Raw genomic sequence first — 72,089 nt, forward strand, 5'->3', positions numbered from 1 at the left:
AGCACAAGGCGCAGTGGGTAGGAGAGCAATGCAGTCAGCGACTAATCGAAGGTACTACCGTTTAATTGTCCGCATGTCACTGCCCCTTTTGCAGTAACCTGACTCTTGGCCTCTGGGGCGGAGGAAATCCGGTCGTATGCGACAATGTGAGTCCAGAAGGGGGCAGTCACGATGACGCCAAGTTTAGTACCGACCAATCGTAAAGACTTGGGATCCGTAAAGTCTTGGGACAGCAGTATTGTTTCACCTTACGCTGTATTGGTTTAAAGTTTAGTCCTTAGCTGACTGCTCCGCTCTCGTCGCCATTCAGAGTTTTAAAATAAAATTCTTCCACAAAATAAAAACGCCCCTTTTTTGCCAAACTATATCTGGTGTCCGTGTCGTTATTTTAGATAAAAAGGTATTGAGTGTTTAATCATTAAGGTGTAAGTGCAAGGATAAAAGGTATTAGCACTGAACATTTTAATAGATTTGTGCATCACATGTGATTCACATCCAGTAAAATATAACAGCTACTATTTACAAGAAGTCAGAAGTCCCAGCTACTTGGGTAGAACTACCAGTTTCTCAGACTCCCCCTCTGAGGCGGGTTTACAGCAACATTATCTGAACTACTTTCAGTTTTGAGCTTCGTCAGTAAACTTTTTCTCTGACAACGACAAACATGAAAATCCTGCCGGTTTCGTGGTTTCTGGTGAGTTTACTGTTGAATACATTGTATATAATGTATGGTTATTGTTGGACTACAGAACCAGTACGTTACTTTCTAAGAAGATTTAAGGGAACAAACTGTATTTTGAATAAAAAACTTATAATACAGAAGAGAGCAGACAGGAAAGTGTCACTGTAGCTGTCACTGGAAGCATTTCCAGTTTCTATACCTCTGTAACGTTTTATCTGAAATAATAATAATCAGTCTTTTTTTGTCTGGGCGAAGTCTAGAACATAAACTTATATACTTGTGTTCCTATAAGTAAAATGCACTGTCATGTCTCTCTTTATGGTTAGTTTGCCTGTATAAAGTTAGTTGTGCTCTGTAATCAGTTCATAAAATGAGAAACTACTTAAGATTGTTAATTGAAATACCAAACTGCGGCAGCTAAAATGGATGGTGACTGTCAGCTGCGTAATCCAAGAGGTTCTGCAGCAACCCAAGTGTTTACTATTCATGTACTGGCTTCAGTTGTCATTACATATTGTTGTTTCAGCAAAGCTCTAACATGCCCCTGCATTGCTATAGTATAATGACTATATTTTATTAGTACATTAATTGTCTTTGCTGTATTTTTATAATATTAATGTGATTGTGATCTCTATATAATGTATTGGCAGAGGTAAAATAGTGTAGGGTAAAATGTAGTCTGAAAATTACAAAGCAAATTGGTTTGTAAATTGTTCTGACTATGATCTGAGTTTTCTCTACCCAGATAATTGGGTATATTTACTAAACTGCGGGTTTGAAAAAGTGGAGATGTTGCCTATAGCAACCAATCAGATACTGGCTGTCATTTTGTAGAATGCACTAAATAAATGACAGCTAGAATCTGATTGGTTGCTATAGGCAACATCTCCACTTTTTCAAACCCGCAGTTTAGTAAATGTAGCCCAATGTCTTTATTCAGGCTTTACAAAACATACAAAGCAAGTTAGCTGTAGCTGTATTCATTTATTTGATGTTAAGATTAAGAGATACTGAAGTTCTGTGTTGAAGTCTCATTAACCCTTGTTACTATAGTGAGTGGCCCTTTTTCTTTTTTAAAGTACTATATTAAACTACTGTATTTCTTTATGATTTGTCTCATAGAAATTGTCAAATTCCAGGTTCAATAAGGATGATATTATGGTTGTGAAATTAATTTGGTGAAGGTGACAATTCACTTGTTGCATAGTGCAGGCAGCCATTTTTGGGTTATGCCAATAATCATGAGAATATGGCCCAACAGTTTACTAGGGAATGACATCACTGAGGCAGCAGTCACAGGCTTTAATATTCCTTACTAACATTATGGGGAAAAATCATTCACTGGCTGGCTGTGGTTTGCCCAGGAATGGTCCGCGGCTAAGCAACAGCACAGATTATTCCTTGCAACCCATAATGGTGCGCAGGAAAATCTGCGATGTTGGGGTACGTGGGAATATGTGCAGCCGAACATCGTGGTGATGCCGGGGGGTGGGGCGGGACATCACTTTTAATTGAATCGGCCCTTACAAGTTGCAGTATCTAATAGGGTTATAGCTGCAGAAAGTATTAATATACTGTTTGAAATGCTGTCTGAATAGTGAAATTTGACACGTTGGGTCATATCAGGCTATGGATATCTACTTTTTGCTTTTAAAAATAGTGATTTTCAGTTTAACAAGATTTTTTTATTTAAAATAAGGAATTAATTTATAAAAGGAATTAAATACAATTAATATTATCATTTTGACTATTGATTTGCATTATTTAATGATCATTTTGTTACTTTAGTTTGATTTTATTTATTTCTTTAACATAGATTATCCCAAAATAAAAACGCATTGGTAATTAAAGTTGATATCAAAGCATGCGTTTAGATTAATGAGCACTAAAAACTGAAAGCTGTCTTTGCAATGGGGGAGGTGGGTAGATGTTTCACTGCTCTATGGGGCCTGGGTATTTTAGGGTGTCCTGAAGTGATACAAACGTCCCTTATGCTGACTGTCACGTTGCTAATAATTTGTTGCTGTCTGACAGAGATCCATACAGTGGCCAGGCGGGGTGTTATATCATCCAGTTATTAATTACTTTTATTTTCTTCATTCATTACTGTACACCTATGGTGTAGAACAGTGATGGGAAAGAGGCGGCCCTGGGGCCACATGCGGCCCTCTGACCTTTCACCTTCGGCCCGCAGTTTCTTCCTGTATTATTGTCAGATATGTTTGTTGCAGCTTATAACAATTGTTTAAATTGTTTGCTGCTATGTTATTACAGACAAGTTAACCCGTGCATGATACTCATGCATTCTAGTCAAATCAAGCTACTTAAGGTCTTAAAAAGGTTGTCATGCATTTGGGCCTAGCCCAGGCCTCCTTAGGGGAAGAGCGTTACTTCCTGACGCAAGTACCCTTTTTAATGTGTGTTCATGAGGTAAAATTACCTCACGAAAATGAGTTTGACCCCTCAACTCGTAAATTTAGCCTTTACTACCCCTCCCACGGGGGGAAGGGGGGATGATGGAAGTTAACTGACATCACTATTCTAATTTTTTTGTCAAATATCGTCAGTATACCAAATTTCAGGTCAATTGGATGAGACCTTTCTGAGAAAATAGTTTTTATCCACACACACACATACACACACACACACACACACACACACACACACACTAACACATGCCGCTCGGCGTTTACTTTTATATATTAGATAATGCTAAGAATTTAGTAGGTCAGTGTAGTATATAACTCCGCCCAGCAGGTGGCGCTGCAGCTTGTTTTGTTTTTTTTACACGCGCCGCTAGGCTTATAAATATTAGATAATTGTGTATTTAATTAAATTTGTTGTCTTAACTTATTACTGAGATTAAGGGTAATGTGCAGACCTTTTGAGAGCTTCTTATGCTTTCCATGAAGTGCATCAAGTTGCCTTTCGCTGGTGTAGAGTAAGGTTGGCTTTCACCAGATTATCGGGCCAATTACACGATAAATGACCGTTTGGCCCGATATCGCATTAATGCGCATGCTCCAACGATGAACGATTATCGTTTCAAGGCACATTGTATTGTTTGATTTGATTTTATAAACGGACTAAGCATCTCATTCAGTGATGGAACGATATTGTTCCAATTCAGCAGTGTGTATACACTCACGACAGGCAGTGTAGGCAGATCTCCATAGAGTTTACAGAGTCAGGATCTTTTCAGCCAATGGTTATGACAGATGAGCACAGACTGAGGGTAAAACATGTATAGTGTGTACACATGAATCTGCATGCTGATCAGGACTTTCAGTGGTTGGTAAACTCGTTAACGATATCGCATTGAGAAAATTTCTATTTCTGTAGTGTGTACCCAGCAAGGCCAGAAGTAAACAAAAGTAATCACCTGGGGATATATTCACTGGAGGTCTACCTAACCCAGTTGTTCCCAAACTGTGCGCCTAGGCTCCCTGGGGTGCCTTGGAGATCTCACAGGGGTGCCTCGGCCAGGGCCAGTGGTAAGCAAGGCGGGGGACTACTTGGTAATTATTTTGGCTTAGGGGTGCCTTGAAAAAATGATGGAGACACTAAGGGCTAGATTTACTAAGCTGCGGGTTTGAAAAAGTGGGGATGTTGCCTATAGCAACCAATCAGATTCTAGCTTTCATTTATTTAGTACTTTCTACAAAATGACAGCTAGAATCTGATTGGTTGCTATAGGCAACATCCACACTTTTTCAAACCCGCAGCTTAGTAAATCTAGCCCTAAGGGTGTCTTAAACTGAAAAAGTTTGGAATACACTGGCCTAACCCCTTCCTCTCAGTGTTCTTTTAAGCAGTAATTTGCTTAGCTGTATTGTTGTGAAGGGGCAGCTGGCAGCAGGGAATTGCAGCATTGCTTAAGTGCGTAGCCTGCTCTCCTCCACCACAGAATCCAGACTGTCCGGGATAGAAGTGAGAACTGTCAAGGAATTGATAAGCGCTCGTACATATTTACTATATGTATTAGCCCTAACTTGGATTGGCCTTTAGCTTAGCCTCTGTCAGATACTGGAAATGAAAAACCTGATGTTACTAATGAAATGGACCAAATCTATATTGTCCACCTAGAGATGAGCGAAGTTGCTTCAGAATTTAGTGCAAATCCTGTCACTGCAGATCAGGCGGGATGTATGGATTTGATTCTTTAAATATAAAACTGACTTGTACTGCAACTGAAGCTTGATATAAATGCTGTGATATTTGTTATGAACTGTCTTGGGTGGTAATAAATAATACATTATCACCCCCAACTGTAATATATCAGGATATTAAAAGTCATCAAGGAGTGTGACCACTTAAAGGTACAAGGCCACAGGTCTTGTTTAGATCATGGAAATTCACACTGTCTTCTAATTTCTGCAATAGTTGGTGTGTTATTCTTTATAGTATATAAGTTTCCAGATGAATGCTGAAGTGGTTACATCAGAGCCATTGTTTATACAGATATTATTTACAGAAGTTTTTATGTATATTAGTTTCACTTGTGTGTTAGCTTAATTTAGACTAGAGATTGTTATTGTAGGAAACTTAATGTTATCTTTGCCTCATGGTGTGTGTGGGGGAGGGGCATGGTTTGTAATGGCGGCCATGCACATGAAAAGCCCTCCTCGGTGTCACAATGCTGCATGCGCTCTTCACAGACAGCTGTGCAACCCCAGTGTTCTGACTAGGACTAGTAATCGAATGACAGGATTACAGTATAGCAAGTTTAAATGATAAGTGTATTTTTACTTAACATCAACTCTCCTCATAACTGGCAAAAATGTGGAGATCGAAACCAAGAATCCCCCATTTTGGGAGAACTCATTGGGGCCATCAGATCTATGTTTTATGCAACTGTGGTCGATGGGGGGGGGTCAATGGAGGATAATCCATTGACACCAATGGTTTGACTTGCGAGGAGCAGAACTTATGGACGGGGAAAGTGACTGCAGGGACCAACAGCTTCCTAGGCTCCACGCGCAGCACCCGCTTTTGCCGGTACTTTGGGGGGTATTCAATTGTGCACAATGTGCCGCTGAATACCGCTTCGGGGTATTACTGCGCACATTTCCAGGTACAATGGTACCTCACCAGTGACATATTTTAGACTACATAGTAAAGTGCTACGGGATTTGCTGTTGCTATATATATAAATATTGATGATGATGACTCAATGCCTTAAATAGTATATGCTTTAAAATGCTATTATTTTGGAGAAAAGCAAAATTACTCCCATGTGTGACAGAGGTTTCTTTCACTAGTATGAAATATTAAAATATTAAATCATGTTTCATACTAGTTTTTCCCCTGTTCTGTTGGGGCTAATGGATAATAGTTAATTCTGCCTTGGCTAAAGTAAAATAAATGGTATTTTTACTTTAAGAATTATCTAAAAGGATCTTTCACTGCAATAGCTATTATTCACCTACTGAACACTGACATGAGACATAGAGGCATGTCCAGACACTACACCTCCCAGTCTTGTCCCTAGGCACTAGGTTCTGCACCTCGAGCACACTGTGTAACAGGTAGTAAGTACTATGATATGTATGGACAGCAGGAAATAAAAAATTTCCCAACATAGTTCATAGCAAACAAAAAAGGAGTTTGGACATTAGGATTTTTAGCTGCTAGTGTCAAGCATTAGTCATCCACACAGTCTATACCTTAACACATAAAGGGTGGATAAGATCTACACAGTTCAATAGCATTGTAGCACTCTTTTTGGTTCTACTGAGGGGATACTCAGCACCATAGACACATATTATGCTCCCTGCCAGACCATATGCTGACTGGGGAAGAGCTTCTAAAACCCTGTGTCTGGATCCAGATTTAGGGGCCTATTTACTAATACATGGCTATAAGGTTGGTTTTCTATTGGCGCTCATCTCTGCAATAAAAAAACACTCATTACCATGATTTATTAATAAAATCTCACAGAGGCAGCTAAACGATACTCAGCTGTCTCAGCAATACTGGCCCGAAGCGGTAAGAGTTAACCTACCACTTTTCCGGGTCAGTCTGAGGGGGAAGTGCTCATGCGTAACACAGCTGGTTCATGCATGCGCATTGGAACTGAAAGCCCTACCTTGGGCTTTCAGTTCCCCTTCTTTGCAAAAAAATTAAATTAATAAAAATATTTAAAAATAGTAGAATATAAAAAAAATAATAAAAATATTTTAAGAATATTCCCAATGGAAAAATGCTTTATTTAAAAAATAAATGACTTTCTTTTGCATCCTTAATCCTTATTCAATAGGCTTCCCCATGCTTTGCATGAGACCTTAGGGTTCCCTCTGGTGAAAGTAGAATTCTCACCGCTGGTGACCTATGTGTATAGGACGAAGCGAAAACACACATGATAGGGCTTTTTACTCCAAAATAAATAGAGCCCATAGAGAGCACAAATTAATAGAGATGTTGGCATTCAAATTATGTATTATGTATTGATTTTCTTCAGATTGTTACTGGGCATAGCGGTTGTTTTGTGACCACACACGCAACCATATTAAGCCAATTGCCCATTATATGCTGCAATATCGTAGTGTGTATGAGCTTCATAAACCCACAATGGTTTTGTTTACATTTATGTGCTGAGTACATAATACACTACATTGTGTGTGATCATGGTGCTAAAAAGTAAATAATGTATTTTTGAAATTCATGTTAGTGGCTGTGTAACTAGTAGATGCAAGGGAATTCCCCATTACATATTTGTAAATTGCAATGTACAATACATTCTAAAATATCTGACAACAGGGAAATAGTAACAGTTGATTTGTGACACTTGGCTCTGCATATTAAGCTTTCTACTGTGCATTGCTAGACTATTAACAATGAAATTTAAAGTATTATTCTATAATGTCAATTAGTTACTCTCCATTAGGAGCATTTGATTTAGGGCTATAATTACAATATAGATCAATATACAAAGCTACCAGTATAGTATATGTGCTTCTAAGTAACACAGCTCTGATGTCCACACTGTCTGCTGTTACAATTAAAACTAGAGGAAGAAGTTACTTAGCCAGAAACGTTTGTGGTCCAAATGCTGCAGAATTTCCATAGTACTGTTACTGGGATATCTTCAGATAAGAATTGGAGTTTCCCTTCTAGTTATAATGTTGTTACAGGAAACAAAAAAGCGAAAAAAACACCACCAGTTGTTAGTCTCAGATCTTTCTTCCTCCACTCTACATCTGAGAAACGCTTGTCTTTTAAACATGAAGAGATGGAAGGGCGTCATTTCAGATGTGTTTCTTGCTATGTGAAGGGGAAAACGGCCTTTATCACTCTGTAGTATAACTTTATATTTGCAAATGCTCTTGGCTGATGGAGATCCGGTCTCAGCCTATACCTTCATGGCATCTGCTTGTACCTTCCAGCTGTACTTTGGTGGAGCAGCACATTTATAGGAGCAATTTGCCTTTTGTAAAACAAAGCATGTGATAAAGATAGTCTCAATGTCCCATCATTTAAATGAGACTAAACCATAAAAGAGGCTAACTCAGCAGTCAGTATTTTGGCAGACAATTGGAAATGTTTAATGAAGGGTGGTTCTAAAGTGGTAGGAGGAATTTTCATTCCATGTCTACACATTTGCACAGTGCACCCCTTTAGATTTGTGCAACTTATTTACATTTCTAGGCTACAGAGCTGTCTCTTCTGAATACCATACAAGGTGCAAAGTAAAAGGCTTTTAGAGGCTTAGCGCTTGATGCAATTTATGCCTCTAACATATGCATAAAATTTTGGCTACAAAAAAATGCGGTCTCAAGATACGTCCAACTCAAAACACAGCTGTATTTTGATGTGACTTATGGTCTACTACAGGGTGTCACGATTCACCCCTGGCTGCATTTGAGCACCTCCACTTTAGAGGCTGAGTTCTCATCATTGGATCAGGATCATGATCAGCTGTGTCTGACCTTTGAAAGACTGCCTTTCTCTGCAAATTGGGTCAGTTCACCAATTGTCGCTGTTGCTGGTCTCCCAGTGAAAATGCCTGTGATCTAATCCTGACTTGCTCCCTGGTATTTTACTCCTGCTTATGCTTACATTTTGCACCACCTTCTGTGACCCAGACTCCATCTTTGTTTGACCTCATACCTGCTTACTACCTGGTATTATTGTTGATCGTCTGACTCTTGACCCCTGGCTTGCCTGACCCTCCTGCTGCCTAATTCTCCAGTGCCTCCTGACTAAACCTGGAAATCCAGTCTCCTTAAGCCTGCACTTCATCTGTTATACCTGGACACCATATATGTTAATCTCATGTTAATTAGACCTTTTCATCTCAGCCAACAGATCTTTTTAGCCTGAAAGCACAGGAAGGGGGTAGTTACCTGTATCCTGTCTTGTTAAAAAGATAGGCAAACTTCATGAATAATGCTAACAGCACGTTTTAGGAATTCACAGATTTATGTGAATTTTATACGTTAAATTATATTAACTCCAGGCCTAGAAAAATATAACATCCAGATAAATTATCTGATCGGATCAGGAGGCTGGGATACCCCCTAACAACATGTGTGTCAGAATCTGTATAAAAATAAGCTCTGATATACCATGTACCTCAAAGTCCTTCACAGGGCTCTTGAGCAATAAACCATCACTGCTTGAAGATTCTGCCTGCGACTATCACCTGTTGTATCCTGTAACCAACAGATAAGAGCTTACACTCTAATGCGTTCCCTGGATATCCTGTGTTGAACCCAACGTCTCTGTCAACGCTATGTCCGCTATCCAGCAGTCCTGATCCATAATAAGCTGTAAGGAGGTACCAGCCAGCCCACAGCAAAGAGGCATTATAGCAGCTATACCAGCTACCCCAGAAGTAAGCGATGCTTGGTGCCACAAAGGAGCCCAGTGGTGGGAGCTGAATTCTCCTACAATTATTGTGCATTCGGCAAGTGTCTGGTAGCAAGGTGACACCAGTAGGAGAGGGCAGTAACAGTCGGTTAATGACGGTGAGAAGGAAACCAAGAAACTGTGCAGGAAAAACATCCTTACATTCCTCCTTTCCCCCTACAGACCGGGTGACGAAGTAAGCCCCTCCGGTCACAATGTCTTTCTGCAAATATCCTGCATTACAAAGCTATTATCTCTCTGCATGTACCCTGCATATCATGTAAATCTGTACCTGCAGTCATCCTGTTGTGCCTGGTCTCCAGCTTCCCAGCTAAACCTGGCTATCTGACAATCTGTACCTGCAGTCATCCTGTTGTGCCTGGTCTCCAACTTCTCAGCTAAACCTGTCTATCCTAACAATCAGTACCTGCAGTCATCTTTTTGTGCCTGGTCTCCAGCTTCCCAGCTTAAACTGGTTATTCTGACAGCCTGTACTTGCAGTCATCCCGTTGTGTCTGGTCCACAGCTCCTCTACTAAACCTGGTTATCCTGACAGCCTGTGCCTTCAGTCATCCTGTTGTGCCAGGTATCCAGTTCTCCTGTTCTTCAGCTAACCTGGTAATCCTTGGACCCTGTTCAACTGTTTCTATGGACTTGTGTGACCATGGCCTTATCTGTGAGGAGTTTGTATGTTCTCCCCGTGTTTGCGTGGGTTTCCTCCGGGTGCTCCGGTTTCCTCCCACACTCAAAAAAACATACTGGTAGGTTAATTGGCTGCTAACAAATTGACCCTAGTCTGTGTCTGAGTCTGTGTGTGTGTGTGTGTGTGTGTGTGTGTGTTAGGGAATTTAGACTGTAAGCCCCAATGGGGCAGGGACTGATGTGAATGAGTTCTCTGTACAGCGCTGCGGAATTAGTGGCGCTATATAAATAAATGATGATGATGATGATGATGTGTTAGCTGCCTTACTGTTTACTGCATCTCATTTGAACCTGTATGACCTGTGTTTAAAATAAACCCACTTTGTTGCATTCACATTACTCTCCTTGGTCTTCCTATTGAATTCTGACACAGGGTAGAGATGCGACTTGACATTGTTAGTTATAAATTGTGAAAGTTGCATTACCCGATTCATATTGAATATAATGTAATGAAGTGTCATATAGTCAAGAGAGATTTTCATATCAAGTATTACGAAATACAAACATCATTTAATGATTTTTAAGTCCAATAGGAATCTTCTTTCCTACAGTAGTCTCAATGGAAATGGCAAATAAGAAATCTAAATAGCCGCAACCCATATTATCAGGTGGAGGCTCAGTACTCAAATAGCCAATCAGAATGGCTAGATAATGCGGCGGAATGTCCTGGAGGGCACAGGAAAGTTGACAAGTAAGATTTAAGTGTCTAACTAGAAATCTAGCGTTGCTAATATATTTATGTAGCAGCAAAGAGAGGGGATTTTTCTGTCCTAATTTTGACAATGTTTCCTTCCCTGAATATGATTCAATTTGTAGAAAAACAAACAGGTTTATGTCTTAATATCTTTAACGGCACATACAATGACTTGGGTAGAGTCCCTTTCTTTTGAGGTACTTTTCATTACAGCTAGTTTATTATGTCATCGAGTTAGTGTTTTATATTTTCCAATATAAATATTATGCTTGGAACACTTTGAAAAAAATACTAACAAGAAGATTGTAACACATTGATGGGTGAATCTGATACACTTTAAGGGCCACAAGTGTGTTCATCTAACCTTGAGTAGGGCTGCATGTTACCCTTAGGGACAGTTGAGAAGGAGGGGGAGTAGGTATAAAGGCAGGGCTCAGCAGTAGTGATCATAGTATGGATGGATGGGGCTCCTGTCCATTAGAGTCACTTGTTACTAACGTTCAGGAGATTTTTTTTGATTTTCTTTTTAAAGCGAGTGTTGTATTTTGCGGTAGCAGGTGCGGTTTTCTGTCAGGATTTTCTCTGTGTTTATTTTGTTTCCTTTATTTAAAGTTGCATTCCTGAGTTAGCTGGGAGTGCTGTGCTGCTTGCTCACCACTTTGGAAATCAAATAGCCCCTGAAAGTGGGTGTGGCTGCAGAGAGCAATAGAAAGCCACAAATCAGTGCTACTCTGTCCTTCGCTAGTACTCACCTCTGTCTGTGCAGACACCTCCTCTTCTGCACATGTGGCCAACTTGTTCAGCACCTAGGTGCCTCTGTTCAAATGTCAGGTGCACCGAGGGTCTCATGGTGTAATTACGCTTCATAACAGCCATTCTGCGTGTTGTAAATGACCTCTAGTGATGGATTACAATGTGCCGGAGATTGCTATGTTTTAAAACCACAATTACAGGAAATCCCTTACATCCATTGTGACACTTCAAGTGCTGTAAACAAGGCATGTGAAACTCGCATGACAATGAAGGCTATAATGTGGTTAAAACTCAGCAAATTAATTTTTTCCATACTCCATTGGAAGAAATGTGCAGAGAATTTAATAAAAACTCTGTCGTAATGTGTCTCTGTGCCCGGTAGCGGATGCTACATCTACTACTCCTGTTGCTGTGCCACTGACTTCAGTGGCTTTCGTGACAAAAAAAAGGATGTGTCCCCCTCATTATGAAACCCTTATTTCCAATATATTACATTTCATACCAAACCTTTTTTTGAGATTTGGGAAAGCTACATAGATACATTATCTCAAGAATTTAAAATGCAGATCTATAAATGTTTTAAGCATAGCTCATGGTATGATACTGGTAGTACAATTCAAACGATTAGAGATATATCTAAGTATGTGAAGCATTATAACTACATCAGCTTTCTCTTACATATTTTTCAGTTGATATAGACCATACGTCTTACAAAGAGTTTAAATTTTGGTTTATTTGCCAAATGATACTGTAACCCGAATAATATCCAGCTTAGTGGTTAGCACTTCTGCCTCTGGTCATGAGTTTGATTCCCGACCATGGTTTTCTTTGTGTGGAGTTTGTATGTTCTCCAAAAACATACTAGTAGGTTAATTGGCTGCTATCAAATTGACCTTAGTGTCTCTCTCTCTCTCTCTCTCTCTCTGTCTGTCTGTGTATGTTGGGAAATTTAGACTGTAAGCTCCAATGGGGCAGGGACTGATGTGAGTGAGTTCTCTGTACAGTGCTGCGGAATTAGTGGTGCTATATAAATAACTGATGATGATGATTGATCATTGGTAGCATATACAATCACATGTTTGTCACTTCCTCGGTCTGTAAAATACTTAAATGGCACCATGTATGACACCTGTAGGTAAGAAGTTGTAATTGTATTAAACAAAATCACTCCTTTTGGAGATGTAGAACTATATAACCTGTGTATTCACATGTTGCTGTACTAAATATTATTTTAAAAAATAAATAATTTATATATTCAGTTCTGTGGATGGGGCAGAACTTAAGGTGCCAAAGACTGTGCACCTATTGGACCTCATTTAGTGTTGGACGCAAAGTCCGTTTAAGAAGTGTAGGAGTGGGATTGTGCCGCAGCTTGGTAGGGTATTATGAGTGGCAAGCAACCCTAGTCGCGTCCCACTTGTAATACCTTACCGAGCTGCGAGCAGTTCCTGCAGCTAGCTAACCGCTTGCGCCATCTAATTTCTGCCACACAGCTTTAGCCCTTTTTTGAAGTGTGTTGCGTCTGCACCTCACTGCGACTAGGATTTATTTACATGGTCACGCCTTCACAATTCCGTGTTCCTCCCATTCTCTCGTAGTGAGCCGCAAGCTGTCGCAAGTGTTAATCCAAGATGCAGGCGGATATGGTGCTTGCTGCACATGCGTGATAGTGTTTTTTTGTTCAATGCGCCTAAAACAGACTTTGCGTCTGACTCTAAATGAGGTCCATTGTCTCCAATGATGTAATTCCGGTCCTGATTTTGATGGCTGTATTTCTTACACCTGTCCTCAGGCCTCACTAACCGTGCATGTTCTGAGGATCCCCTCCCAGGAGCACAGCCATTCTCTGGTGACCGTGGCATCTTTTAAAGTGAAATAAGAGATAGATTTAACATGAATTCTAGTAATAATAGATATAAATAATTTTGTTGGTCAGGAAAATATTGATTGTGTTTCTCCTTATAGGTACTATGTGTATGCAGTTGTGTGCTGCCTCTTAAAATCCACAACGATTCCTCAGACAAACATGTGAAGAAAAAAGCTGAATTGTTCCTTAGATTATTGAAAAGACAAACTAATTGTCCAAATGATGAATATCTAAGACAGCCATACTGCTGTAAAAACTGTGGGGAAGGTAAGTTGGGCAGGTCAGCCATCCTGCAATATATGACATTTTGCTGTGCTAGTCTGATACGGCCTCCTTTCGATTTGACATAAATCCATTAGCGCAACAGAAAAATGTGTTCATTTGCGTTGCCCGTGAATCCCAACCTTGCATTCATAATTATACTTAAACGTATTTTACACTTGCTGCCCTTTGCACCTGAAGTGGTGGATCAAGGGTATTCACGTGCAAGTAGAGTATAGTACGGGCGTTCACACGCAAGTAAACCTATTTTGAATTGCAAGTATCTTAGGATACGCCTTTTAGGAGGCGTGTCTTTTGGATGTCCATAAGCTTGGTGCACGTTTACATATTTATGATGATTTGATAGTTTTTCATTGTTATAGTGAATAAATAAATCTAAAAAGTAATAAGCGTGACTCCCAAACCCCAAAATCCATAACCATCCTCAGTGCTAGACAGCTTGGGCTGGGTCCTATTAATGCATGGGGACAAAAGCGTGTGCGTCCCTGCTAAAGTGCAAACCAGCATCAGACTAGATATCGGGCCTGTCACAATATGACAGGAAATCTACATTATGGTGTCCCGTTGTTATAGGGGCAATCAGCACTATCCTGGTCAATGCAAGGCTGGACCTCTATGTCTGAGGGGGCTTCCAAAAAACAGTGGGCTCCCAAAGACTATCAGTCATAAGCTGAAAAGTGCTGGGGCACTTCCTGCATCCCAGGGCACCCCTGGACCCAAGGGCCTGGAGTGGCAACTTACCCATCTCAATGGTCCCAATATAATGGGAACAGGGTCCCTAATACAGTATATATAGATATATAAGACACTTAATACACTGGTTACATTTTTTATTTGAAATACACTATTCCATGAAACCCCTCTTTCTCCACTTTATTATAAAATAGAGTATTTCTTCATCCTTTTGTAGTCCAATAGAAAAGTTATATTCTAATGGGAAATAAAATAAAAAACATAATAAACAAATGCTCTGGAGCTGCAGGACTGTGTACTGACCATGGCAGCTTTCACCGCTCAGACAATCACAAGTGGTTTCCCACCCTGCTTGGAGCAAACATACAACATTATCAAGTTCTGCCCAGACCACTGAAACAGATAGGTCAGTTAAAGAAGTTGGTGATGATGACGGCTATGTGTTTGTTCCAGACACATCTATATAACAGATATAAGTTGAAAATGATGACTGATGTATTATTGTGCCAGATGCATTTGCATGCTAGAATTAAGTTGGATGTACCTTAAGGCAGGGTTTCCCAAACCCAGTCCTCAGGGCTCCCTAACAGTGCAGGTTTTCTGGATCACATCTGACATAATTAGGACCACCTGTGGATCTGTTACAATGTATCAGTCAGTAATGATTACACCTGTGCTCCAGCAAGGAGATATGGAAAACCTGCACTGCTAGGGAGCCTTGAGGACTGGGTTTGGGAATACCTGCCTTAAGGTATAAAGAAATGTGTGCAAACGCATTATTGCGCATATCTTCTCTGCGCATCTTTAAATCCATCTCTAAATGTGGTGCTTACAGCCTGGGGGCAAATAAAGGGAATGTTTCATCTGCATATTTGTTACATCACCCTGCAAGAACTGTCAGTGATGTTTCTACAGTTTAGTAAGCCATTTCATAGTGTGAAATAGCAAAATGAGTTGAATAATGAGACTTATTAATATCATGGTGCCATGTGCTGTAACACAGGGAGAACATACAAACTCCACACGTTAGCTGTTTAGTTTCTAGGCTGTGCTGGTAAAATGACAGCTACAACTTAATGGTTGATATGGGGTACTACTCCTTTGTGCACATGGCACTATGTTATTAAATAAACTCCACTTTCTGTTAGGTGTAACAGATATAGCATACTTACAGTGACATCTAATGGACTAACTGACTGACTGTTTTCTCTTGTGCTTCTTTGGCAGGAACACATGTACAATCTCACTGTACTACTGAACATGGAAATTCCCAGTGCAAGCCTTGCGATGATGGAGTGGATTACATGGACAAAAGGAATGGCTACGGTGAATGCCTAAAATGCCAACACTGTGACTTTGGGTTAGGTAGGGTAAACACCGACCTGCTTCTTTATTGAGATGTGCTAAATTAAGGCAAAACAATCTAGCAACATAACATGCCATTTTACAGTGGCGCATAATCAAGGAAATGCAATAGAATATATTCATTTACAAGCTATGTCCCGTCGGAACCTCCTTTGAAGGGTTAATGTGTACAGTACAAGCAATAAAGGTACTGAAATCTTACAATCAAAATTAAGCAAATATTTTAACCTCAAACATTCAGCAGAGGAACCTCGCGCAAAGATCGGACAGGACATCACTTGTAATTGATTCTGCCCCCTAGAGTACTCTTTTTGCTTCTCCATTGTACGATTTGGCATTCTGCACTGTATTTGTAAATTAAACATTTTATGGAATGTATAGTCTATAAATAGATCTGGGGTGATAATTCATTCTTTCTTCAATTCATTCTTCTTTGTGCTGTCCATGGGGGATAATGTAAGAAAAGTCCGGGTGGAAAAGTTACAGTTGGCACAAAATGATAGGGGTGATGAAAACGTATGGCCAAATTCTGCTGGAGAAACGTTTGATCGGCTTAGTCATGGGAAATTTCCCATGACTAAGCCGATCACGGCGAAACGTACGTCGGGTCACGTGTGACGCGTGACATCACACACCCGGAAGTGTGAAGCCGGTCAGCGAAGTTAGCCGCGATCGTGTCACACTCTATCTAATGTTGTAATTAATTTTGAATTTTGCAATGCGCTTTGTTTAGGGTTTTAACACCAGGGCAAAACTGCCTGACAAAGAGGAGGTGACTGGAGGTCCCTTAATATCGCTTGTCAGATCTTTACTATCAGTATGATTATAAGCAGAACTGACTCAATCCCTAATACAGCAGATATGTGTTAGAAATCCTCTGTGGTTATGATAAAGTTAACCCCTCTCTTTCACACATTGCATGAGAGGGTGCTGTGTTAGAGTACCAATCCTGATTTTTTGGAACTATACATACACTTATTTAAGTTCCTTTGTATGTCTATGTCAGACTATCACACCTGAGTGGTTTTGATAATTATAACCCCTCCAAGTGCATTCTTACACTACGGTTATTCAATTTAGAGTGGACACACTTGCTGGCTATATGTGACACACTATGTATCGATGAATATAGGGAATGTAATTAAATCTCAATAAACTATGTTATTTTGAATCTCATTGATACAATCTCCATAATTATGGGTATTATTCCCAGTTAATTATAAGTGTCACAATTTTGTGACCACCGGCTTCCCGGAAGGGTATTTTTAACCATTTCTATCACTTATCTTTATTTTTCATCACTTCTTTATTTTAATATTCGCCGACTTTGATGTTATCTGGTATATTCAATTTTATAGATGATTTTCAATAAAATTTGTTTTTAAATAATTTTCAAGGGACTGGAGTGCCTCAGTTAACAATCTCTCTTAGGCGATTCTTTTTACCATTTTTCTCCAGCAAATAAGAATTGTCTGTTTTATATTTACAACTGGACTGGTTCTAATAAAGTTATGACTTCAGAATAAAGATCTTTCCCTGAAGCATTATATGGACAAGAGTAAACTATATTGCATATATGGAACAGGTGTAACAAAGAGTAAGGTTCTACTGGAAATCAGTTATACAACATTGCCCCCCACTTGTGGTAGCCGTGCAGCAAGTGTTTTAAGGCATTATGTCGTACTAGGAAACAAATGGCAAGATATTTTTCTCACTTACAGATTTAATAGGGTGGTCTACAATAAACATATTCCTCATGCCCTCTACTCCATGACATTTATAGTGTGTCATCCTGATGTATGCAAAGTTGGTTTTATGAGATCTGTGCTCTTCAGAACGTCTTGCAGATTTACAAGGCCAATGATGTCCACTTGCTGCATGGAGCAAGGTTTCTTTTAAATAAGCCTTGCAAATGAATTTGTGTAGACTACTGCATTCAGGCCTGATGATGAAGGCAAGCTATAGGACACACACAATTCTCTTTTTGCCCCTTTTGGTATTCGGTGAATGGTTGTACACTTAAAAAAAGTAATATAGGGCCTGAGTCATTAAGGAAAGTAAGAATGGGACAAACCATGTTACATTGCAAGGGGTGCAAATTAGTTTATTATTATGCACATAAGTTAAATACTGACTATTTTTTCATGTACCACACAAATACTTGATAGTTTTATTTTTACACTGAAATTAAAAGTTGATCTAGGACATGCCCTACCCCAACTATAAATCTGTCCCCATATTTTAAATTGACCTCCCCTTCCATAGCAACATGGTTTTGCCAAGGTACAAAGTTGCTCCTTTATATTCTTTGCTCTCCTTAATAACTCAGTCCCATAATGTCTATTAGTACCTTATGTCACTTATCCCCATCAGCATGTGTAATGTACTTCTTTTGCATTACAAGAAGGAAAACAGTTGCTAAATATGTGTACAACACAGTGATGCAATCTGCGTTATTTGTGTGTTTTGCATGACAACAGTAGTTTCATTCCCATAACAGCTGGACATTGCATTTTAAATGTATTATCATTATCTATAGTTCACTGGAAATGATAAGGTGATAAATACCAGATAGGACAAGCAATTGGCAACTTATCACAGTCTGATGATCCGTAAAGTCAGATTCCTGAATATAATGCTGAGTTGACCCAAAACTATCATTCTGTAAGCCAAAGTCTGTGGTTGCCATCTTTTTCTACTGGGTTGATTTCTGTGTAGACATTTTGGGGCTGATGCTGATTTGAAATTATGCCAGTTTGCACATGCTCCCAGAGAGAACTCCCTCTCCACAGTCTGTGATAGATTTTCTAGTTGTCTGGTATTTCTTTATGAAAAGTCTCTTCTGTTGAAACCTCAGTGAGTTCCTTAGTTGCTTTAGCAGCACGGGGATAGAAATGCTTTGGTTCTGTATTCAGCTATACTCTTTCATTGGACAGTCATCTTTTATACAGGAAAATAAGATGTCCATTGGTCCTGCTAATCATCTGACTTATTACTTGGTTCTTCATCTAAACTTTTCACATAGTTTTGCATATAGACAGCATTTTGAGTTGCTACATGGCCTGAATCAACCTGTAAATAGGAATTTGTGATTATGTAAAATTTTTACTATAAACTTTCATTTTCTGCCTTCATTTCATATACTGTCATAGAGTTTTAGTGACTATATCTCAGTAAGATCGGAATTTCCCAGTAACTCCCTTCTCAGTCAGATCCCTAACTATCACGTTACTACCTGGCGCAAATCCAGCTCTATGGATCTTCCTGTCATAATAGTGTACTTTACTGCATTGCTTTATTTTAAGCTATTTGATAAGCCTCACCTAACATCTTTGTCCAGAGCTTCACATACTCTGGGTATGTGTCATATTTATCTGTTGCAGGAGTGTCAGTGGGAAGTCTGGGGAAACTCCCAAAGAGCAGAAAGACAGGAGACTATATTGTGGCTTGGCTCAAAGTACAGATATGCCTGGATAATTTTTGCAAGGGTTTATTTCCAGCCTTTCTGCTGATTCTGCTAATAGAATTTGAAGCATGGACACAAGGGTGCAATTTAATCTTTTATCATTCCCATTCCCTTCTTTGTAGTATGGAGCAGTATGAGAACTTTGAGTAAGGAAGTGTTTTCCTAATGCTAAAAACAATTGTCCTCAATTTATACATTTTAGTAGGAATGCCAAATTTCAAAACAAAGCAATTGAATATTTTGTCTGCAGCAGTTCTCTCTTACTTCTTAGTAATGGCAAAAGTCTGAGAAAAAACATTTGAAATAAGGTACATTGATTACCTCTATTACATGTTTCCAGGTGAAGAAATTCAGATGAAATCTTGTTAAAGGGTAACTTGCATCTATATTAGTTATAGGTGCTTTGCGCTTATCTTTCAGTCAACTACACTGGAGAGTTATGGGGATTGCTATGTCTCAGACCAAAATTCACCACTTTTTTAAGCTCTGGTGTGTCTGTTCCTCATATAATTCTTTGTATACCAAGTTGTTTTACGTTTCCATAGAACTTTTACATGGTCACCGGTATTCAGGTTCCCCCAGGTCTTAATAAGTAGCAGTACAGCACAACCCTATGGAACAGAAGTGTAATCATACTTGCCAACTCTCCCGGAATGTACGGGAGACTTGCGCATTTTGCGAGAGTCTCACGGACTCCCGGGAGAGTTTGGCAATCTCCCGGATCTGCCCACTTCCTAGTGAAGTGGGCAGAATTAGGTCCCAAACGCTGCGATTCCCAGTGAATTGCGGCATTTGGCCCCGCCCCCCTGCTGTCAAATGACGCGCATGCATCATTACGTCACAGGGGCGGGTCTAAAATGATGCACATTTTGGAGCCCTGCCCCCCATCACACCCACCTCCCAGGCAGGCTCCTGGAAACCAACTTTCTAAAGTTGGTAAGTAGGAGTGTAATAATGGGGACACTATAAACTAGATAAGGAAAGTCACTCATCAGTGATTGAACAAATGTCCAGGAACCAGGGAAATGCTGACAGATGGCTATGGTCAGATGTAGTGTATTAGCCAGTGGAACCAGTTTCAAACACAATGTAAGAGGTAAGTGATGGGCTGGTAGTTTAGTCAGGTCCAAGCACAGCCTCGGTGGCAGGCAAATAGCATAATCAGGACTGTGCACAGGGTTAGTGGCAGGCAGTAGACAAACACCATAGTGAGGTCCAACAACAGGTTTAATATTAACTGTTTGAATGGCAAAACTCCAGCACACAGCAAGACATCCTGCAACAATAGTGCAGACTCACAGAGGCCAGTACTGTAAGTCCTGACAACATATGTTTGCTTAAAAGGTGTGTTGCCTTTGAGATGGATTTATAGTTGCAAAGAATGTATACATCCTACATTCAAGTAATCTTTTGCAAATGTGTGATATTCTTCCCTTGATATCTGTTTTACAATTTCTTGTTGTTTTTGAGTAATATGTTTTAGATACATTATTAGGTCCTATAACTAAAACTCTTCATGCTGTCTTTGATACTACTGTGTTGTTATTGATTTCCTGGCATATTAACTGTATGTTTTTTCCTTTAAATTTCATAGGCTCCACCTCCCTCTGTCTTTATAGGTTTAATACCTTCAGTTCTGGTTCTGCATTTTTGTATAATGTAGTATTGTGTTTGATTCAAATAAAACATAGTCTGGGTTATTGGACATAAATGTAACTATTTGATCTTTAGTTCTGTGTAGAACACCACATTTATTCTTGGGATAGTATTGGCTGTGAATATTTTGTTCTTTCTGTTAGAGAAGAAAATAAAAAGAATGTGTTCATTAGGGGCACTCTGGGATATGTTTATAAAAAAAAAAATATAATCTTTTATTCGGCAAATGACTAAAATATATCATCCCTCATTCATAGACACCAGGGAAATATTAAAAAGAAAATAAAAAGAGTATAATAGTGCTCATGTTATATAATTGTGAGAAAGAATAAGTGAAGATAAAAATGCAAAATAGTTATAACTCAAAACTGATTCCGATGGATAGGAAGATATTCCCACCTGGTGGGGATGGTACTATTTCTTTAAGAGTTGTATATGGTTCTTTCTCCCATTCTTGACCATAATAATGTGTAGTTAGTTTGCACTAATTTCAGCACAATATCTGCTTTAGTTTGTGACACTGAGCATGACGTACCTATGGCTTTCACAAAGCTAGGAATTAATTCAGTTCCTTCCCCAGATACTTCCTTGATAAATACTTCAATCACATTATAACAGAAGATTGGTTCTATGGTCTTGAGACACTACAACTGGCACTACCAACTTTTTGGTGTGGGTGCCTGTTAAATTTTATTGAAATGTTAGTTTGACTATTCTTTTCAAACAAAGTTCCAGGATCTTGCAGTTCCTCTGTCGATCTCAGAACAGAGATGTGTGGTAGGAATTCCTGTCTGCGGTCCTCATTTTTTAAACTAGCCTGAGAGCCAATAACAAGAATACTGTCCATCTTGCTATTATCAAGGCTTCCTTTTCCATTTTCAAAGTCTTGAATTATGTTTGAAAACTGTACAACTCACATGACCCATTTCACTTGCAATCAAATGTCTTTTAGGTTGCAGTTTATCTATGTTTCTGGAATATAAATGGTGAAGACATTTTTGTCTTATCTGTGACCCGTCACTCTCTTTTTCTTTGTGTACAGAACATTTTGTTGTCTCCAATCTCATCTTTGTGGCTGCTCGATTTGGTTCATGATCTCCTGTCTGGGTGTTGGTGCCATCGAAGCAGAGTTGGATAGGAACTGTAGCCAACTCTGCTTTGATGGCACCAACACCCAGGCAGGTAAACAATGACTGGCAGGCAGATATTCCATTCAATTTTGAGAACTTTGTGAATAGAGGTTTATTTTGTTTTTTGTTCTTCCTATAACGCATTCATTTTTTGATTAGTAGCTCATCCAAAACAATTGGGTCATCAAAGTATTGTTTTAGCTGAAATTTCATGTGGCCACTCAACAGTCTAGTTCATCCTGACAGTATAAATGGCAGAGTAGCGTTGAACGGATGCTGTGGGAACTGCTGCAATGAAGGAGTTTGGAGTGGAGCAGAGTGGGGCTGCCTAGCTCTAGTCACACCCCTTGGTGTGGTCATGCCCCCATCGTGATGTGGCTACATCCCAAATGTGACATGGCCATGCCCCTTGTCCCGATGCTGCCTACCCAAATGTTGGTAGGTATACAATTAAACAGCAGCGCATTACATTGTGAATTGGATCTAACAACAAATATCTCCCAACTGTCTCAGTTTAGGACAGTCAGCACTTTTATCCTAAATGCTGAGACACTGGGAGGAGTGCCCTACTCACTGCCACTCTACACAGCATGTTCAATTCTGTTTTTCCACAGTCTCTACGTGACTGAATCTGTGTTTAATTTGGCTACACAGTTGCATTGGGAAAATTTGCAGCTCAATTCAAACAATGAGATTGTGAACAATAAACGCAGTGCGGTTGGCCAATTATTACATACACATGGAAATTGAAGTCAGCAGTCAAGCATATATTCATATATTCATTCCTGCTCTAAAAATATGAACCCAACCATAATTTGAACGGGTTAAACAAATGTGTGTGTTGGACCAGTTTGGCTGGCTTGATACATCCGTGTGTAGGCAGCTCAAATCTGAACTCTCTGTTAGCCGTGGGAGTTACTATCATTTTAATATGGCCACTCAGATGGGTGTGAGCGGGAACAGCAATAAGCTACAAGCTAACGTCTTGCAGCTTCATATTGGTCCGAACGGTGACCTCCCCACCTTTACAGTGTTACACATCATCAACATTTATTTATATATCGCCAGCAGATTCTGTAGCGCTTTACAATTGTGAACAAACAGTAATAAAACTATACTGGGTAATACAGAGAGGTAAGAGGGTCCTGCTCGCAAGCTTACAATCTACGGGTTTCACAAACTGTCCTCTCACTCTGGAATGCAGCTTTAGGGCAGCTGTAAGTAAAGAGATTTGTCAGGCCTAGTGGTGAGAGTGATATAGGAAATAACTGAGGTGGTTGAGAGGAAAAGGTAAATTAGAGGAAGGGGGTAGAATGAGGATTGCAAAGTGGTAAATACAGAGGTATGTAATGTAAAGAAAAAAAACTGTTGTGTAATGGTTGCTTAGTAATCTTTTATGACTTTTAGGTCTGGATGTGCTAGATGAGTGCACAGTTACCCAAAATACAAAATGCAAATGCAGAGAAGCCTTCTTTTGTAAAGAAATCAAAACTTCAGATTCAGAGGAGTGCACAGATTGTCAACATTGTACACAGTGAGTATATATTCTTCCTGACTTTATATTTGTATTTACTGACAGTCTTCTAGTAATAAATAAAACATTTAAAGGTACTCACAAGTGCTATAGTAGTAGCTGTAATATAGGAAAGCTTCAGTCATGTCATGATGTATAATTTCTGCGGAATATGGAAATCTATCAAATCTAATTTCTAATCTAGAAAATTTTGCAAATTGTTTTGTTTAGATGACCCTGCTCTACTTGTGCTTTTTTATATTTTCCAACTTAGACATCTCTAGCAAACAAATTCTTAATTCAAGACATGGACTGACCCGTTTCTAAAAACTGTATTTTTTTGTTGAATGGACCAAATAACAGACAGCTAGGGCAAACAAACAGCAGAATGTACATTCTAGACGCATATATGCATTTTATTTCAAAAGCTCATGTTAAATCTAAAATTCTGACCCAAGTCAGCCTGTGGTGTCAAGTATATCTGGAAGCGCTTCAATCAGCTGGAGAGAATTGACACAGACCAAGTTCTGTATGCAAGGAATATTCTCTAGTTTATTGATACAAAGATACAGGTTTTTATAGGCTACTGAATAAATGAATCCTACGTCATATGCATACAATAGTTTATACCACTAGTTTATGAGAAGCGCTACTGATTAACTTTCTCACGTATTCTTGAGGTGTTTACTTTTCTCCCCCTTCTAAGGACAGATGAGCCTATTATTTCTTATCTCAAGGGGAGTTGGAGATATGCTATGTGCAACACCATGGATACAGCTCCCATACTACCAGCTGGATATGAAGCTCATTATTGTTTTCATAACTGGTTACATTCTTCAGGTGTTCTCTATTAGTTCAACTTCAAGGCCATAGGCTCACATATTGCAAAACTGCAAGTTAACAGAAAAATGAATAATCTCTTCTAGCAAATAATATTTCTATACAAGTTACAATAAAATGGCTGAACAAAGGCCTTATGAGGCCTTAACAAAAAATCATATTTAACATTTCCCATCTTTTATTCAATTTTCGACCCTTTCTCCTCCTACCTACCTAATCCTATCTATAGAACCACATTCTTAATAAGCAGGTACTTATACACATGTAGGAGGCCACATGCATAGAGTTGGTCCCCTTAGGAATCTGTCAACTCATCCCCCACTAATAAGCCTGTGATCCTCCCTGTCCTAACTTGATTTATGAGGAGATGCATTTTGGCAAATGTCCATGTCTAGAAAAGATGGTTTCTTAGAAGATAGTTAATGAGTCTATAGTAGTTCTGCAGGCCTTGCATGTCCTTTGTTCAATCTTTAGTAGTTTCTTGTTGCAAACTCTGCAGTTCTTTGGCTTTGCTAGTCCAAATAATTCATGACACTCATAGTCTGGTCAGGTTTCAGAAGTAATTTCTGTGATCATCAGAGGTTCGGGATTTTCAGTGGTTCCCTTTTTGGAGAGACAACAATCAAGTGTCAGTAACTTCTTAATCAGCCATATATTTAGTTTCATTATCACCTATACGATCAACAGGATTGCTAAACCATTTGCTACTAATGCCAATATTTCCAATATCCAACATGAATCATTACTGACAACTTTACCAATGAGGTTATGCATCTGCACAAAGACATTTTCAGAGTTTACTCTACTATGAGTGCAAATTGTTGAGCACTCCTTCCCATATGTTTCTCACAGTGGCATAGGCAATATGTCACTTAACTGTCTGTTTCATACTGGGTTAGGGAGGCCTTAATCCCTACTTCAGTCACAATTATTCTGGCAAGACATATCAATACAATGAGACAGTCATTTCTATTTATCAGAACAAGACTCCCCTGATTTGAAGACTTTGCAGTGTTATGCGTGAATCCAGGTGTCTCTTTCCTGTACTTTCACTGCCATGGGACTCGTCAACAGGACTTGATAAGGACCCTTGTATCTGGGTTCAAGACTTCTCCTGATGTGCTTTCTCACGACCACCCAGCCCCCCAGGGTGCAGTTTATGGGTACCTGTATCAAAATTAGGGTTTGCAATGGAGGAGAATATTTGACCATGTATTTCAGTTAGTTGTTTCTATAATAAGGCAACATAATTCAACAAATCACTATATACATGGTGTAGTTGCTATGGAAAATAACAGCCTGTTCTGTTTGCTGTGCCAAACAATATCTCATATGGTGTTAAACCTGTGTCTTTCCTAGCAGTATTTTTTACTGAGTGCAGGTAAACATGAGATCCATGGCAGACCTGTTTCAGCCATTATTTTCTGCATTTTCAATTTCAGTGTACCATTAAGGCGCTCCATACATCCTGAACTTTGGGATCTGTAGGGGGGGTGATAGTTTCTGGAATCCTTGCCCCGTAAAGTGTATCCCTCTGTCATTTACAATGACCTCTGGTACACCATATCATCAGATTACCTCATTCGCAATTTTCTTGGCTAATGCTTTAGCATTTGCTTTTCTATACAGCCATGTCTCCAGCCAGTGACTAAAGAAGTTGACACAGACAAGCACATTCTCAAAGCCCGAGCATTTAGGAAGTTATAAAGTCTATCTGTATCCTCTTATAGGGATATTATGTCTGGGGTGTGCTTTTCCATAGGACAGACTTACTCGGGTTACTTTGTGCACAGACTAGGCATTCTGCCACTAAAGACTGTGCTGCTTGGGCGAACCCTGGTACTATCCATAAGCTGCTAGTGAGTACAACCATAGCATCTTTTCCCAGATGCACTTTCTCGTGTGCTATATTGGCCATAATGGGATAAACTACTTTTGGCAGACACAAACGCTGACCTTTACACCACTCCTTGCACTTCTAGTGCTCCATGTATTGCCCAAGTCTTTTTCTTATTTTCTGTTGCTTGTCTTTCCATAAGTTGGAGTGTGCTCTGGTCAAACAGGGGTCAGGGGGTCACCATGTAAATAGACTCCCCTTGGGGTACTGGGGCTATGGCGGCTTCTCGTGCGGCCTGGTCTATTTCACTTAGCTTCGGGGGTAGTATCTCTGTGTGTGTCTTCATCTTCATCACTGTTTGGAGGACAGCTGGAATGCAGTGAACAATGCCCTGGTATGTTCATCATATTGACTGGTTTGCTTGCTGAACCCATAAGGTCCCTACTTTTCCATACAGGGCCATAATCATGCGCAATTACAAATGCATAACTTGAATCAGTGTAAATATTTACTCTTTGTCCTTTTGCATATATGCATGCAAGTGTCAGGGCCTTTAGTTCAGCTTCTTGTGCTGACATGTGACTCGGTAGAGTCTGTTGAATCACTATTTCTGTGTGTGTGGTTACAGCACACCCTGTATACGGGACAGGATCTATGTGATAGTGTGAACCATCTACAAAAAGAGTGATGTCTGCATCTGGTAATGGTTTATCTTTAATGTGAGATAAAACCAGAGATTCTTGTTTCATTAGTTCTATGCAATCATGTTCAGAAAAATTTTGTTTGCATTTTTTTTTTTTCCTTTCTTTCTGTTCAAGCTGGAATGGAATTCCCCCAAATCCCTAGGGTAACCCCAATATATACAGGTACTTCTCCCATCTTTTGAAACTTGCTGCAATAAGGCAGCAGGATTCAACATTGTGCACTGCTTAAGTGTAACGTTACTGGGAGTAAGCAGTGCTACTTCATTAGGATAGGCTTCAGTAAGGAGCATGTGGAATCCAAGGAAAAGGTTCTTGGTTTCTGAGTTCCACAAAGTTTACACTCATTAGATGGAGTGTACAGTACAACGGTTAAGACAGATGTGGTAACTTTAATTCTTCTGGAAGAGAAACACTTAGCTTAAATAACCTGTTAATAAGCCACATCATCAGTTCTATTAGTGTATATAATAATGTGTTGGGCCACAATACTCACAAACACATTCCTGCATTGGGTGTAAACCCCTGTAGTCATGGGTTGCTCTTTTCTTTATTTGGTTGGGTTAAACTTTCATATTAGAATTTTCTAATTATGTATAATGATCTATACATTACTATGGGCCTGAGTCTGGTTCTTCCAAACTTGGCTTTCCTTTCTAGTCTAGTACACATCTACAGCGCACAGCAAAGGAAAATAACGTGCAATCTATATTCCTCCTGCTAATATCAATGAACTCCCCTCTCTGGTCTCACTTGGACCTTTAAAAAACTTAAAATACAGTTTACTCAGATTCCCCTTGTCTGAAGGTCTTAACATATATCTGTGAACATGAGAGGCTCTGGGGCCTCTTGTGCTTCCTTTTTTTTTTTTTTTCTTCTAATAAAAAAGGAAAGGGAGGAAGAAAATACACAGTGCGCTCGGCAAGTGTTATATGTCACTCATTTCACAATAGGAGGGAATGTCCTTTGTGCTGTATATCTTCATACTTAGTAAATCTGGCCAGTAACAAATGTTTTGCTTGTGCTTGGTTTCTGTCACAACGTACGATACCGTTAAGGTAACTGGGTGTCCTAGCACAATATCTATACTCTTTTCAAGCACTAAAGCAGAGTAGTATGCAAGTGACCTTAGCTTGCGACCATGTATTTGTGTCAGTACTCCTTGTACATGTGCACTGACTTCATAACAAAATAATGTGAAAGGCTTGTCATAATCTGGCAAAGCCAGTGCTGGCGCTGAAGTTATTTCAGCTTAAAATTGGTTAAACATTTGGTTCTGCTCAGAGGAGAGTATAAATGGCTTGCTATGATCCAGAAGTGCTAATGCAGGAGCACATACAATTGCTCTTAAAGTCTTAAATCTTTTTCATTTCTGTAAAAATATAGAATTCCCATCAATGCATTACCATACCCACAATAAAAAGAATTATTTACAGTATATGACAATTATAGCACAGTAAATAAGGGCAGTAAATGTCTTTACAAACACTGATTTACTCAAAACTGTAATGAAGATACAAATAAAAACCTTTTGCTTTCTGCACATACAGAAAAACCACCTAGTTCATGCATTTGCTATGTGAATAGCACATAAACTCTAATATCTCTTCCAAAACAAGGTAATCATTACTCAGAAGAGTTTACGTTATTTAAATCCTTCATTAGTTTATACTTATGTTTGTTGTGGTGCAAAGATGGTGCATTGGAAGTTAAATCAATGCAATCTGGATTGCCTAATGGGTCTTTGCAGCTGGAGACCTGTGAATAAAAAAACTTTTGCATAGAGATTAACATTTATTTACTAGGAATTACTGTAACTGTAACATGCGTGTATACTGTTATCAGGTAACCAGTGAACAGCTGCTAAAAGCTTAACTGTGACGCTATGCGTTCCATGCCTTGATTTCCTCAAAGGGGCAGTCCCTAATTTCACAAATAGAGAATGTCAAAGTGACGAGACCTGGGCGAGTGTTCAAAGCCACTCCTTTCTTATCATCTCTTAGTACAGCCCTTTTAAATGACACTAATTAAATTTCCGGGTTTAGAAACATTCAATCTGGAATCTTGGTTCCAAGTTTTCAACCATTTTAAAAGCAGCACTGTCTCATAAATCAGAGTACTCTCGTTAGACACAATACATTGTGTCTGTAAATCATTCAACATTTTCTCAACAAAATCTCTCTCCCGTGACCAAATATTCACACATATTTCTAGATTCTGTGATTTTCGTGTTCAAAGTAAAAATATATTCACTTAAGTCTCGCTCACAGACGACATTTTATCTCGTAACATTTCTTTAAAGGCATAACAAACCCTCCTGATTTCTGAGAACATTCATCAGCGCCATTTTAACACAGATAAAAACAGCATGTAAGCTCACTCCCACAATTCTCAACTTCATTAAAGAGAAAGCTATATTTCTGAACTTCAGAAACAAAATTATTTTGTTCAAATACAGAAACGGCTTGTTGGATCCCAGCCAGCTTTGTTCTGACACTAGTACTTATAGTGATAATGTACATTATTTACAATCTTGTCCGTGCAATCGGACCAAACATTTTAAAACTTCTTTTGTATCTTTTTAAAAGCTTATCATTAAGCAATGAATGTACAACTTTTTCAACCTTGAAACATGTCTCTTGTAAAAAACGGACAAGACAGACAAACATTGTGATTTAAAGTAAATCAAACATCTCCCTTATAGAGCACTAAGACAGAGAACAAACAATGTGAATTATCACGGATCTTTCTCACACGCAGTAAGACGGAGACAAAACTCACATACAGAGAAAGAAAACTTAACTGACATCTTCCAGCCTACTGCTGTGGAACTACAAGTCCCAGCATTACACTAAATACAAGTTAGCTTCAACATGTTATCATCAATCAGCACTCCGGACACATTTTTTTAATTTTACATACATTGTCAAAAAACAAAAAACAGTGTGCTTCTTATCTCAACACACTGAAATCATTTACACAGAATAAGGGAGGGGCACATTTCACTTATTCAGCTGCACAGGATCAAACATACATTTATAATATACAACCTACTTGATTCATTATTCAGCTTCCGATGCATTTAGCATATCCACATATATTTCGACTTTTCAGATCTCTTAACTTTCCTGTGCCACCTCAAACAATCTCTTGGGGTTTGATCTCAATACCCCTTTGTTCTTGTCACATTACCACTTGCAACACCTTTGTTTCTCCATCCACACATATCTTTGGCTATCCCCGCTTTCTTGAAAAATTCCCTGCAGACCTTCTACTCCCCCATTTCCTTTAGTCTTTGTGCATCATATCTATGAGGGAGCTGCTGTCATTTGTTTACTATCTATATTACTCGTATTGACAGTATTCTGTTGAGTCCAAATCGGGACTCTTATCTAGTTTCTGTGGGTTGTCCTTGCACTGGACGTCCCGTTCTGTGGACTCCTTGTACTGGATGTCCGTGCTAAATAGCTTCTTTGACAGTATCTGGGACGAAGGTCTTTTGGAAATCTCTCTTACACAATTTGGGCAGATTACAGAATCTCCCTTCTTTGATATACCTCTGGGGATGGTGTCTAAAATGTTCACTCAATGTTCAAAACAATAACTCTCTAAATCCCTCTATTCCATTACATGCTTCTTTGATCAATGTCTTATGTGACTTTTATGCTTTATACATCATACATAGGTACAAACACATGCACTCAAAATTCAATCATCTTTCAAAAATCTAATCAACAATACAATTACAGTAAACAAATTGGGTTAATACTGTATTATATTAATCAGATGATACTTGAGACTCACAAATTCGCGTGTCAGGTGCCTCAGACAGACATGAGGTGACCCAGACTAGGAAGACCAACGAGTAGAAATCTACTGACCGCGGATGTTGGGGTTCAATGTGCTGGGAAACCTCCGTTGTCTGTCTTGTAGCCTGCTGGACAGCGAATCTCGGTGGGACCTCCAAGTTGTTAAATCTAAAATTCTGACCCAAGTCAGCCTGTGGTGTCAAGTATATCTGGAAGCGCTTCAATCAGCTGGAGAGAATTGACACAGACCAAGTTCTGTATGCAAGGAATATTCTCTAGTTTATTGATACAAAGATACAGGTTTTTATAGGCTACTGAATAAATGAATCCTACGTCATATGCATACAATAGTTTATACCACTAGTTTATGAGAAGCGCTACTGATTAACTTTCTCACGTATTCTTGAGGTGTTTACTTTTCTCCCCCTTCTAAGGACAGATGAGCCTATTATTTCTTATCTCAAGGGGAGTTGGAGATATGCTATGTGCAACACCATGGATACAGCTCCCATACTACCAGCTGGATATGAAGCTCATTATTGTTTTCATAACTGGTTACATTCTTCAGGTGTTCTCTATTAGTTCAACTTCAAGGCCATAGGCTCACATATTGCAAAACTGCAAGTTAACAGAAAAATGAATAATCTCTTCTAGCAAATAATATTTCTATACAAGTTACAATAAAATGGCTGAACAAAGGCCTTAACAAAAAATCATATTTAACACTCATTACATTACTGGTTTAACTATGATACATATACAGATATACCAATGTAACCCATTTCATGAGAGAGGCATTTATTCATTACTTATTCATTAACTCTGCCACTGAGTTTGAGAGAAGGTAACAAATAACAAGGGTGCATGTGGGATGAATTGGAGAAGTAAGATCGGCAATAGTAGTGTCATGAAAAATACATTTTAAAATGGTCAGTTAGGCTGCTGGTAAACAATAGGGGGAATGGGCAAGTGCTTGAGGAGAACACTTTGGCATAGTTTGAGTACTGTGCAGTGTAGATTACTGGCTGTTACTACTACTAGGCCTATTAACTTTACTGATGGGCATCTTGTTGGGCATTACTGTAACTAATGGCTATCTTGTTTTATATATGTAAAATTTATGGGCATTTGTTGACCTTTATTGCTACTAAATGAAATCAGACAGGGCATTACTTTTCCTGATAGGCATCTTAGTGGCTATTACTCTTATGGTAATGTTATTGGGTTTACTAGAAAACTTACAGGACGTTCCCTTTACTTTTTTGGATGCTGCTATTACTGCTGCTAATGAGCATCTTAGTGAGTAATGCTGCAGCTCATGGGCCTTACTACTACTAGGAATCTTATGTTTAGTCATTTTGTTTAATGCTGGGCATTACTGGGATGTATGAAGTGCATGAGAATTATAGTTGGCATATTATGACTTGATCACTGGCATATTACAATTTGATGGGAATTATAGCTTACATATTAGATCTTGTTGGTTATTAGCACTGGCATATTAGATTTTGTTTGAGGCATGTGTTTTTGAAAATTATTTTGACCACAGAGTCTCAGTGACACTGAGCACTGGTATCAGTACAGAGGATAGTTGCCACTTATGCTTTGGCCTAGTTAAGATGCAGAATAATGGGTTTATACCTCGGCACAGTTGTCTAGTCAGCCAAATGTTTTTTTTTTGTATTCCCTTTTGTTTTAGAGGTGTAGTCGCACCCACCAATTTGCATAATCACACCACTGTAATTTACTATGTTCGTTACATACTCTAATACTTCACATGTCCAACCTTTGCTTTGACTTCATACCAGGGAGGTGTCACTGGAACCTGTATTCAAAGTTGTGCAAACATATATATATATATATATATATATATATATATATATATATATATAGCTAGCAGTGTGTATATAGGGAAGGGCGGCAGACACTACTCTGGACTATTTTGTGTTTCTAGTGTTTTATATACACTGCTTATACACCTGAAGGCGCCGCCCTTCCCTATATACACACTGCTATGTTTTTCGGACTAACCATCCGTTTCTGAAGGTTGGCTGCCACACGTACATCTGTGGAGGTGTTACTCCTACTGTATTTATTATATTTATTTTATATATTTATTGTTCAAGTAACATATATATATATATATATATATATATATTGTATACACATGTAATGTTACATTTGTGTTAATATCCATACATTGGGTTAAGCGCCACTTGTAGATATCTGGTCCATTTTTATATATACAAGTTAACCCGTGCATGATACTCATGCATTCTAGTCAAATCAAGCTACTTAAGGTGTTAAAAAGGTTCTTGTCATGCATTTGGACCATAGCCCAGGCCTCCTCAGGGGAAGAGCGTTACTTCCAGACGCAAGCGCCCTTTTTTAACGTGGTTTTGTCCACATGTCACCACCTCATCATTCTTCTCCATCACCTCATCCTTCATTTTCATCGCCACATATATCCAGATGTCTATCCAGACACAGGGATCTCTCTCAGCGGTCCTGAGTATCACACTCCTCTCACTCTGTCACCCCTGGCAACCACCAACCACTCCCCACTGTCACCCCCAGCAACCACCAACCACTCCCAACTGTCACTTCTCCTTCAAGGAATATATATATATTTTTTTAAAGTCTTTATAAACACTTTTAACAATTGACAAATTAAATTAACAAATTAAAAACATCTTAGTATACCAAATTTCAGCCCTTTCTGAGGTTTTTTTTCCACACACACACTAAGAATTTAGTAGGTCAGTGTATAACTCCGCCCAGCAGGTGGCGCTGCAGCTTGGTTTTATTTTTTCCACACACAGACTAACACACGCCACTAAGCATTTATATTATAGATATATTTATTTGTATGTGTATATATTGCATGTACTATTACACAATGTTACACACAGGGGATCATTCACTAAGTGCACCTGAGGCCCACCATAAAACACCATGGTTTTACACCAGTGCATCATGTTGATTCGGCAGGTGCACAACAAGATGCACACCTACTGTTTCTGCTTTTTATATATGTAAGAAGCAATGTGTGGAGATTTGAAAAGAACAGCTTTTTTTTTCCGTCAGCGGCCAACCAGTCACAGGTGTCTTTCCCATGCTGCTCTTAGATTATTGGTTGCCCAGAAATCCCTTTCATACAGAAGCTATCAGCCCTTTGCTAAATTTTTCTGGGACCACTGATGGGGCCCCTATCACATTAATTAACCTTGGCTCCACTGCTTACAGGATGTGGACACTATTTTTTGGCCCCCTTTCCCCAACAGAGGCGCCACTCTTCTGCTGACCAGCATGGGGATGGTTTTCACTATGGCAGGATGGATGCAGCCCTTGTGCTCTACCTGTTATAGTTGAACACAACCCATGACAGGAAAATATGCCTCATGGCATTTTGGAACCACTTCAACTCTTGACATTTTGAAATAAGCACTCAGAGCTGGAGCATTCTTTAGGTTAATGCCACACGGTCCGCCGGCTCTTTATCAATAACTTGGTGAAAATATCACATTCCTCCACTGCACAGTTACATTGCCAGGTGTAATTATCGGTTTATGGACTGCAACGTGACTATGATAACCCACTCTGTGGAATTCTCAGTGGACTCTTTGTTGAGAATGTCTGTTCGGCCAACAGGTTGAAATTTTCTTGAACTTTAAATTTATAAATCACAATCCTGAAGTATGGTCTTTCATTCACTGTTGCTGCTGATCCCTCGGAGTTCCATGCAGACAAAATGTACATATTTAGAATCTTTTAAGATTCTTTTTTGGGGGTAAGGTAAAGGCAATACTGAGACATATAGTAAATATATGATTCCTTATATGATGTGTTATGCTCACATTCCTATTTTCCTATTTGCATTTTAGATGTAATTCTGGAATTGCTGAGCCATGCACAGCCGTGAAAGACACCGTATGCAGTAAGTTCCATTTATACTTGCTAGCTCAGGGAAATCATAGTACCAACAACCTTTCTACATCTTAGTAATAATAATAATAATTATAAAAATAACATTCGATTGTTTGTTAATACACTTATATACTTGAATACAACCATTTGTTAAACATACACTACAATGTACATATACATTCTAAACACATTTGTATTAGACAATGATTAAAAATAGTAACATTGTAGTAACTGAAATAGATCCTGTGGTTACGCCTTAATTGGGAATGATCTTTTTGTATTCTGTTCCTAGATACGCTTGTTATATACTCGCACTTTTATACACTTTCCTTCTTATGACACACCTAGTTCTTTAAACTAAATTTACTTCCAATTCTTAGAGTTCTATATATACGAGGGTGAGTCAAAAATGATCTGCACTACAGTTATATTAAATCCTCTGTTGACCGCACTGTCTTATCAACACTTTCCGTAGCAGGTCGCTGTCTACCCAATCACTGCTGTGCAGGTTTAAACGTGTTATCTAAGTTCATTTGTGACTGCAGTGTCAGAAAAAATGGCTGCCCCACTTGTGATTTCCATGAAAGAAGAGCAGCGTTCAGTGATTTTTTTTTTGTGGTCTGAAGGTGTTTCTGGTGCCGATATTTATTGAAGAGTTTGTGCACAGTATGGAGAAAGTGTTTTGTTTCGAAGAAGTGTGTAGGAATAGATAGAGTTTAAAGAAGGTCGCACAAGTCTCAACCATGAAGAAGGACCAGGAGGCCCATCCACGTCCACCACTGATGAGAACATTGATCGTGCATGTGAACTGATTCTTTTGGATAGACGAGTCACAGGGGATTATGTTGCAAATCATTTGCAAATCAGCCATGGCTCTGCCTATGCAATAATCCACGACCGACTTGGGTTTCAAATAGTTTGTGCAAGAGGGGTGCCGAAATAACTCACGGAAGAGGACAAAAACAAGCATTTGGACATCTGCAAGCTAAATATGGACCGATACTCTAAGGAAAATGAAAGTGTATTAAAAAGAATCTGGCGATGAGACATGGATTCATCACTACAAGCCTGAGAGTAAACGGCAGAGTTTGGAATGGAAACATCCTCAATCACAGATGGACAAAGTGTATTGAAAAGCAACGAGATTATGTTAAAAAATAATGTATTTGTTTTTTCTGAAAGTTGATTAAAATTAATTCTACAGCCAGAGTGTGGATAATTTTTCACTCACCCTTGTAATATCTCATGTATCGAGACAATATAAAATTCATAATCACAGCGCAGATATATATGTATGAAACTGAATCTTTACTTATACAATGAGGCAATAATATAATTTCAATACAGAGGTTGAAGTTGCTCAATCAATTTATAGGCTCATAGCAGGTGCTTGAAAGGGTGAGAAAAATCCCCCAGTAGCAGTAACCTAATCTTACAAACGGTACATTTAATAGTTCAACATAGATGACAATCTGTGCTTACTGCTTTACACCAGCTATGGTCACACTTATATAAAATAACTCCAATCATGAAGAGGCTAGCATAAAACATTGTTCTTCAAATGGAACAGCAATAATCTTCTACTCAGAAACTGTTTTGGATTTAATTTTTTTTTTTTACAACGTTAAATCTTGCACTCTTAGGGGGGAATTCAATTGGCTGCGTTACGGGTAAAAGTAACAATGCACGGTAATAAAGCGCATTATTACCGTTATTATGGTAATAATGCACTTTATTACCATTATTACGGTAGTTTCAATATTTTTACGGATATATATATGGTTAGAAACAAATTGCTTAACCAGATCATTCCTTGTGTAAGCAGCTCAATAAGAGGATCCAGAAAATGTTTTACTGATATTTCAGATTTTTCAAAATATTATTATTATTATTATTATTATTATTATTATTATTATTAGTAATAATAATAACCTTTAGTTAAATAGTGCAACATATTATACATGGCTATGCAGAGAATGTTTTATCATCCACACCAGTTCCTATCCCAGTGGAGCTTACAGTCTAAGCATTGCTTTAGATAATAGAAATATGGCAAGAACATGCAAAAATAGTGACATATTAGAAACATCATTCCCCGACATAGTACAGTTATTGCAAACAGCACTTATAAAGCAATTTAATTGAAATGTTTTTATTGCAATTACCATACATTATATTTTTCAGAATCCACTAGATATCACTGGCTTTGGGCGATACCATTGGCAGGATTTGCAATAGCATTGATAATCACTTTGTGTAAGTACAAATATATTTACTCCAATGTGTAAATTACAGTGCATGTTATATGCAGGTCTGAAAAATGTAACTTTTATAGTAAGTAAATCATAAGTTAACAAAAGCTGCAAAACGTTATCTCTAGGGCTAATAGAGGCACAGTTTTTGGGGTATGGGAGGGTGGCACCACCTATGGGGAGCCCACAATGCTTCTACTGACTCATCCTCCATCTCTGTTTGTATTTCCACCTATTTAACCTAAGGTTAAATGTAAATCAACTGTTGATGGGGGCGGCAATCATGTTATGTAGTCATGTAATGTGATCATTTATAGCTAACCAGGAACCAAAGTTATAAACTGGAAGTTTGCTACAGCTTGATGTCAGAGTTCTTCTCTCAGGAGCACAGTGAGTATGCTCCAGCCAGTACATGGAATGTTCACCCATTCATTAATCTTGGTGAATATTTCATATCTGCCCATAAGATGGCTTACTTCATATACAAAGGTGAAAAGTTTGTGCCTCTCTTCATTAATCTAAACTTGTCACTTTTTGTCTCATTGGAAAGATGGGGAATAGTTAAGTGAAGATCATATGTTGGACCATAAATCCTGTACACTCCATAGTCTTCCTATGCAAGTGCAGCATAGCTATAGGTTGGGGGTGTGAGCCTAGTGACATGTGGTCAACTATGCCATAGGTTTAAGTTAGTCCTGCACTATATTTTGTGCTTAATTGACCCAAACGAGTGTTTCGTAAAGATCCTGAAACTAAGGGGACATCTTTATTGTAATTTACAATTTTTAAGAACATGAGTTCAGGTTCGCATCTTTAAACACATTGGTTGGAAACCAATTCCCCCCCCCCCCCCCCCAATTAGAGCAGCGTTAAACCTATTACCGTTATTACGGTAAATTTAACCTGGCTTTTTGCTCGCAGCTCCCCCTGAGCTACCGTAATAACGGTATTTAAGTGCACTATTACCGGTAATAGTGTGCAGGCCGCATTACTTTTTACAGTAACGTGGCCAATTGAATTCCCCCCTTTTGAGGGTCATTTCTGAATAGCAAAAGTACAGAACTGCAGTGCAAATGCTCTTCTGATATCACAAGTCTACTTTTGTGCACGCGCAGCTAGTTTTTGGGGGAAATGCATGAACTGACCGATTGGGCGAATTGAGGGTATTTAGTTCAAGTGCAGATTAGGAGCATGAGTACATCTACTTTTGCACAGAAGTTCAGAAACCAGATTTCATTTTTGGGAATTCCCTAACATCTTTTTCCACTCCGCAAGGGGCCTTGAAAGCTCAATCTCTGAAAGCCTAGAAATTGTTTGCTGTCCCTCTACTTATAATGGGACGCACTTTGCAGAAAAACACATTTGTAGGTGCACTTCAACCAATGTAGTAAAATATCCAAACACATCAATGGCCCTTATTGTACATTGCTTTCACCTATATGGACTTTAAAAGATAGTATACTTGGTATAATAGTTAAAATTATTTGAAAAGTACCAATATCTGTTACCTCCATATCATTTAAATAAATATTTTCAATCTCTTCCCAGAAACAAATTCTCACTTTGGTTTATTTATGTGTATTATTGCACATATCATGCAGAGGTGGAGCATAAGTCTTGCTATTTTTTAATTACCATGTTGGGGAGCTTCTCGTGTCTATGTGGTTATAATACAAACATCCTTATTTAAAATATATATATATGTTTAAAGACAATTGTCAATGAGCTCCCCTACTCCCATTTCTCTGTTCTATAGTTTTCTATTCTTATTCATGAGCTTTTTCAAACTGTTTCTTTACATCTTTGTGTCATCTACCAGACCTTTGGCTCAACATACTTTATTAATTCCAGTAGAATCTCTCCTGCAATATTTTGATACTAGATGACTTGGATACCCTTATTGCTGACCCACTTTCCTTTGCTGTTTCCTAATTTCTCTCTTTAACTACCTTCTTCTTTATCTCTGTCTGAGCACCATCTTTTATATTTTGCTATTTATATTTTTTTCTTTTATATTTTGGCTAGGTAGTTCGCAAATGTGTAGTGGACCTGAAAGCCCAGACTCTTTGTTCCACTAAGTGAAAAAATACATAAAAAAAAATATTTAAAAAGAATTGCCAATATGAAAAAATGCTTTGTTTGAATAATTTTTTGCATTGAATTTCTTTTGCTGTCGCCATCCTCGGATGGCTATAACAGACGGATTGCGAAGTACCTCGATTCTTGTTAAATAGGCTTCATCATGCTTTGAATGGGGTAGCAATGGCTGAGAAACTCGGTGAATGTTATAATCAGCAGGAGTTACAGGCAATTGCAGTGCTATAACCAGTGTTATTATTAACCGATAAGGGGGAACTAAAAGAAACCCCTATCTCCGCCGAAAAATACCGTTTTATAAAGAATCCTGTGGCCGGTGTTTACTCTTACCAAAACTTGTGACCTGTGGGTCATAATTCAAAAGGTGTAGAAGGGCAGGTTGATCATTCAGTTAGATTCAGTGTAACTACTTTTAAAGCTATAATCCTGGGATACTGCATTACGTCAGACCTTAACTTTTTTCATTTTCCATTTTTTTCAGGTATATTGTACAGAAGAAACATGGTGAGCACATATGTGTACTATGATGTTTAAATTAACAAACATGAGCCTGTGAAAGAAATACTGCTGGCATGAGAGAAAGCTCTGTCTTTAATTCTACTTGTGCTAAAACTAAACTAAAATTAATGTAAGCAGCCCCGATTCTAAGGACAGGGCTGGCAAATTTTAGTCAGGGGGGTCAACGCTCAACTCAGCAGCCTATTAGAAACATTTTAAATTAAAAAAAATTGCAGGTAGCCCAGTGACCCAACATACAGCAGCCCACTATGGGACCGGTCCAGGGGGCAGATGTCCCCTGCCGGCTCTGACACCAGTATTAAGTGGGAGAGCTGGAGCCTGTTTTCAGTGATGTTGTGCAAGACAGGTGCCGGCTTGCCCACAGAGTACAAAAGATATGTGCATGGGGCTCTGGGGGGGGGGGGGGGGGGGGAAGTGGAGGAGGTGAAGGGGGGGACGACGACTTGGGTGGTATTTGGAGTATGGAAGGATGGGATACGGGGAGATTTTTGTGATGTGACTTGAGCATTGGGGGTCACAAGACAACACAGCACTCTCATTCACTTTGCTCCCTTCCTGCTATCTACTTTAGAAAGCGAGTAAAATAAAAGTTCTTATTAATTAAAAATGGAAAGGGAGATTGAAAAATGAACTACACACCATTAAGGGAATGTAAGAACAGAATCACCAAGTAGAGGGAATGTGAGAAAGGAATTACAGACTATGGGTGGATATAAACTACAGGTCAATGAGAAAGTGAATGACAGAAAAGAGTGAGGGTAAGAAATAAATTACAGGGTCTGTGTGTTGTGGGTGGGGGTGAAATTATATGTCTTTCACAGCCATGACCAGTTGGAAGTTACGTTCCCATCGTACTGCTCTGCAATGCAGGGCAGTACGAAGGGCAAGCAGCACACAGTAAACATACAAGATAGAAGGTAGGGGGCTAGAGACAGACTAGTGCTTAAGTGCTAGTAATGCCCATTCTTTGACCAGCACAGTTTTTAACCCTATTATAGAAGTCATATGAGTTCCACTTAATATTTATGCAAAAATTAAGAACTGGATAGCACTCCTTTTTATTAACATACATTTACTATATGGCTTAAGTATGCAGACAATAACAATAATATTATCTAATAGAGGTCTTTAGAGGGCCATAGAACCCTTCAGATGGCTGACTTATATCAGCAGTGAGTAAGAGGTCGCTTTCAGCATGTTCACCTCTGACCTCTTGTATTTGGAGTGATTTACCCTTTTGTCACCAGAATCACTAAGATAAGTGCATTTAAACTGCTTGAGATATTATAGCAGCAGTAACAACAAATCATGGAACATAAGACCATGTTATGTTAATACTGTGATGTCATAAAATCGCCTGCAGTGAACTCATTTGTAAGGTATGAAGGTTAAATGGGACTTTTTTCACCTCTTTCTGCAAATATTGTGTGTGCACACTGTCATGAACCAATGGACATTTGCAAAATGAAAATATTTTACTCACTGCTGTCTCTCCTATGCAGGAATCCCGTGAATTAATGCATAGCCAGGTACATCTACTTTTCCTTGACAAATATTTGGGGTATATTGTGATTTTTAAAATGTTATTTCTCTTTCCTACCACTGGGGGACACTGCGACACATTGGGGTATAGTAGTTGAACTCCCATACCCACTACTATACCCCAATGTGTCGCAGTGTCCCCCAGTGGAGCAAGAGAAATTGATTTTACGGTGAGTAAAAATCTTCCTATGTTATACATTACATTGTTCTATCCATTCTAAATCTAAGTATTTACAGTTAATTTGTCAGTTCATATTTAGATATTTACTATGTGCTATATATTATGCAGTTCTTTTTAATGCTGACTAGTGTCACACAATACTTCTAAACTCCAGAATTTATCTTGCAAATGCAGTGGGTTATAATGCTGCTTCACTTCTGTACGTCCTAAAACACTGCTTTAAAAGCTTCAAACATGCAAAAATAAAACAAATTTAATAAAGACTCCCAATGTCCCTTCTCAATTAATTTAAGTCATAAGTTAGGCTACACAAAGCATTATTTTAGGAAAATACCTGAAACGTTTATTAAATGAAAGTTATGGTTCTAATATGGTACAAGATCAAACATAAGTGCACATTTAGTTTGTGGAGGCGTCTCCAATGACTGGAAAATAGGTGTGCAGCGTAAAATGCTCTGTAATGTACAGCTATATGCACTAGTGTACAACCATACCTACGTGCACGTCATAAATGATCTCCTCTGTGTGCCTTTCAAGAAAATCTTCATGTGCATTAGGTTATTTATTAAATGTGTGTTCCCAAGCCTGGGTAAACTTCACTAAAAGTTAGGACCAGAGCCCAATGCTGAGACCCAGCAATTTTTTAACATAGAATTAGGATTTAGGCTTTCAGTGTCTATTTTTGGGAAATTATGTGTTCATTATTCCTTTTTTTTTTTTTTTTTTTTTTTTTTTAAACTCTTTATTTAAAGAGGAAACAGGAAAGACACAATCATCACGTTTGACATTAATATATTAATATTCAAGTTGTCTCCTCTATTTTTTATACTTTTATATCCTGGGGAATGGGGGTGGGGGGAGGGGGAAAGAGGAAAGAGGGATGGGAGGTAGAAAGGCACAAGTACTGTTAACAATATTGTTGATAAGTAAATAAGCAAACCTGGAACATTGCAAGGAACAGCTAAGCCACACAGCTACAATGGCTACCAAAAAGAGAACTAGCATACAAACATTACTCACCGGCAGCGCGCCATATCCAGCCCGGGGGATCCGGAGGCGGCCCAAAAGCTATATTCCGTCTGCAGGAGGGGGAGCCGTACTGGAAAGGCAGCTACGGCTTTCTAGAAAAAACCACGGGGCCCACACCTTATCGAAATTATATGATTTATCATGAAGGTAACACGTTATACTCTCCATGCTTGCGACATGTCCCATGTATGACCGTAATTCCTGCATAGATGGAGCCCTAGGGTCTTTCCAATGTTTTGCTATTAGGGACTTAGCTGCTGCCAAGATATGGAAGATAAGCTTATTAGAAGGCGCGCTCTCATCAGGTATAGGGCGAGAGAGAAGGAATGACCAGGGGTCCTTATTTATCTGTTGTTCTGATACAGAGTTTATAAGCGTAAGAACCATGTTCCAGAAAGGAACTATGCGAGGGCAGGTCCACCATATGTGTAACATCGTACCTCTCTGGCCACATTCCCGCCAGCAGCTCGGGGTGGCCATAGGAAACATACGAGACAGCTTATCAGGGGTATAGTACCATCTATAGTACACTTTATACGCTGTTTCCTTAATTAATGTAGAGATCGAGCTCTTGGCAATCCCCTCCCTGACCTCCTCCCAACATGACTCATCTGGGGGAGGTCCCAGGTCATTTTCCCATTCCCTCTCATGTCGACCTGGAGTATCGAAGGTATAGTCTATGAGCCAATTATAGATCTGGGAAATCATCCCTTGAGTGAGAGGGGAATGTAAACACATATACTCAAAGGATGTTGGGGCCCGAAGAACCTCCTGGGGTGGCAAAGACATGGCAAAGTGTCGGACCTGGAAGTACTCAAAAAGAAGCGGACGAAACAGTTCAAACCTATGGTGAAGTTCCGACATAGAAGCCCAAATTTGATTGGCTGCCAGGTCCGAGACCACCCGCACTCCCGCCTTTATCCAATGTTTAAATTGCTGTGATGAATTACCAGGAGGGAAGTGTGGGTTGCCCCAGAGAGGAGTCAGAGGTGATACAGGGGAGGACAATTTATATTTGACCCTGCATGAGTCCATTATTCCTTTTTTTGGCTCTTTTACATGTAAGATGTAACATAAAAATTAATTAATTTTATAATTTGGGAATGGAGCAGGATGCCAGGGGAGAGGGGAGGGTACCTGGGAAAAGAGAAGAGGGTCCAAGGGGACAGATCTCAGATGACAGAACAGCAGTGTAATGGAGCATTGTATTAGTAAGCATTGAAAATGTTTTACTCACTGCTGTCTCCCCTATGCAGGAATCCAATGGATTAATAAATACCCAGGTACATCTACTTTTTCTTGACAAATATTTGGGGTATATTGTGATTTTTAAAATGTTATACGTTATACATTACATTGTTCTATCCATTGTAAATCTAAGTATTTACAGTTAATTTGTCAGTTCATATTTAGATATTTACTATGTGCTATATATTATGCAGTTCTTTTTAATGCTGACTAAAGTCACACAATACTTCTAAATTCCAGAATTTTGAAAAAACTTGAAAAAGCAGTGGGTTATAATGCTGCTTCACTTTTGTACGTCCTAAAACACTGCTTTAAAAGCTTCAAACATGCAAAAAAACCCACAAATTTAATAAAGACTCCCGATGTCCCTTCTCAATTAATTTAAGTCATAACTTAGGCTACACAAAGCATTATTTTAGGAAAATACCTGAAACGTTTATTAAATGAAAGTTATGGTTCTAATATGGTACAAGATCAAACATAAGTGCACATTTAGTTTGTGGAGGCGTCTCCAATGACTGGAAAATAGGTTCCGAACGCTACAAATCAGGATCACCCCTTTGCTACCCCACACTTGCTGGAAGCGCTTCTCTGTTTTAGGAGCAGAACATCAACTAAGTGCTTCATCATCACCACTAATTGCAGTGGAATTGGATCTCATTCTGGTTTGGGAATGGACCCCAGCCTGACATGGGTTTTTTCAGGCTTTTTCAGTTTATTCTGACATTCCTACATATAATGTGATAGTCACAGCTGCTAATGTGCATACTGTATGTAAGTCAAATTGGCCAGATATAATAACAGTCATGGCCACCACATACTATACCATCCATGGACCACAGGGCATGACTTTCCATCCTGCCCTCAGGTAGCCATCTGTCCATACATATTATGTACCAGAGTGTGAGGCTTTGCCTACCGAAATATACCCATAAATATTACATCCTGTGCCCCACATAATAAACTATTTATGTGATCACAGATTATTGTACCTGCCTGTGTGCTTATATATTTACCAACCTGTGCCCCAAGCATACTGTTTACACAGCATGTATGGGCACTGGCTTGTATGTGTATAGATGTATGTAGTAGCCTAGTGACAGCACACATATTGTACCAGTCATTTACCAGCAGAGTATGTTACCAGCAGGTGTCCCTATATAGTGTGCCAACTATGAGTCCATACACATACCACCCTGTGACCACAGTATAATAGTGCTGTGCACGTTGTTACTCTTCTTTTACAGACCACCTCTAGTTATCATGTTTCAGTGTTACTTGGATGTATTTCTTAGTTGCAACCAGGATTTGTAGAGCTCTGTGTACATTCCTTTGTATTGCTAACACTATAGTCATGGCCAAAAGTTTTGAGAATGACACAAGTATTTTTCACAAAGTCTGCTTCCTCAGTTTTTTTGATGGCAATTTGCATATACTCCAGAATGTCATGAAGAGTGATCAGATTAATTGAAATTAATTTCAAAGTCCCTCTTTGCCATGACAATGATCTTTATCCCAAAAACAACATTTCCACTGCATTTCAGCCATCACAAAAGGACCCACTTATATTAGGTCAGTGATTCTCTCATTAACACAGGTGAGCGTGTTGATGAGGACAAGGCTTGAGATCACTCTGTCATGCTAATTGAGTTAGAATAACAGTCTGGAAGCTTTAAAAGGAGGGTGGTGCTTGAAATCATTGTTCTTCCTTTGTTAACCATGGTTAGCTGCAAGGAAACATGTGTAATCATCATTGCTTTGCACAAAAAGGGCTTCACAGGCAAGGTTATTGCTGCTAGTAAGATTGCATTTAAATCAATCATTTATCGGATCATCAAGAACTTCAAGGAGAGAGGTTCAATAGTTGTGAGGAAGGCTTCAGGGCGCCCAAGAACGTCCAGCAAGCACAAGGATTGTCTCCTAAAGTTGATTCAGCTGCGGGATCAGGGAACCACCAGTGCAGAACTTGCTCAGGAATGGCAGCAGGCAGATGTGAGTGCATATGCACGCACAGTGAGGCGAAGACTTGGAGGATGGCCTGGTGTCAGGAAGGCCAGCAAAGAAGCCACTTCTCTCCAGGAATAACATCAGGGACAGACTGATATTCTACAAAAGGTACAGGGATTGGCCTGCTGAGGACTGGAGTAAAGTCATTTTCTCTGATGGATCCCCTTTCAGATTGTTTGGGGCATCTGGAAAAACGCTTGTCCAGAGAAGAAAAGGTGAGCGGTACCATCAGTCCTGTGTCATGCCAATAATAAAGCATCCTGAGACCATTCATGTGTGGGGTTGCTTCTCAGCCAAGGGAGTGGGCTCACTCACAATTTTGCATAAGAACACAACCATGAATAAAGAATGGTACCAAAGCATCCTCCAAGAACAACTTCTCCCAACCATCCAAGAACAGTATTGGGACAAAAAATGCCTTTTCCAGCATGATGGAGCACCTTGGCATAAGGCAAAAGTGATAACTAAGTGGCTCAGGGATCAAACCATCTAAATTTTGGGTCCATGGCCAGGAAACTCCCCAGACCTTAATTCCATTGAGAACTTGTGTTCAATCGTCAAAAGGCGGGTGTAGAAACAAAAACCCACAAATTCTGAGAAACACCAAGCATTGATTAGGAAATTATGGGCAGCCATTAGTCAGTATGTGGCCCAGAAGTTGATTGACAGCATGCCAGGGCGAATTGCAGAGGTCTTCAAAAAGAAGGGTCAACATTGCAAATATTGACTCTTTTCATAAACTTAATATAACTGTCAATAAAAGCCTTTGACACTTATAAAATGCTTGTAATTTTACTTCAGTATACCATAGCAACATCTGACAAAAAGGTCTAAAAACACTGAAGCAGCAAACTTTGTGAAAACAAATACTTGTGTCATTCTCAAAACGTTTTGCCATGACTGTACAGTTCATTGGTTAATTCAGGTTTAGTTATTTACTTTATACAATGTAACATGAATTTCTTTGGAATGCTAATTGGAACTATTCAACTTAGAGTATTGGGTCATTTTAGTTAAGACTCAGTAACACAGGACAGGCATTTTGAAAAGTGGGCAAAATATATAATTGTTTGGATAAGTTTTCCATTTGATGACAAAACTCCTCAGTATCTAATAATACACTACATGGTCAAAAGTATGTGGACACCTGAGTATCACTTCCGTGTGTGCAGAGCTGCATAGCCCCAAGTTGCATTTGCACACATTTAGTTTATGGTAGTATAATAGATTGAATAGTTGATCAGTCTCTTTTTGTTTTGTGTTTTTTTTTCAGCCTTCCATAGATCCTGATCTACCAGGTAATACACGATTAAAACACAGCATCTATATTGTAGTTTGTTAGGCCTAAGTGTTATATGGCAGGGTTTCTAAGTAAACACAGTAAATCCTGTACTGAACCAGTCAAATTGATTAATCTGTTTACCTACATTAAAAGTGCTCCATCAAAACTAAAAAGAATGTATGTTGGCCTTCCAAGATGATTTAATTCGGTGTAACCTGTTCATAGCCTAGGTCATATATTGCTGGCCTTATATGCTGCTATATTAGGCAGGTTACCTGATATCTCTGCAAATGTGTCCCAAAACCAATCACAATGCCTGATAATCACCTCATCGAATATAATGTAACCATTATTGGGCATGTTGGTAAATGATGATTGGCTCATGTAAGTTTGGACAAACGTCTGTATTTTTGTGTAAAATATACATTTCTGTTTCTCTATATATGCACCAAGAATGCGTATGCATACATCCATATGCAGATTTGGTCGTATCTTCCATTTACAACTCCTTACTCTTGGAGAGGGGAATGGGGGAGGAAAGCGGCTGGTAACAGTTGGCCGAGTACAGTAAGGACATAGACACGTAATTGCACTTGAGGTAGACCTGGATGCTGACGCATATAGAACTGTCTTGCGGGTGTTAGAGGTACCCGACCGTCTATTCACAATGATTAATTGATATTTACATTTGAACTGCGGCAAGAAAGAAGATTCCAATTAAGTTTCTAAAGGGGAAAACAGCAATTGTTTATATTTATATGCATTTTAAATGGTTAATGGTAAATGTGATTTTTGATGCAATTTTCATGTGTACATAATGCAGGAAAAGTAGATGCCACCAGGCTTGTCTTCCTGCACACTATGTTGGATTGTACACTGCACCTGATTAAGTGACATCAGCACAATTAAAAAGACAAACCGAGGTCTTTTGTATTAATGGGTAGTTTTTAACCGCTACTAAAATAGAATATATCCAGTTGTAAGCTTCTGATCTCTGTTCACAAGACATTTTACTGAATTGTTTAAATGGGTGGACTTGCCTTGTCACATACATGTAAGACTTCCATCTAAATATATACTTTGTCGCAGTTATTTTTTTAAAATGTGAATAATTTCTGTTACTTGCCTATTCAGTACAAATACCCCTTTTAATGTATATGTCTTTCATTTTAGACATTGACTTATCTCCTCATCTGTGTTCCATTGCTGAAGAACTGCATATTGAAACTGTTCTAAAGTGTGTACGAAAAATGCACTTAAAAGAACAAATGATTGAAAATGTTCTGCACGATTATGAATCCAAAGGTGCAAATGAACAAAAATACCAACTGCTGAGGAGCTGGTATGAAAGTTGTGGATGTGCAGGAGCATATAAACTTCTTATTACAACTTTGAGAAGTAATAATAATCATCAGTCTGCTCAGAAAGTAAAACAATTAGTAACCAATGAAAACTCTGAATAATAATGTATCTTTTTTAAGGTGGAATAACTACTTAATTTGTGTTCAACAACTGTTATTTGCCTAGCTGTACTTAATGCACAGTAGGGCTTATTTAATAACATGGTGCAATGTGACTAGACCTCATATTCTGATATTTTTCTAGAAAATGAAATCAGACATCTGATTGGTCGCTGCAGGGTACAGCAGTTTTTACACATTGCACAATGTTATTAAATAAGGGAAGTGTAGGACAATGGTCTAAGTGATTGACTTACAGTTTTCTAAATAACAGAAGTACAGATTGGTGGATTCATACACAGAGGTGTGGACAGTTATGTATCCACAAGTATACAAACTTGCCTATTCTCCCAGTACGTCCGTGAGACTCCAGAATTTCAGGGAAACCCACCCTCTCAGATCCTGCCTCGATGATGTTGGATCTATGGCTGAAATTGTCTCAGTTTTCCATTCAGGAATGTTGGAAAGTATTTCATGCTGGACAAATGTAAAGATAGTACTTCATTTATTTCAGGTATATTATCGAGCTCAGTTATTTAACTTATATTAATGAATGATAATGAGTTTTCTTGCTCTATAAATGTCCTTCTTTCACAATTTTTCAAAAGGACAAATACATGCACATCTACCTCTCATGCTTTGCGCTTTTCATTTCAACAGTATCTGGATGATGTAAATACTATTGTTAATAAAATGCCTTATCTTGTACAGTATTATCTCTCCTTGAAGAGTCTGATGTGTTACTGGACCGTATTTGGACATGATACTCAACAAATCTGATTGACATGTCAATTGTTTTCACAGTTACATTGTCAATATTCATTGCAATGTAATTCATCAATTCATGAAGAACTAGTGATACAATGTAGGCAAAAATGCTGTGGTTCAGTGATGTTACTGTTTCCCAGTGAATTGATAGGCTGCAATCTCAACAGCGTTTGTTTAGCTCACAACATGACTCCACAGTGTGTATGCAACTTGCTATGTGAAGAAAAATGTAACTGCTAAGAGTTAAAATTTGTATCAAAAGGGAAATAAAAATGAGATTCCTGTTGCTAACAGACCAATTTTAAGGTGAATTTGACTAAGGTGACAGCAACTGTTATAATTCTAAACACGTGAATGTCCATATGTCCCACTTTTGAAGTGAGATCATCAGAAAGCTCACAGAGCACTCCAGGAAATGAATGTGCTGAGCTGTCCACTCATGTGATTATATTAATGTGCAATGAGCTGCCTATGTCAGGGTGCCATTATGTGCAGGAGGACTGGATATGTAGATGCTGGAAGGAGCAGGGTCATCCAACAGCACAGAGTATTGATGCGAGGTACCTGTAACACTGATGTGAGTGGTCTATGGTGTGCATCTACCTTTTTATGAATTGAAGTTCATACATCCAGCTTGTTAACCACACCTCTACTTCCCCAAGGGATTCCGTCAAAGCAAGGCATGATTTATGGATTGAGGGCATAGCATTATAGTTGGGCAGATAAGGGCTATGCCTGGATAAAGCAATGGCATAGTCAAGTTGGATTGTGGGAGTGGTCAAATATTTGATTGGTAATGCTGATAAGTATATTAATTGTGATTAGAAGGGTTCTTTAGAACCCCATGACTGCAAAACAAGATATATGATCCATGAAGGATTTGTAACTTGGGGCACATATAGATGCTATAATAAAGAATTCAGCAATAAATAGCCAGGAATGTAATGTATAAGGAAGAGGTGGCCATATGTAAAATAAAGGTAATATAACAAGATGAAAGCAAATGGAAGGAACAAGGATTTCAGTACAGTTTGGTAAATGGATAGATTAAAAAAAGCCTGTATACAGCACATATTAACATATTGATATTGTTGACATTGAATTAAGTTGTAAGTTAGGTTTAGTAGCTTGTTAGCTGGGAAGTATTTATCTTCTGTCTTTTTGTTTTGTAATAGACATGCCTGGCATTTGTACAAATTATAAGCATGTCATAAAATGGAAATGTAAAAATTGTCCATGCCATCATCAATGAAGCATATGCAAGGAAAGTGGTACAGGGCATGGCCCAGGAGGGTATGGGACAGAGTTATACCATGGTTCTACCTTTAGTGGGGATCAGTACTGTGACTCAAATGGTTATAAAACACCTTATCTAGTTGTTTGCAATTAGAGTTTAATTTCATACTCTATGCAGTGCATATGAACTCCTACCATGAGAGCATCAATTTTACAATGTCTTGTTGTAACAAATCACTACACCATTTAGCTTTTCCAACAGTTAATGCAGTGATGGGGGTTATCTCAATGCACTGCAAACAGCATTTGAAATGTAGTCTTATAAATATTTATGTAAGAGTTTCAGAACGTATCTTGAATATATATGCTCATTGTCTGATAGTGCTAATGGTGCCAAATCTGATCCAGTCATGTGTATAGCCAAATCTTATCCAGCCATTTGACTTGTGGATGGTCACCTTTACATTAATTCCCAATATATACACACTAGTAGAAAGAAACATACATACTATTATGTTTGACAGGATCTTTGTATGTGTATATTTGTAAGTAGGTCACAACTTTAAGAGTGGCTCTGCCATTAGGGCAAGATACTGTACATTTGTTCAGCTACTGTTATGCCAGTTATTTATAGTCTGTTCCTACATGAGCTTAGTTCAACTCCAATTCTGCTCTACTGGAATATTTTGTCCTATGACGGGACAGTGATACTAATCTACAGGTATTATATATATATAGGTAGCATATTTTGGTAGGACATGTTTTTAAATGCTTTATCTCTTTGCAAGTTACATCATCACAAAAACCCAACTTTTTCCTACAGTACTCCTTGATAGAAGTGCATCAGTAATCAACTCGCAAATTACATTTGTTACAACAATTATTCTCAAAAGAAAAGGAACAAAAAAATAACATAGCTGCTTCCTCGTCTATACCCCAAAACGGATCGATATACAAAAAGGAGGCCTCTTGTGGTGGGTCAAGAGAGAGTTTCACTATCTACATCTCATCTTTTAGTGCAAGAATGCAACTAAGGGGCCCAGCAGAAAGTCAAGGTATTGGTCACTTGTCTGCTGAAATGACGTGATTCACTAACTTTTGGGTTTGTCCCCTTAATTGGATTATTTACATTAAGTACCAACTAGGGACACAGGACCAGATTACATTGCAATTTAGAATTTAAGAACAGTTCTGCCTCATTCCAAAAAGCCTTTACATATGTACACAACTCTTTCATGTATACCCTGATCCGAAAGTAGCTGACGCCTCAAAATTATACCTTTGGATCACTGAGGATTGTGGTCTAAATTATGGGACATTGTGTAGGAAAAGAGCTATAACATAAGTACTTTATACAGTGGTTCTTTAATCTCTATACAACTCAAAATCTTTTTTTGTGACCATAGCAATTTTGTTCCATGTCTGAGGGTCAGGAGGTACCCCCCAATCATGCCTCCCAGGCCAACATGTACAGTGCATACAGTGCGTTCGTTTTGAAAATAAATCTTCAATGCATACAGTTGTTCTGCGATAGCTACTGAGACGCATACATGTCATTTTTTAATCAAAGATTATGGTGTGTCAGTCATCATTACCATTCAGCATTTACACCTGCCCTGCAGATAGTGTAAAAGATAAGGCTGAAAACAAGCATACTTTAAAAAAACACCGGATTTAAATTGGCCGTATTTGTGTTTTAAGATGCCATTATTGTACATAGGCTACGTTAGTCCACTCGTTCCCTCCCCAATTCTACCTCTCAAGTCGTTAGAGGTCGTGTGTGTTAGATGCATTTATTGTTGTAATGTCCGTATATGGGCATGTGCAGTGCGGAATCACGGAAGATATGTTGGGTAAACGGACGAACGTGGACTTGAATCAGGCCCCTTGTCTAGTTGTTAGTGAAGTGATGTACTTAATTCTTACAAATATTGGGCCAGCCCAAAAAAATGTCTGCCACCGTTGTGGGCACTTTGTACTTACAGATCTAAATGCAAGACACAAATAATGAACAGTCTGGAAGGAAAGAGCAAAGCAATAATAATAAAAATAGACACACAAACACAAAGGATGGGAACCCATGCGAATGACATTTCTAAATCAGAGAAGCATGAAACTTATGAGTGTCAGTAAACTGGAAAATGTAAGCCACTTGGAGATTAATTTTTGAAGACAAAACTGAATGCTTTTTGCACTAATGTGATGACCTGCAAATTGTATATCACGTTTTCTCTGTCACCCTATTGGGGGACACTGCGAGAAATTGGGGCATAGTAAGTGGTCCTGGAGTCAGGGAAACTTTAAATTAAAAGTGTTGGGAGGATATTTCCAGCCCTACTATGCTTCTCCTATAGGAGCTATCCAGTTTATTTTAAGTGCCCTTTGGAGTCGGGCATGTGTGTTAGGGCTCCTGTCCTAGATATTTATTATTCTTAATTTTTATTTTTACTTTAATGTGTTGGACTCATGGATGCCTCCCCAGGAGTGGACAGCCTGCGGCCTTCCTCCACACCAGGTCCTGAGTCGGAGTGAGCAGCCTGCAGCCCTACCTCGCACCCAACACTGCTGCAGCAGCCTCCTGCATTCAGACGTGCAGGAGACTGCCAGGGGCTGTCAGCTCCTGCACAGGTCTCGCCCCTCTAGGCAACGAGCATGTCTGTGCACAGCACAGAGTACACTGAGCCGGGGGACAGGCAGCCACAGCAGATCTCCGTTGAATCAGATAGGACAGCTGTGGCTGCGCACACTGGGAGGACACAGTGCAGCCATTAAGGACAGGAGATTTCCTGTTCCTCGTGATGAGTGAATAGTAAGGGGTGCTCTCTTCTTCCCCTTCTTTGGCGCGCTTCCTAAACAGATGTGCCATGTTCTTTTCTGCTGAGCTCACCCTTCTGTACTTCTCCAGTTAGAAACAGTTTCTGATTGGTGTAGGTTATTTCCTGTACTTTTTTATTATATATTGTATTTATAGGGTTGTGCCTGGGTGCCAGTGACCAGTCCATCTGTATATCAGTTTTTCTGTGTTACTGTAGACACATTGAATCTGTTTTTCCCATGTAATTGTGTAATTGAATTTACCATTATGGCAGAGAAATTGACTTCCAAGTATAAAGGGGCTGCTGGAAAGTCTGTGTTGCATTATACTTGTGTAAAATGTAATGTAAATTGTCTTGTGAACAGTCGGAACTGGACGCCCTGTATGCAGTGGAGTATCGGGAACAGCGCCTGTATCTCTCTGCGCCGGTAGATATGGAAGGATCGGCTTGGCTTCACCCTCTGGCAACATCCATAGCCGAATTCATGTGGGTAAAGCCTCTCCAAAGATGATTCTTCCACTTTTATTTCTGCACCACACATTCCACATTCGCACCTGGGGAGTGTCCTGGCTGAGTCTGCCCAAGTTTTAGCTAGGGCCTCTTCCTCTTTGGAAGGCCTCCTTAGTGCCCCCATAGGATAACATGAAAGCGTCATGTCCCAGAGGCGCCCCAGGTTCAGTATTTAAACTCTGGTCTCTTCTGATGAGGAGGGCGAGTTATTGAGGGAGTTAAGTGACTCCTATAGTGTTGAGGATTTATCCACTGCTCTGGTTTTAGGGATTCATCATTCTTAATCATTTACTTGTAGGGCAAAATATTCAATAGATAGTGCTGCTAGATAAGACTTTCTGCAGCCAGAAAATAGTTTCTGTAGGAGGCAATATGACACCCCAAACAGTTGGTAATGTTTGCAAAAATGCATCTATCCTCCTCTCTTACTGCTATAACAATTGCTAGAAGAATTGCGTGAAGAATTGCTCTGTCCCTGCTCTAATGTTGTCTGCGACCTAACCCTGCTCTCTCCCTCTGTCAAATGGCGATGGATTGCTGTGGAGGCGGGTATTTATGGATTTCAAATATCGCAAGAACCAAGCTCAAAGATCCGATGACGTCACAATGACGTTTTGCCTCGATTTCGAATCCAAATTGGCGTGAGAATACCGAGCCTGCTCGGCTTGGTATTCGATAGGTGAAGTTCGGGCGGGTTCGGATCTCGGGGAACTGAGCTCACCCATCTCTAATAACTAAAGAAAAGAAGTACAAATTTTCAAAACATTTTGCAGTACTTCTTTCACCCATTTATTCTTAATATATGCTGGGGAAGGAATTGCCATTAAAGTGCAAACTTTCAGATTTAATTCATGGGGTTTAACAAAAATATCGGACCATTTAGAAATTCCAACCACTTTTATACACAGTCCCCTATGTTCAGGGGCTCAAATGTAATTGGACAAATTAACATAATCATAAATAAAATGTTTTTAATACTTTGCTGTGAATTCTTTGCAGACAATGACTGCCTAATGTCTAGAACCCATGAACATTACCAAATGCTGCTTTCCTCCTTTATGTTTTGACAGACCTTTACTGCAGCTGTCTTCAGTTGCTGTTTGTGGTTCTTTCTGCCTTTAGTTTTGTTTTTAGCAAGTGAATTGCATGCTCGATCAGGTGATTGACTCGCCATTGCAGAATATTCCACTTCTTCTCATTAAAATACTCCTGGGTTGCTTTCGCAATATGGTTTGTCCTTCTGTACTGTGAAGCGCCGTCCAATCAACTTTACTGAATTTGGCAGAATCTGAGCATACAATATATCCTCATATATAGCTCACCAGTGCATTCTTTTTTTTAATCTCAGAATGTACTAAACTGTTGATTTTGCCACTCCTAAGGTTCCTGCTATATCACTGATGGATTTATTTTGTTTTTGATATCTAATGATAGCCTGTTTTTATTTGCTCTGTTTGTTTGCTGGTTGTCTGTTTTGGTTTTTCTTCTTGCCCTTTTTATTCCCTCTGTTTTTGGGCTTTGTTATTAAAAAAAACTGAGTATAGTTCCTATGGGATGGGCATAGTAGGGTCGAGCTATCCTGCCAACACTTTTAGTTTAAAGTTCCCCTGACTCCAGGACCACTACTATAACCCAATATCTTGCATTGTCCCTCAATGAACTAAGAGATAGAGTTTTTACGGTGAGTAATAAAAAAATCCTATTTTTATGGCTCTATTCAACATCTTTAAATAAGGCTGTACTTTATCAAAACCAGTAGATGGCACCAGAAGATCTAGTATCTAGTATGAAAAGATAGTTACTATGTACATTGTACATGCTTAATAACATACTGCTAAGGTATTTTCCAGAATAGCGTCAAATAGCAAATCATATTTCTAACACTATAAAGAAAATGTAGTCAACATATCAATTCAGTCAAGATTAAATGATCTTTTTTTAAAAAAATAAAATAACAAAATAATCACCCCATGGTTGCTATAAAAGTTTATAACTAAATAAAAGAAGTACACATTTTCAAAATATTTTGCAGTACTTCTTTCACCCATTTATTCTTAATATATGCTGGGGAAGGAATTGTCATCAAAGTGCAAGCTTTAATTCATGGGATTTAACAAAAATATTGTATGAAACATTTAGGAATTCCAACTACTTTCATACAAAGTCCCCTTTGTTGAAAGGCTCAAATGGAATTGGGCAAATTAACATAATCATATACCAAAAAAGTTTCAATACTTTGTCGCGAATCCTTTGCCGACAATGACTCCCTAAAGTCTGCAACCCATGGACATCACCAAATGCTGCATTCCTCCTTTGTTATGCTTTGACAGACCTTTACTGCAGATGTCTTCAGTAGTTGTTTTTTTCATGGGTTTTTCTGTCTTTAGTTTTGTCTTCAGCAAGTGAATTAGGATAATGATATGCCTACCACCTGGAGAATGTTCTTCACTTGGCTGGATGTTGCTGAGGTTTTTATTTAACATTGGAAGGATAATGTGATCATCCACCACTGTTGTCTTCCAGGGATGTCCAGGCCTTTTTGTATTGCCGATGTCAGGCGCCGTCCCAGTCTCTTTTTCTGCACAGTTATGGGCACCTGCCTCATATAACGTGGCCACATCTGGTTGCTTGGCAACTTCACGGACTGTTCACATTTACGGCCGCGTCTGGTTGCTAGGCAAGGGGACGCTACTCCTGCCTACATCACCACCACCGGTAATTATGTGGCCCCCACTCTTCTATTTATAGACAGCTCTGGCACCATTATAGTGCCAGAATATTGGGTCCCCATGCTCCCGTGGGCCTTTGTATTGTTCTCCAGCCTTCTGACTGATTCATGTGCACGACCTTGACTTCCCTCTGACTTGTCTTTTGGATATCCCTGCTGGTTTCGTTATTTGATTCCTGTATCTGACTTTGGCTGCCTGACCATTCTCCCGGATCATCTTTCTACTCTCTATTCTGATATTCGCAAGTTTGTCTCAACATGTGTGATTTGTGCTCAGCACAAAAATCCCAGACATGCATCTTTGGGACTCCTCCATCCTCCCACCATTCCTGATGCCCCATGGCTTAGTATATCAATGGATTTTATTACAGATCTCCTTTCCAGTGGTGGCTTTATTACCATTTGGGTCGTTGTTGACAGATTCTCCAAAATATATGCTGGGGAAGGAATTGTCATCAAAATGCAAGCTTTAATTCATGGGATTTAACAAAAATATTGTATGAAACATTTAGGAATTCCAACTACTTTCATACAAAGTCCCCTTTGTTGAAAGACTCAAATGGAATTGGGCAAATTAACATAATCATATACCAAAAAAGTTTCAATACTTTGTCGCGAATCCTTTGCCGACAATGACTCCCTAAAGTCTGCAACCCATGGACATCACCAAATGCTGCATTCCTCCTTTGTTATGATTTGACAGACCTTTACTGCAGATGTCTTCAGTAGTTGTTTTTTTCATGGGTTTTTCTGTCTTTAGTTTTGTCTTCAGCAAGTGAATTAGGATAATGATATGCCTACCACCTGGAGAATGTTCTTCACTTGGCTGGATGTTGCTGAGGTTTTTATTTAACATTGGAAGGATAATGTGATCATCCACCACTGTTGTCTTCCAGGGATGTCCAGGCCTTTTTGTATTGCCGATGTCAGGCGCCGTCCCAGTCTCTTTTTCTGCACAGTTATGGGCACCTGCCTCATATAACGTGGCCACATCTGGTTGCTTGGCAACCTCACGGACTGTTCACATTTACGGCCGCGTCTGGTTGCTAGGCAAGGGGACGCTACTCCTGCCTACATCACCACCACCGGTAATTATGTGGCCCCCACTCTTCTATTTATAGACAGCTCTGGCACCATTATAGTGCCAGAATATTGGGTCCCCATGCTCCCGTGGGCCTTTGTATTGTTCTCCAGCCTTCTGACTGATTCATGTGCACGACCTTGACTTCCCTCTGACTTGTCTTTTGGATATCCCTGCTGGTTTCGTTATTTGATTCCTGTATCTGACTTTGGCTGCCTGACCATTCTCCCGGATCATCTTTCTACTCTCTATTCTGATATTCGCAAGTTTGTCTCAACATGTGTGATTTGTGCTCAGCACAAAAATCCCAGACATGCATCTTTGGGACTCCTCCATCCTCCCACCATTCCTGATGCCCCATGGCTTAGTATATCAATGGATTTTATTACAGATCTCCTTTCCAGTGGTGGCTTTATTACCATTTGGGTCGTTGTTGAAAGATTCTCCAAAATGGCACAACTTGTTCCTCTGGTTAATCTTCCTTCTGCTTCTCAATTAGCTCTCATCTTTATTAAAGGAGATCTTCAGGATCCATGTCCTTGTGAAATTATTTTGGACCTCGGTGTTCAGTTTTTATCCTGCTTTTGGAGGACCTTTTGTAAAATCTGAATTTCGACTTAAAATTCTCTTCGGGTTATCATCCACAAACTAACGGGCAAACCAAATTGGTGAACTGGGATCTTGAGGGTTTTCTACGATGTTTTTCTTCTGAGAATCAAGTGGACAGGTCTAATTTTTTCCCTTGGGCAGAATTTTCCCATAACTTTCATGTCCATGAATCCACTGGCTTTTACCCCTATTTCTCTGAATTTGGAGTTCAACCCACCATCCCAGACTTCTCTTCCAATGTTGCCTCTTCTGTTCCTGCTGCGGACAATATGATTCAGTATTTTTCTGATATTTGGACTCTGTCCAAGATCAGGCTTCTAGAATCCTCCCAATGTTACAAATGTTTTGCAGACCGATATCAGAAGCTCTTGCCCATAATCCATGTTGGTGAAAGAGTGTGGTTGTGGTTGTCTACGCGAAACTTAAGGCTGAGAGTCCTCTCCTTGAAGTTGGCACCACTCTTCATTGGACCATTCTGCATCACCTGTGTCAAAAATCCCGTTGCCTACAAACTTTGTTTGCCTCCTTCCCTCAAGGTTCATGATACATTGCATATTTCACTTCTGAAGCTGCTGATACTTAACAAATTTTTCCATCTCCCTCCTCGTCCTGCTCCCATTCTCACCTTTTCGGGTGACGAGTATGAGGTTAGTCGAATCTTAGACTCATCCTCTGTGGACGTCGTCAGTATTTGGTCCATTGGAAGGGCTTTAGTCCTGAGAAGAGATCCTGGGTCAACAAGGAAGACCTCCATGCCCCACTCCTCTTGAATAAATTCCTTAAGAGCCCTTCTAATTTTCCTTCAAAACGGAGGATCGGGTACTATCAAGCGCAGTCCCTTAGTCTCTGCTTCCGCACAGGGACAGGCGCCTGCCTCCTATGATGCGACTGCGTCTGGTTGCTTGGCAACTAGATGCACTGTTCTGGCCACCTGGCTGCAGTCTCCACACATGTTGCTAGGCAACATGACGCTACTCCTGGACTCGGCAGCGACTGCCTACATAACCGCCACTGGTAATTACGTGGCCCTCACTACTCTGTTTATATTCCGCTTAGAGTATTGGGTCCCCATGCTCCGCGTTCCTTTTTATTGTTCTCCCTCCAGCCTTCTGACTGATTCCTGTGCACTACTTTGGCTTCTCTCTGACTTGTCTCCTGGATATCCCTGCTGGCTCCATTATTTGATTCCTGTATCTGACTTTGGCTGCCTGACCATTCTACCGTCCTTTTGTACTCTTTTGTCCATATGGTATTGACACGGCTGACTACTTTTTTGGATCACTCCTGTGTGCTTACCTGTCCGCACGGTTTCGACCCTGATTGCCTGACCATCCTATACCATCTAGTTGCTTCGCTGGTAACTCACTTGGAGGATCACGACTTGTGTGTCTCCCGCAGCAAAATCCAAACTCCCTTGTGGGGGTCCCTGGTGATGACGGAAAGAGCGTTAGACTCCGCACTGCCCTTTTGAGTTGAGTCAATATCAGCAAGTAGCCAACCAGTTTCAACAGATTGTGACAACCAAGCTCACAAGTGCATTCTTTTTTTATCTCAGCATGTACCAAACTGTTGATTTCACCACTCCTAGGGTTCCTGCTATCTCTCTGATGGATTTATTTCGTTTTTGCTTTCTAAGGATGGAATGTTTCACTTGTATTGAGAGCTCCTTTGACTGCATGTTGTGGTTTTTCAGCAACAGCTTTCAAAGACAAATGCCACAATCAACTCCAGATCTTTTATCTGCTTAATTGATGAAGAAATAACAAAGGAATATCCCACACCTGTCCAGGAGACAGCTTATGAGTCAATTGTCCAATTACAAAATCACAAATCATGGATGAAAAGATGGCGCTATAACATTATGTCCTGGTATATCAATGAATAAATTTGGATAGTTCGTTCAATTTCTCACTGTTTTGTAGTGCAGTATTCTTCTTAAAAGTTCTTTCTTTTTCTCAAAGTGAGAATCCTCTTTGGGCAATTCAATGTGAAAAAATAGAAAAACAAATCATTGTGCAGTATTCCTAATAGCACTCATCAATAAAAGTGATTAATTATCCTTTATAGTGATAACTGCAAAATACCATACTTCTATGGAAATATATAATTTTCACCAACGGAAATAAAATAGGAGGATGTCAAATCACAAATACAGCTTTATTACCACTACAATAACTGGATAAAAATACAGACAAATAAAATACTTTCCTTAAAAAAACAATCCCAGACTTAGGTACAGATGGATCCTTACCACATATTGATGGTAAAACAGCATATAATCAAACACATCAATCCCCGGTAGATGGTAACTTCAGGGTGCCGGCTTCTTGTATCTGAGAATATATGTGCAGTAAGTGATCACTGAACCTAACGTCCACCAGCGCGTTTCAATTGTCACAATCTTTTTCAAGGTATAGAGAGGAAGTATTCACCTAGGTATTTAAACCTCTCTTAGCCAATCCCCTACTACCTTCAGCGGGATTCAGGTGTAATCGGAATTACACTTAATTACATTAACATTCTTAAAACATACAGAAATAGCATAAAACAACCTGCTTGTAACATTCTTATAATATGTATACCTTCTTTAACATAAAACTCTGTACATTTCACTTAATAACTGTGTGGTGTCTGTGCACTTTCATCAACTCCAATATTAACCAAATGCGTGAATGGCAATATCAGTGTTGTCTTTTAAAAGTGATCTTCTGTCTACTCCTATACGAGCTAATTCACACCACACTTAATCTACTGCAATTATATTATATATCGATATAAAACCTAAATGTTAATGCAGTATGACCACTAATTGTAAATGAGGGAATTGTCCAATTACTTTTGGTCCCTTGAAAAAGTGGAGGCTACATATTAAAGAGTTGTATATTCTACACCCTTCCTCCAATTTGGATGTGAATACCTTCAAGGTAAAGCTTATAGTTTGCACTTTAGGTCCATATTTATTATATAACTGAATATGGACTTTTTGCATATTTTGGTAAACAGCTTAAACACCAAAATTGTGTCAGTTCCCAAATATATATATGACTATACAAGAAGATACATCAAATATATTTTTGTTAAAACAGTTGCTCATCAACAGTTATGAAATACTCTTGCACGACATGTGACAACTTAAATTGAATAGTTGCTGAGGGAGATGGAATGAAAGCCAGGACAGATTTCATACGTCTTGTGGTTTCCTTTACAAAACTTGGCAGAACAAATGCAAATATGAGAACTATTTCAGTGGGTTACTAATGTTTCCTGGTCCAAAATTTCCTTGCCTTATCTTTGAGTCACAAATACATTATAAAGTATATCACTTAGCTTTGTAATATTCATCCTATTTCAGGCTTCGATGAACCAGGTGTTTAAATGAAAAATAGTTCTCAGTTGTACAGAAATGTCCATCGGGGAAATGTTTTTGGTTGACATTTACCTGCAGTTTGTATCCATAACATGTACTCGTCGAGGGACTGGGAGTCCTAAAAAATGCATGGTTTTAGATCACTGTGGAGAACATCTGTATTACATAGCTTTGTGTGCTAGGAAAATGTATTCACCACTACCTCTATTTAATTTGTTAATTGAGCAATTATATTTGCATAGTTTGCATAATTAAGGAGCAGCTAGCATGCCTATGTCCACAATGGTGAGAGATTAGATCTTTCATTCTTGTGTGGTACCCCGAGTGTGATGCATGGGCTCAAAGGTTTAAATAGGGTAGATAACTCTCTCATTTTCTGTTGCCTCACTGAATCTGCAGGAACACCCACCATAGCAGAGAGGCCAGGATCCCCCAAGAAGTATACCGACAAATGAAGGGCAAATGGGCTATATAAATCAAATTTATTAGATGGACGGTAAGACAGGTCTCGGCTATCAATATGGTGATGAAATTCTGCCTTTTCATAAATGGAAACGGTGATGTCAACAACAACTACCATACATTTGCAGATATAACATAGATTAAAGGTTATACATTATTAGAGATGCTCACTGACCCCCGTGAACTGGTTTTGGGTTTGGTTTGGGATCTGTATTAGCTTCGTGTTTTGGTTTTGGTTTTGGCAAAACCACCCTCGTGTGTCTTGGATTTGGGTTTGGATCTGTATTTTTTTAGAAAAATTGCTAAAATATGCTAAAATCACATAATTTTGCTCTTTTTTTGTTCCTACTTTATTATTAACCTCAATAACACTAATTTCAAGTCATTTGCAGTCAATTTTGACCATCTCACAGCTCACAATATTATTTTCATACACTTTTGGACAAATACTGCAGCGACCTGGCTGGATGGTAAGCGACGGAGAAATGACTCAAACACACGGCAGTTCCTAGCACATCTAGGACACATTGGCACACAGCAGTGGGAGAAAAGAAAAGTGGTGCAAGATGGAATTGTCCTTGAATCATGAAACCAGTTATGGTTAAATTGATCGCTTCACCTGTTTCTTGGATAACTGAGGCAATTCTACAGCTAATACATGGCAACGAGCGCTGCCCACCCCGGGATGCGTGCTTTTATTAGACCCACACCAATCCAGGGTGCCAGACAATACACTAAAAAGAGCCATTGTAATTCCCAGCAAAAAACGAGTTAATCAGTGAGCTTCAAATTAGCCCCAATTCCAATTATAATCTTGATGGGCACCTTTGATGTAAAGTGCAGATTACAAACACTTGATGAAACAGCAACAAAGTGGAAGGTATATACATATAGATGTCTATTTAGACATCCATGCTTACATTACTTCTGCAAGCAATGTTGTTCTTTGTTAATAAAACTGTTGCCTTTATACGGTTCAAAAAAATTAAAAATGATCCTCCACCATTCTATGGATGTTGATAGTTGATAGTAGGATCAGGTGGAGTTACAGCAGAGGTGTCACTAATTCTGGTCAATTGTTTTACAGTAGACAAGACCAGATGTCAAAATGTTGTGCTGAGTCATCTGCATCAGCAATGGGTGTCTAAGATTTTTGTTAAGCACACAACAGTATATAGCACATGTAGGTACCACTGGCACACAGTGGTAACTGAAAGGAAAAATGGTGCAAGATGGAATTGTCCTTGGGCCCTCCCACCCACCCTTATGTTGGATCTTAAAAAGGACATGCACACTTTAGCAAACCATGCACTTCAGCCACAAAAGTGGTACTCCTTGTGCTGAAGTGCTTGTTTTGTTTGGGCCCCCACAAAACAAGGTAACCATGGGCTTAAGGCACCTGAGGTAACAGTGCTGTTAATGAACTCTACTGTGGCAAGATGTTGTTGTCATCATCCTCAGCCTTATCCTCACCCTCATCAGTGTGTACATCATCCTCACACATTATTAATTCATCACCGGTGGATTCCACCATTAGAGAAGTCTCAGTGTTTTGATGTAATTGGCGGGAAAGGCTTTCCTCGTGGAACTTGAAGTTGTAGTGATCTGATTTCAAGATTTGGATAACTCTTGGATACTGGCGAAGCTAATAAAGTACTTGATCTACAAGTCCGACATACTTAGCGTAATTGCTTTGTTTCATCTCCTCCTTCAGTTTCTCAAGCTGCTTTTCCAAAAGTCTAATTAAGGGAATCACTTGACTCAAGCTAGCAGTGTCTAAACTCACTTCACAGGTCACTATTTTGAATGGTTTCAGCACCTTGCACAACACGGAAAGTATTCTCCACTGTGCTTGACTAAAATACATCCCCCTTCTTTCCCAATGTCATGGCTTGTGGAATAAGTGTGGGTGGCTTTTCGTTGTTCGTCCATCCACAGAAGCATATACAGGGAGGAATTCCACCTTGTTACCACCTCTTGCTTCAGTTGGTGGCAGGGCAAATGAAATTGCTCTTGCAGCTGCTGCAATCTCCTACACGCTGTTGCCACATGCTGGAAATGCCCAGATGTTTTACGGGCCACAGACAGCATCTCCTGCACGTCCCTGTCATTTTTTAAAAAGCTCTGCACCACCAGGTTTATTGTGTGAGCAAAACAGGGAATGTGATGGAATTCACCCACCTGTAATGCTGTCACAAAATTGGTGGCGTTATCAGAAATGACATATCCTGAGGAAAGTCCAAGCAGGATAAGCAATGTTGCAAACATCCCTTAGTTTTTGTAACAGATTGTCAGCTGTATGCCTCTTAGTGAAGCAGGTGATACACAGAGTAGCCTGCCTCTGACAAATGTGATGTACTTTGGTTCATGCTGCTGCTGTTTCTGCTGGTGAAGGCAAATCACCAACCCAGTGGACTGTCACAGTCATATAATCTTTAGTTTACCCAGTTCCGCTTGTCCACGTATCTGTGGTTAAGTGTACAGTGGGTAGAATGTCATTTTGTAGGCCAATAATTCAATTTTTACGAACCTTCTGGTAGAGGTGATGGAACCTTCTGAAATGGTGTTGTGATGGAATTTTGTAACGGGGACACAAGACCTCAACACAAGACTTCAAGTAACTGTCTAAAACCAGCTGCATTAAGAGTGAATATTGGATGCAGATCTAATACTAGCATAGTTGCCATGGCGTCTGTGATCCACTTTGCAACTGGGTGACAGCTTTCATACTTGCTTCCTCTTGCAAAGGATTGTTTAACAGTCAATTGTTGTAAACTACTAGTAGTCTTCTTTTTGGTCTGCTTCTGGGATGAAGATTCATCCCCAGCAGCAGCAGCAGCAGCAGCAGTGGGACTGACGCTCAAGAATTCTTCTGAGGAATCCAGGATACTGGAGGAGTCATCTAACCTTAGCAACTTGGATGCAGGACTAACTCCGATCGCTACTGAGGATAATGATGAGGACGGTGTTGTGGGTGTAGATTGCAGATGTCGGGATGTAGGTGAGAGAAGCGTCCTAGCTGATGATGGGCTGCTTGTTGTTATCTTTTTTAGCATAAGTTTCTGATTTTCCAAATAGCTTGCCATGAACTTGCTTCAAATAGAGTAACATGGATGAGGTTCCTAGATGGTTAAGGTCCCTACTTCCACTGACTGTGGCTTTACATACGCTACAAATGGCTAGACAACTGTTGTCAGGATTTGGGTAAAAATAATTCAACACATAAGAAGTGGATTTTTTGGTCTTATGTCCAGGCATGACAATGGCCTTCTTCTTGTCACGTGCAAGAACTACTTCCACCAGTGCAGGATCTATACAAATAACATCATCCTCATCAACATCCTCATTAACGCCCTCGTCGGCTACACAAATATCCCCCTCATCCTGTTGCAACTCAAAAGTGGCATCCTCAATTAGTGTATCACCGGCTACACTTGGGCTGTTCAGGCACACATCTGCAGAAATGTTGAAAGGGGCCTATCAGAATGGTCAGGATTACACATAGCACTCGTGGATAGACTCCCCTCCTGAATCTGAACATGCATTTTCCTCTAATGCCTTACTGTTTTCTTCCAGCTCTGCTTTTACACGTAAAAGTATTTGGACACCCTTTTGGAGTCCGTAGGACAAGGTCTTGCTTGGTCACGACTGACCTTACAAGAAGATACCTCAGTGACAGTTGCAGAACTCGCACTCATAGAGAAAGGCGAAGGCCTCATTCTTTCTTCGCCACTGCCTGTGTAGACTGTCATGTTGGCAATATTATTTTTTTCTGCAGATAACTTTGCCTGGATTACAGGTCTTTTTTTCTTGACCAAGGTAAAAGGTGTTTTTTTAAATTTTTATTTCCCTGACTTAAAAACACTATGCACTTTTACATAGGCTTTACCAGATAACGTAGAGGGATTACTGTCATCATGATTGGTGCCAGCAGCTGCTTAGTGCTCCTGCATTTCTGTGTACTGCTGTGAATCCATTCTGATAACACCGTACAATTTGACTGCAAAGTCAGAAGAAAAGAATGCCAGCCCTAGTATTTGTATTTCAGAAATGACAATTTGCAATGGAGCAATGGAGCTCCTCTCTTTATGTGTAACCTATATAACACTGTACAATTTGACTGCAAATTCAGAAAAAAAGCCTGCCAGTCCTAGTATTTGTATTTCAGCAATGACAATTAGCAATAGAAACAAATAAACATCAAAGTTATCAAACTGGAAATTTAGATGAGAATGAGATACAAGCACTGAGGGAAATCACATCTTGGGACGATATAGTCATCAAACCCTCTGATAAAGGGGGCAACATTCTCATCTGGTCACGCAAATTATATTTGAAGGAAGTATACTGTCAGTTAAATAATAAAGATTGTTACAAGCAAATTATTTTTAATCCAATAGCCAACTGCTTGTTAAGGTACAACAACATTATTAATCAAGCATTACATACAGGGGTAATAACAAAAGCTACCCATGAATTTTTAAGTGTCAAGAATCCTAAAATTCTAACATTATACATGTAAGCAAAGGTGCGTAAAATAAATCAAAGCCTCCCGGTAGACCAATAGTATCGGTGTCACGGCTCTGAATAATATTTTAGTGGATCCCTGGTCTCTGCCAAGATGGAACTCACTCAGGAGTGCGAAGACTAACGGGTAAGAGGTTTTCGTCAGTGACCCTGCAAGAGGGTATGGATTTCGCAGCTCCTATCCCGCAGGTCGCTGTCTCCCAAATGAGTGCTGGCAGAGCAATTGTGGAGCTTTAAACACAATAGATGGATACAGGTGGTCAGAGAGAATCTGGATACTGGAGCAAATAGTTCTTGGCTCAGTGGTAACACAAGAAATAGAAATGCTGAAATGTAATAACCGCAGTATAGATGATGCGTCAGGATAATTGCAATAGACACTAATGAAGTTTAATAAAGGAAGTAACTCAGGGCAATGGCAGATAATCCTAACACGCAACTGATAAAATAAAGGTGATGAATCACAACACGCTACTTCCACACTTGGTAACTCATGGAGACTGCAAGGAATATATAGAGCAACAGTTCAACAGTGGTAATAATGGAGATAGAACTTTATCTAGTCCGGAATTTATAATGGTTCAATGTATGGAGGTAACGGAGGAGCAGGGCCGGATTAACCATAGGGCTACAGCCCAGGGGCCTATGGCATCCAGGGGGCCCTTGAAAGTGCTCAGCAGCAGTATTGATCGGTCGGGGCGCGGGCAGCTCAAATTACGGGGGGGGGGCCCTCACGGGGAAATGGAGGCCCCCTTAGCCCAGGGGCCTCCATTCCCTTAATCCGGCCTTGCGGAGGAGTAGAACTTAGCTGATCCATGCATGGTGATTCAAGCCAAAGAGTAGTACAGCAATGGTCCCAATGACAAAGTAATGGAGGTGGTTGAGATAGCTGGACGAGCGGTAATGATTCCGGACAGGAGTGCTGAATCCAGGTGAAGAATCAACTCATAGATGGCAGCAGCAGCGAGGAGAATAGCTGACTTCAGACGTTCCAATGGACAACAGGTGAGACAGACCACAGGAAGCCAAATCTTACTAAGAGTGGGTAACTCGAAGAAAAGGGAAAGGACAGCAAACCATGGGAGGTTTAAATAGTGTGCCAAAATGCTTAGAACCAATGGAAACAGGTAGGCGGTCAGAAGCAAGGGTAACAGGTAGCACATGCGCAGAAGAAACCATAATTTATGTGGATCACAAAATCAGCACATAATTCAGGGAAACATCTTAATATGCAGCTAGTGGCTATGGATTAACGGTTCCATTCACTTATTAATGATGTCTGAATAACTATAATTATAATTAAACAAATTAATGAAAGGTATTTTGTTATGATATTCTGAACAGCATTGCGGCTAGGTAGTGGTTCACTGACCTATCTTAACAGTTATAATTCTCTGTACAAATATACTCTATATTAATTTTTTAACATTTCGCTACAAGTTCTTTATGGACTAAATTTTGGTTATAGAGTTTAATAAATAGAATAAATATGGGATTGTTTCAGCGCTGTTGGTTGTAATCACATAGGTAAATAGGCACAAAGACTAATCTAGTCTTCTTTAACAGCATATATATATATAGGTGATAATAAAATTGGAAAAAATATTTAAATTTTGGAGGTGGGTGTATATGTCACTTCATTCAGATCCTTCCTCCAATAAGTGGTGACATAGCATAAAAAATACAAAAACACGACATAGTGTAATACAGTAACAACAAATGACGTTGTATAGTGAATGTGAGGTGAACTTCAATTCTTTCTTCTTATGTGAATCCACTCGCCAGATACAGAATATATATATGTGCCTTAATTATTTAGTTGTAGATATCATATGGTGTCTTCACCCTACTTCTTATGTGATGACACTTACAAGATAAAAAAAAGATAATAGGCCTGGGTTCAAAGTTCTTTAGAATCCTCCATTAAGATAGTCAGGATCTTTCTCTCAGATAAACATTTTCCATATTTTGGATATGAAAGGAAAAAAGAACGGATCTAGTGTGATACCGTTTAACTACAAGGATTTTATTAAAATGGTGTAACATACAAAGTAAAATGACAAGCAAAAAAACATATAAAAACATAAAAGCTGGACCATAGGATTATGAGGGTCCCTACCAGATGTAGGTGGGTAAACAGCTTGTATTCAACATCCCCGGCAACCATTTGAGTGCCTCATTTCAAACTAGAGATGGTCACTGACCCCCGTGTTTTGGTTTTGGATTCGGTTTTGGATCTGGATTACCGTCGTGTTTTGGTTTTGGTTTTGGTTTTGCAAAACCGCCATTGCGTGTTTTGGTTTTGGTTTTGTTTGGTTTTGTTTTGCTATTTTTTGGGAAAATCCATGTTTTTGGGCCTAAATTAACCCAATTTAGTGCTCCAACTGTTTTAGAGACAAGTAATCTAATTGTTGAGGTAATAAATCATCCAAAAAAACAGTTTAATTCTTCGTTGGTAGGCCTATTCTACACACAAAACAGATTGTCTTCCTCTCCATCTATGCATATTGGCAATGCAGCCATCGTCTTTGAATGTATATTACACCCTACACTTATAGTTAAATATGTAAAGAAATGGAAAAAGCCAGTTTGGTTTCTGTCTCTCAAGGCCCCCCTCCACTTGTATAAAATACCAAAAAATTCAGCCATTATAGACTGTACAATATTAATTGACATGGAGAAAGCCAGTTTGGTTTCTGTCTCTCTAGGCCCCCCTCCACTTGTATAAAATACTAAAAAATTCAGCCATTATAGACTGTACAATATTAATTGACATGGAGAAAGACAGTTTGGGGTCACTCTGTCTCTCTAGGCCCCCCTCCACTTGTATAAAATACCAAAAAATTCAGCCATTATAGACTGTACAATATTAATTGACATGGAGAAAGCCAGTTTGGTTTCTGTCTCTCTAGGCCCCCCTCCACTTGTATAAAATACTAAAAAATTCAGCCATTATAGACTGTACAATATTAATTGACATGGAGAAAGACAGTTTGGGGTCACTCTGTCTCTCTAGGCCCCCCTCCACTTGTATAAAATACCAAAAAATTCAGCCATTATAGACTGTACAATATTAATTGACATGGAGAAAGCCAGTTTGGTTTCTGTCTCTCTAGGCCCCCCTCCACTTGTATAAAATACTAAAAAATTCAGCCATTATAGACTGTACAATATTATGAAAAATGGACAAAGCCAGTTTAGGGTCACTCTGTCTATGACACCCTACCCTTAAGGATAAATTGCCCTAACAGCAGCCTTTCAAGATGGTATGTGATATGGAAATGCCACAAGTCCCTTTCCTCTTTGGGGGTAGATTGCACCCTACACTTACATAGAAAGTTTTAAAAAGATGTTATCGGCATCATCTTCAGCTTCATCCTCACCCTCATCAGTGTGTACGTCATCATCACAGACTATCAATTCATCGCCGCTTGAATCCGCCATTAGAGAACAGTCAGTGCTTGGATGTCTTGGATGGTGAAGGCCTTCCTCGTGGAAGATGTAGTTCATTTTTATAAACATCATTTTCTCCACATTTTTGGGAAGTAACCTTCTACGGCGATCACTGACTAAGTTCCCTGCTGTGCTGAACACTCGTTCAGAGTACACACTGGAGGGTGGGCAGCTTAGGTATTGCAAAGCAAGTTTGTACATGGGTTTCCAAATGGCCTGCTTTTCTTCCCAGTAAGGAAAGGGACTGTCTGACATTTCCATATCAACTACCTCTTGAAAGTAATCCTCCACCATCCTTTGCATGTTTATACTCATATTGGATGGACTTATGGGCAAAGTGACACATTTTTTTGAAAAATCCTTCAAACCAGCCCAGATGTTAAATTGTTCTCGTCTGCCCCCTGTGTCTTCCCTGCTTCTTTTTTGGAAATTTAATTTTTTACGAGCAACAGCTTGAGAAAGTGAAGGAGGACACGTCGTCAAGCCGAGGCCCAGTTCAGCGGCCAACTTGCTGAGCAATAGCTCCTTGCAAAAGTTCACATCTCGCTCATTTACAAGTAAAGACTCAATGTAGGTTTTAAACCTTGGATCAAGCACAGTGGCCAAAACGTACTGATCCGAGTTCAAGATCTTAATAACTCGAGGATCATTGTGAAGCGAATTAAGTACTTGATCGACAAGGCCAACATACTTTGCTGAATTGCTTGCTTTCAGCTCCTCCTTCATTTTCTCAAGCTGCTTTTCCAATAGTCTAATTAAAGGAATGACTTGGCTCAAACTAGCAGAGTCTGCACTGACCTCACATGTCACAACTTCAAATGGTTTCAGCACCTTGCACAGCACTGAAAGGATTCCCCACTGTGCAAGAGTGAAATACATCCCCCCTCCTTTCCCAATGTCATGACTTGTGCAATATGCTTGGATGGCTTTGCGCTGTTCCTCCATCCTCTGAAGCATGTACAGGGTGGAATTCCACCGAGTTACCACCTCTTGCTTAAGTTGGTGGCAGGGCAAGTTAAACTGCTCTTGGAGCTGCTGTAATCTCCTACATGCTGTGGCTGAATGCCTGAAATGGCCTGAAATTTTACGGGCCACCGAAAGCATCTCCTGCACCTCACGGTTATTTCGTAGGAAGCTCTGCACCACCAAGTTGATGGTGTGAGCAAAACAGGGAATATGTTGGAAATCACCCAGCTGTAATGCTCGCACTATATTGTTGGCGTTATCTGAAATGACATACCCTGGGGAGAGTCCGAGTGGTATAAGCCATGCATCAATCACATCTCTCAGTTTGCGTAACAAATTGTCAGCCGTATGCCTGTTAGTGAAGCCGGTGATACAAAGAGTGGCCTGCCTGTGACAAATGTTACGTAGTGGTGTACATGCTGCTGCTGTTCCTGCTGGTGAAGGTGAATGACCAACCCAGTGGGCTGTCACAGTCATATAGTCTTTGGTTTGGCCACTTCCACTTGTCCACATATCTGTGGTTAAGTGAACAGTGGGCAGAATGGCATTTTTCAGCGCAATCTCTACATTTTTACACACTTTTTGGTATAGTTGTGGAATAGCTTTACGGGAGAAATGGTGTCGCGATGGAATTCTGTAACGCGGACACAAAACCTCAATTAACTGTGAAAAACCAGCTGCGTTTATTGTGGAGATTGGACGCAGATCTAACACTAACATTGCAGCCATGGCGTCTGTGATTCGCTTGGCGACTGGGTGACTGCTGTCATATTTGCTTCCCCTCGCAAATGATTGTTTCACAGTTAATTGCTGAAATGTAGGACTGCTCATTTTATTCACCTGCCTCTGGGATGACGATTCACCCCCAGCAGCAGCAACAGCAGCAGCAGGACTAACGCTTTCTTCAGAGGAATCAATAATAGTGCCGGAGTCATCCAGCCTTAAGTGGGATGCCGGGCTAACTCCGAGCGCTACTGAGGATATTGATGAGGATGGTGTGGTGGGTGTATTTTGTAGCCGTCGGTATGTCGGTGAGCGGAGGGTCTTAGCTGATGAGGGAGTGCTTGTATTCTTTTGGGAAGAACTTTCAGCTTTTCCCAACACTTTGCCATGAACTCTCGTTAGATGGCGTAACATAGACGAGGTTCCAAGATGGTTAAGGTCCCTCCCTCGACTGACTGT

General features: G+C 39.5%; 1 protein-coding gene and 2 long non-coding RNA genes across 4 annotated transcripts; 1 reads left to right on the plus strand and 2 right to left on the minus strand.

Moving 5' to 3' along the window:
- Window positions 1-615: 615 nt before the first annotated feature.
- Window positions 616-49,092, plus strand: FAS (Fas cell surface death receptor). 2 transcript variants are annotated; one of them, XM_075216406.1, is made up of 11 exons: window positions 616-694; window positions 13,647-13,815; window positions 15,751-15,888; window positions 23,548-23,674; window positions 34,725-34,777; window positions 36,952-37,023; window positions 39,598-39,620; window positions 41,138-41,164; window positions 43,644-43,670; window positions 46,916-46,940; window positions 48,098-49,092. In XM_075216406.1, the coding sequence occupies exons 1-11, from the start codon at window positions 665-667 to the stop codon at window positions 48,385-48,387; spliced, it is 981 nt and encodes a 326-aa protein (XP_075072507.1). In that variant the 5' UTR covers window positions 616-664; the 3' UTR covers window positions 48,388-49,092. The 2 variants fall into 2 exon arrangements, with proteins under 2 accessions (XP_075072507.1, XP_075072508.1); XM_075216407.1 differs by having other exon boundaries at window positions 15,751-15,849.
- On the minus strand, window positions 24,179-30,999 carry LOC142161118 (uncharacterized). Its single transcript, XR_012693349.1, has 2 exons — window positions 30,086-30,999; window positions 24,179-25,660 (listed from the first exon to the last, which is right to left on the minus strand). It is a non-coding gene; the product is annotated as an uncharacterized LOC142161118 (long non-coding RNA).
- Window positions 26,408-30,075, minus strand: LOC142161119 (uncharacterized). The gene is made up of 2 exons (XR_012693350.1): window positions 28,159-30,075; window positions 26,408-27,446 (listed from the first exon to the last, which is right to left on the minus strand). It is a non-coding gene; the product is annotated as an uncharacterized LOC142161119 (long non-coding RNA).
- Window positions 49,093-72,089: the final 22,997 nt, after the last annotated feature.

This window comes from Mixophyes fleayi, chromosome 6, assembly GCF_038048845.1.
Source record: "Mixophyes fleayi isolate aMixFle1 chromosome 6, aMixFle1.hap1, whole genome shotgun sequence".
In the NCBI taxonomy this organism is placed as follows: Eukaryota; Metazoa; Chordata; class Amphibia; order Anura; family Limnodynastidae; genus Mixophyes; species Mixophyes fleayi.

What these genes read in the sequence shown, in the direction of transcription:
- FAS (XM_075216406.1), top strand. Translation starts at nt 665, where the DNA reads ATGAAAATCCTGCCGGTTTCGTGGTTTCTG. An exon ending in GATTGTCAACATTGTACACA is followed by an intron (nt 23,675 to 34,724) that starts GTGAGTATATAT and finishes TTTGCATTTTAG; the next exon opens with ATGTAATTCTGGAATTGCTG. An exon ending in ATGGATTAATAAATACCCAG is followed by an intron (nt 43,671 to 46,915) that starts GTACATCTACTT and finishes TTTTTTTTTCAG; the next exon opens with CCTTCCATAGATCCTGATCT.